The sequence below is a fragment of the Psittacula echo genome (assembly GCF_963264785.1).
Source record: "Psittacula echo genome assembly, chromosome: 1".
Lineage (NCBI taxonomy): Eukaryota > Metazoa > Chordata > Aves > Psittaciformes > Psittacidae > Psittacula > Psittacula echo.
This window is the reverse complement of record NC_137735.1, coordinates 63,159,503-63,230,564: the sequence shown is the minus strand read 5'-3', so window position 1 is coordinate 63,230,564 and position 71,062 is coordinate 63,159,503. Positions and strand designations below refer to the sequence as shown.

The window sequence follows — 71,062 nt, the reverse complement described above, 5'->3', positions numbered from 1 at the left end:
TTGGCCTTCACATTCCAGCTGTGTGAATCCAGGGCTATCTTCAGCTTTCTCAACCAAAATTGTCATTTTCAGCCTTGAAGTACCATAGTTGGTTGCTGTGCAGTCAGTTACACTAACATCTTTTGTTATACTGACATTTAAGTTTTGTAACTTTAGACCTGTTGTATGGGTATGCTGGAATAGTTTTGTACAAATGTTTCCCTGTGCTAATGAAGTAAAAATTATGTTGGGGGAAAATGCATGGCTGTATGTATTTCACCTTGTATGTCCAGAGTATTTAATGTCAAATTACTTGTATTTATTACCTTCCTGAAAATAAGTGGTAGAAAAATAGAGATGTCGGTAATGTACAAAAAGCTACTGATATGATATACGCTGGAACGAATAGTAGTGGATTATATACGTGCAATATAGATAGCTCCTGGCAATCTTGTAACTTTTTTTTCTTTTACTATTTTTATGGTTTTAGGACTTACATTTAATTGGGGAGCCCTTCTTGGCTGGTCTGCCATCAGAGGGTCATGTGAATGGTCTGTGTGTTTGCCATTGTACTTAGCTGGAGTAATGTGGACTCTGGTGTATGATACCATTTATGCACACCAGGTAGAGTAGCAGTAGAAAATTTTACGTATCACTGTGTGTTTGTGTTTAATTTACAGCTTTGTTGTCAAACAGCAGTGTTAACCTATTGCAGTTCTTTACCCTCAGCTGAGCTAAAACTATACCAAAGAAACCCCAGCACTCAGACCTCTTATGTCTGCTTGCACATGTTTTATATATCAGGTGGAAAGCTGGAAGTATAATGCACTTTGTGTGCTTATGCATTTGCATTGTATAAATAACTTCAGTGTTGGTATTAGCTCTTGGCCGCTAAAGCAGTTCTAATGACCAACCTTCTAATTTCAATTTTAATGTAAGGACCCACAAGTGAACTTAAATTGGGTTCCTAATAAAAAGCATTGGAAACTTAAGCAAGGCCCCCCTTTTTATTTACCTTGTGAAGTAGTGGTTGGGTTGTGATTTTGTTTCTGATTCATTGTTTCATTCTAGGATAAGAGGGACGACATCGTGATCGGTGTGAAGTCAACAGCATTACAGTTCAACAAGGATACGAAGCAGTGGCTCAGTGGCTTCAGCCTTGCAATGCTCTTGAGCTTGTGCATGGCAGGAATGAATTGTGACCAGACATTCCCGTATTACTCAGCTGTGGCTGCTGTAGGGGCTCACCTAGCACATCAGGTTTGATGGATTTCATGCTTCTTCTGTGTGGAAGTTCTTGATAAGAAATCAGAGTGCTTTTCAACTCCCATCAATTTGCCAACTACAAAGAGTCTCTTTATAGAAAACTCAATTCTTCTGACAATAAGCTTACTTCACTTAAATACCTCTTGCAGACCTTTTGTTTGAAGAGACCTCCACTGGTCCACAGACTGTAGAGCACTGTTTTTCAGTCTGTTCCTAACCAAAAACTCTGCCTCAGGTTAAGCTGTCGTCTCAGGGGAATGGTTTTCTTTTCGTTTCCAGTAGCAGCTGCAAGCTAGATCTACCTCAGTACCTGTTGCACAATCACGTACAGTTTGAATTGTCAGAGAGGCCTTACATTGTAGTTTTGGCACAAATGGAAATTACTTTTCTTCAGGTAGGGTTTCTTTAAGTGAGAATGCAGAATATAGGTGGTGAAATGTGCACAACAATTGTGTGGATTTCCAAGAGCACATGGTTCTGTGTACCACGGAGTAGCTTTCTTTTTGAATTATTATTTTCGGTTCTGCCAAACATCCTCATGCTTACTTTCATGTTGAAGATTTCTGAATGTGTTCTTAACTGACTGAGTTCAGAAAGCTGAGTATGCTGCATGAGGGGTAAGTTTTACTTAATTCATTGAATTTGTGCCTGAGACAAAGGAGTTTGGGTCATGAAGATGTCAAATTTCTATCCCACCCAAGAAGTTCACTGATAGAAAAATAACATCTTTTATTTACTTCGCATTTCTGAAGGTATACCTCGTGGTTTGGCTGCTCTTGGGTTTCGTTTGTCAGTTCAGTGTTTTCAGTTTCCTGTGCTTGAGGGGCTGACAGGTTCTCAAGGGTGTGGACAACATCCTTAGAAGCTTGTGGCACTGTTTCAGATTATTTGATCAAAACCCAGACCTGTTGCCTCTGTCCAACTACACATGGCAGAGGAGCAGGTTTTCCAAGGAAGATTTCACTTCTTTGTGTCCAATACATTCTGATTTTACTTCTTTGAGTCCAGTACATTCGGTTTTACTTCTTCAGAGGCTGAATTGCAAGTTTTGAGGTTTTGGGGGATACTTTCCCATTAACCCTTTCATTTATTTTGCTTAACACTTCCTCTTGTCATCGTTCTCAATACTTTTTCACCAAGTTTTGTTTCCAGGAATACTTTTCAGTAACTTTGCTCTGGCTGCATTGTGTGGGTTGGTTTTTCACCTTTAGCTATGTCTCACAGCACATAGCTACCAAGCTGGGCAAACCTTACTTCTAGCTGTTGTTGCAGGTGTCCTGGTTCTTTTTTTGCAAGAGAGTTGAATGGATATAGCTAAGAGGGACTGGACTGACACAGCCGTGCGTGACTAGGCAGGGCTGGGCACCTTCCTGTGCATTCCAGTTAGCTGAGTCAGTGCTGGCTCTCCAATACCTTGTCTTTACCGGAACATAGAGCAACACCTAGCAGCAGAGATTTAAAGCTGCAGGCAGGTTTTGGGGGGCTTCATTTTATTTAAAGTTCTCATTGAAGAATTAGTTGGCTACCTACAGAGGAAAATCTCAAAAAGACTTACATGCTCTCCTGGTTTCAGCTGCGATAGAGTTAATTTTCTGTGCTGTATTTTTGTTTCAGTCTGAGAATAATGTTGAGAACAGATCAATTATTTAGTTGTTGCTGAGGAGTGTTTATACTAAGTCAAGGACTTGAAGTTTCCCATGGTCTGCCAGTAAGGAGGGGCACAAGAAGCCGAGAGGGAGCAGACAGGACAGCTGAACATCATGCTCAGTGTATAAACTGGTGGGAGTTGGCAAGTAAGGACTAATAGCTGCTCAGGGATGGGCTGGGCATCAGTTGGTCAGCAGATGTTGCGCAATTGTATTGTGCATCACTTGGGCTTTTTTGTTTGTTCGTTATATTCTTCTATTTCATTTTATTATTGTTGTTGCTGTTGTCATTATTATAATAATGTTTCTCTCTATTTCCATTATTAAACTGTTCTCATATCAGCCCACAGGGAGAGTGAGTGAGTGGCTGTGTGGTACTTAGTTGCTGAGTGGGCTTAAACCACAACACATGCCCAGAAATTTTTACAATTTTTACTGTCAAACCCAACACACCAGGCCGTTCATACAGTCCTTCGTGGAGAGGGTCTGGGAATTGTGTCCTGATGTGATCCTTGACTTTCATGCTGTATGTTGAATAAATTTGTGAAGTAAACGTAGATGCCAGTTACACAAAAATTCGTTTGTAAGCATAGCGTATTCCTGTTTCTTGTGGAGCAAAAGGTAGACTTTAGAATTTGAGATTCAGTTTTTGAAGTTACAGACTTTACTGTGTCTTGTGATGTGTCAAGCATTTATAAGTCTGTAGACTAATGCTAGAATGTTACACTGTGCTTTTGCAGATTTACACGTTGGACATAGACAAACCTGAAGACTGCTGGAAGAAATTTGCTTCAAATCGTACTGTTGGAGTTCTGCTCTTCATAGGCATTGCGCTTGGAAATCTGTGGAAACAAAAAGACTTAAAAAATGGAAAAGAGCCTTTAGAAAACAGGTAGTTGAAATGACTATAAATAGTTCAGCTGAAGTGAAAGTACTGTAAGAAGTAACACACTTATAACTGTAGCTACTTTATACTGTTTATTTATAAAAGCTGGTGAAAACAGTGTTGTTTCTAAAAACATGCGAATGAGGTTATCCTACAGTGTAAGTTTTAATCATACTTAAATGACTTCAGCCTCCTTAGAAGCTTCAACAAGTGAAGCTGCTGTGCTGGTCCTGTGCAGTACAGGCAAACTTCTGTCAAGCTCTCAAGACTGCAAGCCCAGGGTTTTACATGAAACAAATGTCTCTTAGTGACAGCACGTGGGAAAACACAGATGTAAATAAAATCTGTACGTGTTTGGTGTTCTGATTTCTGTTACTTCAGTTGTGATAAATTTTGAGTTGGAGCTTTTTGCCTGCAAGAACTGCAATAAAAACTTTCATCCTGACATGTCTAGAAGCAGTCAGGACTCGGAGTGTGTGAGGTCCAGAATGCGAAGTCAAAGGAGAAGTATTTAAAATTACCTTTTGCTCTTGCTGTAATCGCTGGCAGTGATTCTTTTTCATGTGCAAAGAACAGGCTTCTGCAAAGTTTCCTGCACAGAATGAGCTGAGCTCATTTATCAAGAACGGTTTGAACACAGATTTCTGACTTGAAAACAGAGCAGCCCAGAGCTGTTGCAAAGTGTGCGTGACTGGTGGCTTACCCTGACCTACAAGTTCCTTGTGCAAAGTGATCCTCACTTTTATTTTCAGGTTTTTGTTGTATTTGTTTTGACTTACGGCTGTTGGTTTTATTTGTAGTCTTACAGGAAGAAGTTCTTTATAGGAGGATGCCTATAAACAATAAAAATAGCAACTGCAAGCTAACAAATACATTGCTCCAAACCATTCATGTTTTCAGCCAGTTTATCCTTACCCAGTTATGTGATTTGCACTATAGTTAACCTTTTCTTTGACTCAGGGTGTTAAAGAGCTTGTATGGCATATTCAGGAATTAATTTCTGTGGAAGGAGCAATGGACAAGCCTCTTCTGGGAGAATGATACGGTGGAGTTTATCTCAGTTCACAAACTGGTAGGCACTGGCAAGCAATGCAAGGTGGCTTTGTGCATGCCTGTATGTGGGGATGTGTTTTGGTGGTTCAGAGTGTTTGTTTGCCAAACTCGCTATGGTATTCCCACAAGCTTTCCTAATGTCTGCTCTGCTCCTTGAGTGGTGTAGCACAACTGTGTGTCCAGCGGCACCAAAAAAAAGCTGTGTACTGCTCTAGCTCTGAGGATGGGTATTACGTTTTCAGGTTATTTAAACCAATATATCTGCTGGACACTGCAGTTCAGAGTCAGGCATTCAAGGCTTGTTAACTTAGTTTTGCATTACTGACAGTGGTGAACAAGTGAAGAAGTTCCTGTTGCACGGCAATGAGAAAGCATAGAATGAGTCAATGGCTTTGGTCACAGAACATTTTTGGGGCCTTGGAACAGACTCCTGTGTGTTCTGAACACTTCTTGAACACACGCCTTGTAAAGTTGGTTTTTTCCCCTTCTACTATTTAAACCAGTGATGATAAATGCATTTTGAGCAAATTAGAAAGAGTAGATTTTTCAGCCTGACTGCATATAAGACAACTACGTGAAAATGTTAGGAAGCATAACTGCTTTTAGGGCCTTCTTGGTCCTTACACAGAAATTCTTCAATAGGGTTTATGATTTTGGGGTGGAGGAAGTATTACTTTGAAGAAAAGCAGTTCAAAAATTAGGAATAATAAGTTTCTGAGTAATTATGAGTTGCATTTTGTAGAGGGAGAATTGGATGCATCCAGCTTTGTGCTGAACTTTGGTTATAAGGCATTTACTTGTAATAAAAAAGTTTTGAGATGTAATTGGTATAAATCGGTTTCTTAATACTTGTAACATTACCTTAGAGAGGTTGTGGCAAAAGTTATTAATCTGTTCTTAACATGTTAGAAGTAAGTAGCTTAGATTTGGTATTTTTTGAGTGCTTTGGACCTAGTGGTGTCCTTTGTCCAATGACAATGTGCCACAAGCATTTGTCTTGTAATGAGAAGGAGTAGGAGGAGTAGCTAAATAGAGTAGAAATTCAAGTTATAAAAGCAGTCTTCATGTCCTAAACGTTAAAATCATTGCATGTTTTCTGTGGGGTTTTCCAAATTCATCTCAAAATGCATATTACAAAGATAAGCCATAGCTGTATGTTAGGTTCATAGCCTGAGAAACGGAGAATGGTTTAGATTCTAGGCTATAATAGTGTCATTTGCGTGAGCATTTTATGATTTGTACATAGAAAAATGAAGTCGCTTTTTAAGTGCAAAATAGACAAAGGCTGAACTACTTCCTGGATAAAACCCTGTTTGTATCTGCTGGCAAGTATATGTGCATATCTTCTTCCATTCCCAAGCTATTTTATTCCAAAACTTCACAAAGCCACTCTCTGCTGTATTTAGATACCATCTGTTAAATAAATCTCAAATACACATATTTCTAAGTAGCAGCTTGCTTATTAGCTAGTGTGCTTTTGCACAGATAAGCATTGTCCTCTGGAAGTTTCTACTCCCCTTCCTTTTCCAAGTGTTCTTCTGCAGGATCTTGAGATAATAAATGCTTTTGGAGGTAGCAGGAAGGTCAAATGTGCCTTGCAAAGACAAAAGTGCTGGCAGTTGCTCAATGAGACAGAAGGCTGTAACCAACACAAATGCTTGCCTTTGTGCGCTCCTATTGTACTTTGTAGAAAAGTGTATCAAAGCAACACCAGCTCTTTGTGCAGGAGTAGTAGTACACAGTAGGGGTGCTAGGTCCTGCGGGATATGGGCAAAGGTTGCCAAGGCATCAGCAGCCCTTTGTGGTGGGGCTGCATCTTTGACTCAGCACATGGGAGCTTTCACACTCACTCAGGGGGAGGGACTCGCTATAGGGTCATCCAAGGTGAAAAATGCTTGAATTTTGCTGTTTGCTCGACGTGCTTGTGAGATGGGCCAATGCCAACCTTGTGAAGTTAAACCAAGCCAAGTGCAAGGTCCTACACCTGGGTCTCAGCAATCCCAGGCACAGCTACAGGTTGGGCAGAGAAGAGATTCAGAGCAGCCCTGCAGAGAAGGACTTGGGGCTGTTGGTGGATGAGAAACTAAACATGAGCCGGCTTCAGTGTGCGCTCGCAGCCCAGAAAGCCAACCGTATCCTGGGCTGCATCAAAAGGAGTGTGACCAGCAGGTCGAAGGAGGTGATCCTGCCCCTCTACTCTGCTCTCATGAGACCTCACTTGGAGTATTGTGTGCAGTTCTGGTGTCCTCAACATCAAAAGGACATGGAACTGTTGGAACAAGTCCAGAGGAGGGCCACAAGGATGATCAGGGGACTGGAGCACCTCCCATATGGAGACAGGCTGAGAAAGTTGGGGCTGTTCAGCCTGGAGAAGAGAAGGCTGCGTGGAGACCTCATAGCAGCCTTCCAGTATCTGGAGGGGGGCTGTAGGGATGCTGGGGAGGGATTCTTCATTAGGAACTGTAGTGATAGGACAAGGGGTAACGGGTTCAAACTTAAACAGGGGAAGTTTAGATTGGATATAAGGAAGAAATTCTTTACTGTGAGGGTGGTGAGGCACTGAAATGGGTTGCCCAAAGAAGTGGTAAATGCTCCATCCTTGGTGGTGTTCAAGGCCAGGTTGGACAGGGCCTTGGGTGACATGGTCTAGGGTGAGGTACCCCTGCCCATGGCAGGAGGTTGAAACCTGAGGGTCTTAAGGTCCTTTCCAACCCTAACTATTCTATGATTCTGTGTTCTTGTATTTCTTAGCAAAATCCAGGAAAAATTTCTTCCCTATGAAGGTGTTGAGACACTGCCACAAGTTGCCGAGGGAAGCTGTGTTTGCTCCATCCCTGGCAGTGTTCAAGGCCAGGTTGGATGGGGCTTTGAGCAATCTGGTCTAGTGTGAGATGTCCCTGTTTGTGGCAGGGGGTTGGAACTGAATGAGCTTTAAGGTCTTTTCCAGCCCAAACTGTTCTGTGATTCTATGGTTGATTCTTGGTAAATACGTTATCATTAATGCAAGGGGGTCAGGTTTTTCCATCCCTTTGATTTCAGGAAAGTATGCACTGCAGGCACCTAGCTCAGGAGCTGTGGTGTGCAAACAGCACAGACCCAGGACATGGCACACCCAGTGTGACTGGAAGGCAGTCCAGCCACTGGGAGTCACCAGGTCTGTAGTTCACTTGTATCATGACATGGAAACAAGAAGGCGGCTTTACTCAAGGTCAGAAAGGTGTGCCAGCGTGTGGAAAGATCAGAGCACCCTGTGGGCTGAAGTCACTAAAAACATGGCTGAAAACTAAGGTAACCCTTCACCTGTAGCAGCATGGCATTGTGGTTAGCCAGTATTCAAGGAAGATGCTGAAAGCACAGCCTGATGTGAAGAAGGGCTGGTGTGGCAAACCAGTTCTTCAGAAATGGGAGAATGTATTTTGTGGGTGCTTCTTTGTTTTCCCCTTTTGGTGAAAACAGGGCAAGGGCCGTTCTTATTTCTAAACACACCACAGTGCCAGTACCACGGAGAGAAGAACCGTTCCAAACCGCTTGAAAGCAAAGCTGACAAGAAAAATGTGAATGTTAACCAGCCATAGATAATGTGACGCTCTGATACTAGCTGAAGGCTATGGGTATGAAGGTGCTAGCTCCTGGCATACTGGAGAGGTGAGTTTCCTGCAGTGGTTCCCTGTAGTTTGTGATGGAGGCAAAAGGCCAGAGCAGATTTTGGCACAGTGTGTGCTAGGTACAGTACCAGAATTACAAAGGAAATGACAAAAAATCTTGCTTGCACTTCTCCTGAATTGTGGTGGTTAAAAAACACCACTGTCCTACCCCCAGCCAGGCAGCTGGACCTGTTGTGGTAGCTGTGTCCATTGTGGTTTTGCTTGAGCTAAGCAGGAAGAGGTCTAATACAACTGAAAACAAAACAAAACTGCCAACCAGAAACAGTCTTCAAATGCCGGTTCAAAACTTCCATAAACACAGCTTTAGTTTCTGGAAGACCAAGCAGAAAAATCCATGCCCTAATGAAAAAACCAACCAAACCAAACCCCCCAAACCCACCCCTGGATGTTTACACCAGCAGAACACAAGTCACTGAAATTGCAAAGCTGCTTGGCTATGACAGGCAGAGTAACAAGGAGAAATACCTAATACAAATATGTTGCTTTAGCTGCATAACAGAAGCAAGCCTTTAGCAAGCCTAGAGGGCAGGGGGAGAAGGGAACTGCCTGTCCATTACAGTGCCTTGATTTTTTTCCTGGACTGGCATCAAAGTATTGTTCAGCTCTGAATGAAAAGTATATTGAAGTGAAAACATGTTGCCTCCAAGTTAACCCTGCAGGCAACAGCTCATGTACAGCATGAGTGAACTGTTCTGAGGAAAGACTTCAACAGTGTTAAGTGGCTGGTTAATGGAAAGACCTGTGTTGGATGTCATGCTGTAGCATGACCAAATATGTCAAATGTATTTTCCAGCTTCATCAGTGCTTATTTCCCCACAAATGCTGTCATGCTATTAACCACTTTTACAGGAAATATGTAAATGGAAATAAAAGTACTGCAGAGAAAAATGAAGCGCAGACTTTGTGTACACCATAACGTGATTCTTGGCAGTACCTGCATTACTGTTGTGCTTTATTTAAGCATTGGTTGGAAGGGACTTTAAAGACTTTATTTGCATAGTGTTGGCATGATGCTTTTCTCCCACCCCCCAAACTTCCCCATGCATGACACCAGACATAGATAGTAATGCAACAAATGAAAGATTTGGCAGGTCACTGTAAAGGGTGTCATGCTGACAGTGTCTGACAGAGAGAGGGGCTGGGAGATCTCCTGTCTCCTTCCTGCTTGGGATGAAGACCCAGGGCAGAAATCCAAGTCTGTCTAAGCACATTATCCATGATGCTAATAGGGCTGAGGTTGCTCTTGTGATACTCAACTTGCTCAGACCATAAAGGGCTAATCTTTACGGAGTGGGCTAAGCCTGGCAGGCAATGAACTGAGCTGTCTTCTATATATTCTGTGATGAGCAATTTAGGTAACAGGAAATGTTTAACTAAGAGGAGAATAGATGTCTCTGTAAGCAAGATAGAACAAAGGGTGTTGGCCTAAGCCCTGTTGAAGCAAATTCTGGTAAAACACTGGTAAAAGAGGAATGTTATTCATGAGTTCCAGGAAATGATTTAAATATATATAGGACTTTCTTGGGAAATTTAATGAATATGTATGTATCACTGTCATACAATTCCTGCTTTTGAGAACGCTAGGTGGAAGGATCTCCGTGTCTCCAGCTCTGCAATAAGGAATGACTGCTTTCTAAGATTCCAATGCAAGTCTTAGAGAGTTTTATTTGCTGACTTTTATGGTATCACTTGGTGGGGTAAAGGACAGGCTGAAGGTCTGGTGTTGCTGGAGTGCATACATCCTCTCCCAGGTGACAGATGATAAAGACCCACTTGTTGAACCCCAAGCAGGGCTCTGGCACCGGCAGGTTCATCCTTTGTTGGGTCTTTACCTGGCAAGGGTTGTCTCTGCAGCCAGCACAGCCCAGGGACCAGTCACCCATTTTAATATGCTGGGCAGGCTGGGGAGAGTCCTCTCAGTCCTTTGTGTGTCTCCGAGTCCAGTCATGAGATGCTGTGCTGTCAGGGGTCCTCTGAGATGTTGGGACATCCATGCAGGGAAGCCATCTGCTACAGATGAGGTGCAAAGGTGGTGACTGTTGTATCTTCTGTCTTCAGGCCTTGCTCAAGAAATCATAGCAATGCATGGGCGGGGGGATGACAAAAAAGTTGACTTCAAGAGTTTGAGCTACTCAGTACTGATTTATTTACACCAAGGTAAGTCAGAAGGTACTTCCTAAAACTGGAGGTTAGACACATAGGGAACTATCATGAGAGGCTATCAAGAGGAGTGCGTTGCGTGCTGCATAAGTCACATGGAAGAAATCCCATCATACACAAGAGGCATCATGTGCACACATGATAAGGGGAGAAACAAGACTGCCGTAGAACTGAAGGTGAGCAAAGTTCTCCTTCAAGGAGGACTCATGGTCATGTGCACACAGCAGGTGTGGAGCTACACAGCTTCCCCTGCTTGCACATCATCCAGCCCAGCTCTCAGATCGCTTTCTCTCACCTGTCTTAAAAAGCATCTTTGCTATTGAGTAGTAAGGCCTTTTTTAACCCGCAGCACAACTTATTCTACTAAGTAACATTAATACATTTTAAAAGTACTTGTTGCATGTCAAATTCTGTTACAAAGTGTGCTGGGTGTCATTCTGCCAATACCATGGTTAATGTTGGATTAACTTTGTGGTGCACGATGTGTGGCTGCTCACTCAGGTCAGGTTTTGGGCTAACGTGTTCCTCGTGTATGCTGAGAGCAGCACCGTCAGGTTAAAACAAGGGCATCATGTATGCTGGACACAAGGGACAGGAGAAGGGAAGATCCATTGTTCCCTGCAGCATGGTGGCAGCAGCAGGCAGCTTGGGATAAAACTCTTGGGAGGCCATAGAAATGGCATAGAGCACATGCCCAAGGTGGAAAGTAGACACAGGTCAGCTTACCCAAAAAAGCCTCTGGAACTGGTAGCCACACTTCTGGGGTTCTCCTGCTTCCAGCCACCAGCTGGGCATGAGGATAGGGACAGGAGGACCACACTCACACTCTCTGGTAGTTATTCTGCTTGTGCATGGGTGCGAGTGAAGTGAATGTGTGAGTTAGAGAATTAATTTAGAAAACTAATGAACTGAACTAGTCTGATTTGATTGTTGGTTTTTACCTTAGTTGTTTTATAACTCGTGAGCTCCTCAGATGAAGTCTGATTCTCAGGGGGCATTTTCCAGTAAATCTGAGTGGAGGAAGAGTAGCTTACAGGATGTTGAGAAGTAACAGAAGATGAGCGCAGGAAGCAGCCCAACCAGGCTGCGTGAAACCTCTTGTGACAAATCTTTGCGCAAAGCCAGCATGTGATCACAGATGGATGTGAAACCACTTTCTTGTTACTTTCCTTTGGGTCTGATGTGCTTGGCATGAGCCACATATATGAGGATATGGGGCCCTTGGCCCCAGTTGTGAGCTCCCTGCTGTGCACTGGACTTCGTGTTTGGGTGTCTTCCAGCCATAACCCCAGCACTATGTTGTGCCTGATGAGCCAGCCGAGCAGACCCACTCCCCTGCGTGCACTGCCCCTGCCATGGGAAGGACAAGAGACACACAGGCATGGGCAGGGTACAGTTCTCTCCTTGTACCAACTGTAGCCACTCAGGTTTCGATGAGATGTGAACCTGACCCTTAGCTACTTTTCTAAGGGCTGTGAATATTTCCCCCAACGCTTGCTCAGCTCCTTTCTCCTCTGGCTTTTATAGTTACAAGGACTTCCCTTTCATCTGAGTCATTCCTTTTCACCTGAGTCATTCCAAGCTGCGGGAAAGAGGCACGGTCTGGGTGAGAGGGGCTTTTCCATCAAACGAGTGGAGACACTGGGATAAACCAGTGTCATACGTAGAAGCCCTTCTCCGCATCTGAAATGAAACCCTGAGCTTGTTACTCTGCCCTTCGAAAGGGCTGGTGGGACCACAGCTTTGGAGAGAGGCCCCCAGGCACCCTCCTACCAAGCAGCCACCCCTGACCTGCACACCAGTGAGCTTACAGTGGACCCTCTGTTAATGAACAACCTGCTTTTTGCCACTCAAGACACTAGGCTTTGTATAACTAATAGTACAAAGGCAGTGTACTGGGGAAGGTGGCTCTGCTTGTTTGCAGCACTGTTTGAAGTTGTGTGGTGGAGCGGCTTCAAGTAGTACGAAGAACAGGTGGGAATGCCTGTATGTGGTTTGTGCCAGCATAGAATAGAATAAACTAGTTTCTGCTTGCCATGTCCCTGTAAAATACAATGGTAAACCACATAATTTATTCTTTGTTCGCTGCAGAGAAAGCAAAAAGATATTCAGGAAGAGGTGGGGTTTTTTTAAAGACTCCTGAGTCTTTATCAAAATTACATTTACTGTAATGCATGTTAAATTGGTGAATATTAATTTCAGCTGAATTTTTCCATTGCCTCCTCAGAAATAATCTTTTATTCTTACTGTGTGGAAAAACGCATTACAGGTTTGGACTGGTTGCCATGCTTCTTTCTGGCTACTGAGGAGTTTTGCTCTTGGCCTTGCTGTGGCAAAGAGAGGAGTGCTTTGCAGCTGACTGCCTGTCTTCCTGCAGTGCCACTTCATGGACCAGGAGAAGCCGCACATGAAGGGGACCACAGCCACCAGCCACAAGCAGATGGTCAGGCCCTGTGGTGGCTGCGATGGGAGGCGATGGGCACACTTGAGCCAGTGATGGGCACACTTGAGCCAGCGCTGGGTGATGGTGATGCTCTTGCTGAGTTCCAGGAGCTCGTGTTTTGATTTCACTGGTGAGATATTTACAGGGTGTTTTGACAGACTTAAACAGCCGGTGAAGGGAATGAGTTGATGTAGGTGTTTTTGGTGGTGGTTTCTCAGAGTGACAAAGGGCAGTTTACAGCTTGATGCACTGGAATTCCAGGTTTCTGTGGAAGAAAAGCACTTGCAGGGTCTGGTTGCTCAGACAGTCAGTGTCACCCCAGCTCTGAATAGAGCTTTAACAGACTGTTCAAATCCCTAAGGTGTTGCTGATGAGCCTTTTAACGCGTTATCTCCCATAATGACTGCATTTCAGCTTCTCATCTCCCTCCTTTCCCAGCAGACTCCCAACCTAGTCTAGCCAGCCGGTGGGATGTCAGGTATCTCCTCTTCTAGAAAGCATTGGCTGAACTACAACTTTTTGCAAACCTCAATTCCGACAGCCCCTTGCAATGTTTGGTTTGGTTTTTTTGTTTTTTTGTTTGTTTGTTTGTTTGTTTTAATTGAAAGAAAAATGTGAAAAAAGAGATCAAAAGGAAAGCACGTACAATGCAGCCAGGGGCCAGCCGAGCAGCCCCGTCATAAAGCAGTGATAGCTGCAGTTAAACTTTGGAGCTGTTGGAAGCCAAGGGGAGCATTCAGGGCGGGGCTTACTGTTATCTCAGCAGTACTATTGGTAAAAAGGCTCCACTTTAATAGCCATAAATGCCAGCCTGTTGACAAAGCTGGTAAATCGCAGTTTAACCCCAACTTCTTCTTGCTGGTGGCAAGCAGGAAGGGATGTGCCATCAGCACTTTATGTGGGAAGCTTTGAACTTGCTTTGCGCCTGCCAAGCAGCAGCTCAGACCCCTCTGTCTGCACGCTCTGTGCATTGTGCTGGGAAACAACAATCACTGTCCTGGTGTGTCAGCTTCTCTACGAAATATTGGAAGTGTATCCAAACCTGCCAGTGACTCGCACAGGGCATGAGCGGTTAAATATTTGGGGCATGTTGTTGAAGAAACAGTAAACGTTAGTTTCTCATGGAGGAAAATGGATGTGCATATAGTAAGGACTCAGTTAATTTTACAATAGCTGGGCTATGAGGCTTGTGACAAGCATTTAGGGAACCAGCCTGATTTTTATAGAAAGCCTCCACATGAGGTATATTGATTAATCCAGAAATGAAAACCCAAATGCATCCCTAAGAAGGAGCAGGGAGCACGCCTGCTGGAGATGGAGGAGAGGGTTAAAAGCAAAATTACCATCGCATCCTGCTGCCTCCTTATCTGGGCTCAATAGAAGTGGAGGAGGACAGTCGGGGCTGGGGTTGCCCCCCACATCACAGTGCCATGGCACAGGGTGCTGACCTGCAGGGAGCCACCCTGTGATGCTGGTGGGTCTAGTAGTTGCTAAACAGAACCAGTTGTTGCTGGCTTTGGCCGAGAGCCTCCTGGTTTGCCCCCTGCATCAGCAGGCTGGGGCAGGGGCTGTTCTGGGCACCCCTGTCCCTTTCACCTCAGTGCAACCCACCCACCATCGCCCAAGCCTGGTTGTGAAAGCAAGCAGATCTGCACAACCCCTTCATCTGAAACCTTTTCCTCAAGAAAAGGGAAAAGCTCAGAGTGAAGGACCCTGCAGTCCTGTTCATCTAGTCTGGCCTGGAATCTGAGAAGTATGCTTTTCCTTTAGGGAAAAATAGTGGGGAAATGTCTATCCCAATGAGCACACATCACTCAGAGCTGTTCTCCCCAGACAATAACCTCACCTACACAGAGTTAAGGGAATAAGACAATATACATGCAATCAATTTTTTAAAAGACAAATAGCAGTCTGCGATTTAATCTGGGGGGAAGGGGGAAATAAAATTGTGCAATATCGATAACCGTACTGAAAGGGCACAGCTCCTGACCTCCCCTTCTAGTTACCTCCCACCATTACACTTGCTCACTGCTAGCTGCCAATAGCAGCCTCCAAGAAAGAGAAACTTTAGTTTCATCTTCCCCAGATCCTCTTTGTGCAGGGCTCCAGACAACAAGGAAGAAGGCACTGACAGAGGTTGCTCGCCAGAAGGTTGGTTCTCTTAAGGCATGGGAATGGTAAAAACCTGATAGCCTGGGAAGAGTGGGATAATAGTGCAAAAGGATTTTGTGGTTGTTGTGGTTTGGGTTTTTTAATTTTTTTATTAATTTTTTTCTGCCCGGGACATTTTTTGAAGCCAAAAATATGGCAAATCCTACTTGAGGAAACGGGGTGGATTAAAAAAAGCTAGGCAAAAAAGCTGGATTATGGAGAGGTTATTTCTTCTGTGCTTCCTCCTGCTTCCAGGATTGTGTAACTGCATTAAATGACACTGCTGGTACTTTGCTCTCTGTTTAAATTGAATTCTTTCTTGTCTATATGGACGCTTAAGATGAAATTCTTCTTAGCAAGGCTGTTTTGTTGTACGTGTTTCCTGGTGGGCTCTGAGGATGTGCTGAATGTAGCTGCTGTCCTGCCAGAGGCTTGGATGTCAGTCACTTTTATATGTTGCTGCCTCCTCTCCCTATGTGTTTGCTGTGCTTTCCAATGGGATGTGCTATTGGTGACAAGAGCAGCTTAATGTTGTGATCCTTCATTAATGTTCGCAACTATGAGAGAAGAAAGGATGTGAATAATGCTCAGGATACAGTATACTGTGCGTTTCTCAAGGTGTAGAGAGCAGATTTACCGTGTGTTGGTGGCATTGCTGTGGATAGGCAGAGGAGCAGCACTCGGAGGCAATGCCCGCTTGCACTTTCCCTCTGGACACATACCTGATACAGTGCCTTTGCCTGCATTCACACCGGGCTCACAGGCTGGTGTGTGTTGCCTGGTGAGCCAGGAGTGGGATTTCTGGAGGAGCATGCATTTCCCCAAACATGGAGAGGGAAGCAGATCCCCCCTCCCAGCACTATTCACTCAATTTCGGTTTCTATTCTGTCTTCTGAGCTCAGGAGCTGGTGGGGAGGAGCCAGACCACCCAGCAGTGGTTCTGCCTTTGCCAAGGAAGTCTCAACAAATGTGAGCAGGCAGGGGCTTGGGGTTTTCCTCCCTCTTTCTTCTACTAGTATTTAACTAAAAGAACCTGGCCTCAGGGCAAAACTTACTTGTAATTGTTATCTGCAAATGTTTTGTGCTGTTTTTTCCTTGGCTGGGAGAACAGGAACACAGAGCTTTTTGCTTTGATTTTTTCTTTAGACCTCAGGCTTATTGGTTTTCAGGGTTTACTTGCTTGCTTAACCACAGGAAGGCAAGGACGGGGGTTCAGACTTGGGACATTGCATTGAGTTTCTGCCTTTCTGGCTCTCTACGACAAGAAACCGGAGATACTCGTTTTCTACAGTATCTTTTTTGCATGGAGCCTGGCTTCGTTATGAGGAAGTGAGAGAACATGGATGCTTCCTGCATGCTTTCTATTCATGCCACACCAGTCTTGTGCAAAATATGCCAAGTTCAACAATCAAAATGCCCGAGTCACTGGCTTTAGCCTAGGTTCACTGCCCAGCCCTGCTTGGCACAAGGGAAATTGGTGAACTGTGTCTATGCGCTAGTGAAGCCTTTCTGGGGTGGAGTGGGGAACATCAGTGGCTTGATGCTATTTTGAAGGCTGGATAAAAGGGCAGAAAATGCAAAAACCTCGAGAAGATGTAAATGTGGGTAAGATATGGTCATGCTTTGCCACACATCCAGTGGCAGCAAGGAAGCTGGCAAAAGGCTGCCTGCTGAAGAGTGATGGTGACCAGCTCTGTTGGGGGACCAAACCGAGTGCCGTTGTTCTACTAACTGTCCCATTCCCCTCTGGTCTCTTTCAGAACAGCAACTAGGAATGGCTGTCCCAACCGTTGTGACAATCCAGCCACAGTACGGCATGGCCGTGCCCACTGTTTCGAGAAACATATGGCAGACAGGGCTGATGGACTGCTGCTCGGACTGCGGCGTGTGTGAGTGGTCCCATCTCTCAGCCATCAGCAGTGACATGCTGCAGTCGGTCCCGTAGAATCATAGAATCATAGAATAGTTAGGGTTGGAAAGGACCTTGAGATCATCTACTTCCAACCCCCCTGCCATGGGCAGGGACACCCCACACTAAACCGTGCCACCCAAGGCCTCATCCAACCTGGCCTTGAACACCGCCAAGGATGGAGCATTCACAACCTCCCTGGGCAACCCATTCCAGTGCCTCACCACCCTCTCACTAAAGAATTTCTTCTTTATACCTAATCTAAACTTCCCCTGTTTAAGTTTAAACCTGTTACCCCTTGTCCTGTCACTACAGTTCCTAATGAAGAATCCCTCCCCAGCATCCTTGTAGGCCCCCTTCAGATACTGGAAGGCTGCTATGAGGTCTCCACGCAGCCTTCTCTTCTCCAGGCTGAACAGCCCCAACTTTCTCAGCCTATCTTCATACAGGAGGTGCTCCAGTCCTCTGATCATCCTCGTGGCCCTCCTCTGGACTTGTTCCAACAGTTCCATGTCCTTTTGATGTTGAGGACACCAGAACTGCACACAATACTCCAAGTGAGGTCTCACGAGAGCAGAGTAGAGGGGCAGGATCACCTCCTTCGACCTGCTGGTCACGCTCCTTTTGATGCAGCCCAGGATACGGTTGACTTTCTGGGCTGCGAGCGCACACTGAAGACGGCTCATGTTCATTTTCTCATTGACCAACACCCCCAAGTCCTTCTCTGCAGGGCTGCTCTGAATCTCTTCTCTGCCCAACCTGTAGCTGTGCCTGGGATTGCTGAGACCCAGGTGTAGGACCTTGCACTTGGCATGGTTAAACTTCATAAAGTTGGCATCAGCCCACCTCACAAGCGTGTCTCGGAATGCTTGTTTCACCCCGGCCGCTTGGGTTGGTGGTGTGACAGCTACAGTTGTGTAGCCTGGTCCTCTCAGTTCCCCTCCCGATGGCAGGAGTGCTGGGCAGGCAGGCAGAGCCTCACCTGCTGCTGTGTTTCTCTTCCTGCCAGTCTTCTGCGGCTTATTCTGCTTCCCCTGCCTGGCGTGCCAAGTCGCTGAGAACATGAATGAGTGCTGCCTGTGTGGGGCCAGCGTGGCCATGAGGACCCTCTATCGCACCAGATACAACATCCCGGTCAGTGGTTAACCGGCCCCTCACCATGCTGTGGGGCTGGAATATGACGTGCCCCCAAGACCCCTCTCTCTGCACATGAGGGATGAGCATAGGGTTGCAGCAATCTCCACTCACCCTGATTTTTTCTACTTCTTTTTCCTGCATGATGCCAGGAGCACAGGACAGGGGTTGGGCCACCCTCAGGTGCACTGATCGCTGGGATGGTGTTCAACAACACTCTTTAATCATTAATCAGACACAGCTCCTTCCCAGCACTGGGGGCACAAGTCCTGCCTTCAGCTGCTGCTGACCACAGTTGATGCGTCCCCATGCTATCCCCAATCTTTGAAAGATGGGAAAGATTTGAGAGAATTGTGGGCAGACCAAAGAACAGATTAAGCCAGTTGCACATATAAACATCTGTAATTTGATGCAGGAGAAAGGTGGACAGCCACCTAAAGTACAAAAGTGAAATGGTTTCTTCCCAACTGGGGGGTCGTGCCATCCCCAGACAAACCATGCTGGCCCAAAACCAGTGTGCCCCAAAAAAATCTCCTTCTCTGTGTGTGTTCCCTCCCAGTTTTAAAACTCAGAAGCCAAAAGATAATTAGCTATCTGCAGCCTGCAGAAAGGGCTCTTTCCTTCCTTTCCACTACATCTGGGTTCTCCAGCACTGGTTTTTAGTATCTGCTACTCAGGATACTGCAGCCAGACAAAAACAAAGGACACACAACCTAGAGTGTGCTAAACCTCTTCTTGGCTGAAATGTGGCTTTTAGGAAGCCTCCACCCCTAACCAATTTCTTCCTAACAGGGGTCCATTTGCTCTGACTACTGTATCAGTATGTGGTGCCTCGTGTGCTCCGTGTGCCAAATGAAGAGAGACATCAACCGGAGGAAGGAGCAGGGCATATTCTGGTAAGCTGGGTATGCTGGTACTGGTTTGTAGAGACACTGCCTCAAGCAGCCATGCGGCTTCCCAGAGTCTCTCCTGCCAATGCCTGACATGTAACACAGGGTCACTGCAGTGGGGAAATGGCCATGGACGGGTAACAAGAGAGACCTATCCCTCAGCACAATATTGCTGGGAAACTTGTGCAGGAAGGGGTGGGGAGGACTGAGGACATACACACAGTGTGGTGGGGCATGGCCCCACTCCTTGATCCTCCTCTCCCATCCCATTGCAGATGCTGCCGTCCTTGCTGCGCCCTGCAGAGCTGCTGCGGGCAGGAGTCATTGCATTCTTGGCTGTTGGGAAATGCACCATGGAGAGGTTGCCTTGATTGTGGTTGATTTCCCTTTCCCCAGGTAACAGCAGCAATAAACAGCAGTTTGTCTTCTGGCCTGTGTGTGTGTGTCACTCTTGCATCACCTGAGAGCACCCATCCTTCTCCTGCTCTGCCTGTCTTGGCAGCCCCTGGTGCAGCTGAGATTTCCCTGTGCCTGCTGCAGAGACAGATTTTCACTGTATTCATTAATTACTCCACTTTTAGAAAGGATGTTCAATGCATAGGAGGAGCCAGTTTTGGATGAGCAACACACTCATCCAAGCTGTAAAATCTGGTAAAGTGACTTCTGTCCCAGGGCAAAGCCGGGACTTCTGGCAGGCGAGTGATGGCTGCAGGCCACTGAGTGCTGAGTTGCCCCTGCTGCGATGGCTCCAGTGGCCATCCAGGGCTGCTAGCCAGTCTGAACATAAAGCTGCCTGGCCCCATTCCATCTCCTGGGTTGCAGAGACAAGTTCTTCTATGGACCCTGAGCAGGAAATCCCACCTGCCTTGTGAAGATGACCAAAAGTTTAGAATGGCTTCCAGACAAGGAATAAGTAAATGCATTTCCCTGGCAGTGTTAAGGCCAGGCTGGACGGGGCTTGGAGCAACCTGGTCAGTGGAAGGTGTCCCTGTCTGTGGCAGGGCAGCTGGAACTGGATGAGGTTTGAGGTGACTTCCAACCCAAACCATTCTTTTATTCTGTGGATCTGTGACTGAAAACCTGTCTGCGCCGTGGGTTGGCCAATTCCTCCCCATGGGCAAACCCTGCCGCCTCCTGGCCACAGCCAGGCACAGCACGTCCGCCTGCTGTTAGCGATAGATACACTGTCCAAAAAGCGGAGGTTGCATCCACCCCTCTCTCCATCGCTCTCTGAGAGATGCTAAAGGATTTTTGATCCCTACAAATCTTCCCCCATCTTCACTGACTAAGGAAAATATGATATTTTTCCCCCTTTACCTCCGTCTTCACCACAAACTTTATGAAGGGCAGGTGGAGCTCTCTCAGTGCTGTGGGGTGGGTCTGCATCATGGTATGCCTAAACCCCAGATAGCCCAGACAGTCCTATGAATGATCCCTGGAAATGCAGCAAACTGCATTTTTAGCCTGAAAGGTGAAGGCTAGTGGAGAGGGGGAAAGAAGAAACACCAAGCTGTTGCTTCATCCCACCATAGCATGACTTGATTTTGTGGCTGTACCTCGAGGCAGCACCTGTATCCCCAGTTATGGTCAGTTCTTGCTAATGCTCAGGCTTAACGAAGAAAAGGCACTGCACCTTTAGCAGCAGAACGATTAAGGCAGCGCAGGAGCCTGAATGCAAACTGTCCTCTACCAAAAGCAGCATGTTCCATCAGGGCTCTGCGGCTGCAGGAGCCTGTCAGAAGTGGCATCAAGCTTGCAGCAAGCTGCCATCATCAGGGAAGCTGCAATTGCGCAAAGCAGCAGCTAAGCCGGTGTCTGGTCTGTTAGTCAGAGGCAGCAGAGGTCATTCACCAGGGAGCACCCAGAGCATATAAAGGATGAGAACCAGGAAAAGGACACATGTCTCCTGGGACAAAGACGGCTCATTGGGTATGTATGGCTTGGCTTTGCTTTGCAAGAGCTGCAATGCAAAACTACGGGAACTGCTCGTGGCTGAAGTGATGTTGCTGGGGAAGGGGAAAGGGTGGAAATGGAGGTGAGATTTTCAACCTGGAAAGCTACTTCAAAGCTAAACTAGAGCATGCTGGGTGCTGCTGACAGGCATCTCAACAGAAGCGGCAGCAGAGGTAAAGGATAGCAGCTTTTGCACTGTATTATTAATTTGTGCATGTATACATGTGCCACAGCAAAATGCCAGTTTATGACCTTGCTTATGGGTGAAATGTGCCTGCATGCACCTCAGGATCATGCTGTGGAGCTGTAGAGTTGGGGGCACCCAAGGTGACGTGCCTAGGCACCCTCTCAGGAGAGGAGCATGCAGTGGAGGCTTCTCCAGGCTGCTGCCTGCTCATACCACAGCCTCCATCCATGCAGAGGCATGGTGAACTCAGACTTGGCGAGAGGAAGGGTAAGTCAGCCCTTCCTGCAAAGGGCACAGTGTGTGTGTAGCAGTGAACATCACTTGGCTGCACTGAACATCACTGTGCTGCTGTTAATCTTGTTGTCTGGTGGGGAGCGAGTGCCTCCTTTGGCACAGAAGGCTGGTGGGATCCTGTTCACAAACCTTCCCAGGCTGCTGCTCCCATGCATGCTTCTCCCTGTGGTCCCTGAAGTCCTGCCTGCTGCTGGGCATCCCTTTCCCTGCATGGAAGCCCTGTGCTGTCCCTGACTGGCATCCCTATGGCCAGCCTGTGGCCTGTCCCCTTCCCTGCCCTTCCTGGCTCCTGCCTCTTCTTAAATCACCCTGTGCCAAGGCTCCCCATGGGGCTGCCATTTTGGTGTGCTGTGAGGTGTCACATTGGCTACAGAGGTGATGGGAATTACCTGGGGCCTTCTGCATGAACAAGCAGGGACAGTGAACGGGGGCAGAGGTGGGAGATGTCTAGTGACGTCTGATGGGTGCCATGGCCCCCCATGCAGCCCTGAGTGGTGGGGTTGCCTGTGCTCACCCTAGAGGTGTCTGCCAACAGCCAGGAGATATGCTCCAGAGAAAGCACAGCAGCATTTTTACTGCTCAGCAGCCCTATTCTGTAACAGCAGAAAAACACCCTTGTCTTTTAAGCCTTCAGTGGAGGCCAGTGGTGGAAAGAATCCCTCAGGGTAATGGTCCCCCCTTAATGGCCACTCGTCACCTAATGGGAGCAGATACTGGTGTCTCAGATAATGTCAGCCCAGCCATGTTTCTGCTGCCAGCAGAAAGCAGAAAAAAGTAATGAGCAAATCACGTTGAGAATTTTTACAAGCTTTCTTCTGTCTTACAGCATAATCCAACATCTCCTTTCCTCTGTGTGTACTACCAGGGAACAAGGGTGGGCCATATGGCAACAGGCTGTGTCTGATAGCAAAGATGTGTCCAGGCTAGTCTGTAAATGATGGGGAGCTGCTGGCAGATCCACCAACCCCTTTGCCACCTGTTGACAATAGTCAATACAAACGCAATCTGTATCTCTACAGTGTCAGATGCGGGTAATGCACTCGATGGAGTCATCTGAGTTCTGGGCATAGTTCCACCGTATTCCTGGAGAATCGCCTTTAATACTCAATAATGTGTAGATGTGTAGTGCTAACAAGGCAGATTTAGATTAGATACTAGGAAGAAATTCTTTACTGTGAGGGTGTTGAGGCACTGGAACAGGTTGCCCAAGGAAGTTGTGGATGCTCCATTGCTGGCAGTGTTCAAAGCTGGGCTGGATGGGGCTTGGAGCAACCTGGTCTAGTGGAAGGTGTCCCTGCCCATGGCAGGGGGTTGGAACTGGATGGTCTTTAAGGTCCCTTCCAACACAAACCAGTCTGTCATTCTACAATGTACTGTGAAAATAATCCCGTTCCCTTTAGAGTGTTTTTAAAGACTCTACAGGGATTAATGCCATCATACTTTGCTTCAAAATGCAGAAGCTTCCCCTGTTTTTCTTTTTGCTCCTCCCAGCAGCTCGAAACTCAGGCGCTCCCTTGTCACACAAGGGCAGGGAGCTGCAGGGCAGGGAGGGGAGGGCTGCTTGACAGGCACCCCCTGGACACTGTCACCCAGAGAGGCAGCGGTGCTGTCTGCACAGGCAGGATAAACATGTCAAAGCTGGGCAGAGGCAGGCAGGACACAAAATGTGCAAGGGTTCTCTGTTGAACACACATAATGTCCACCATAGAAATGCCCATGGGTTGTGCAGGGATGTGGTGGTGGACAAGAACCTCCCCAGGGAGCTGCCCTAGGACCCCTCCTGGGCAGAGAAGCAGCAGCCTGCAGTTATGGGGTCTAAAGCTCTGGCTGCTTTCCTGCTGATAATTTCTTTGCTGAGGATGCGTGGCTGTGTGCTAGAAGGAAGAGGAAGCCCTTGCAGCTGTAAAAGCATGGGAGCTTTTGCATCTCATTCACATGCAGCTTACCAGAGTGGTGCTCAGCATGGGCACATGGCTGGGAGTATATCTGTATGGGACTTCCTATGGGAGCATCCTCTATTACTATTGTTGTTATTATTATTATTATAATATTTATTATAATAATATTTATTATAATATATAAAGCTCCAAAGCTGGAGTGAGAATGGGAAAGGGTGGTGTTGTCCTTTGCAGGGGGTGGTGGTAGGCAAGAGGCCACAGGTGGAGATAGAGGTGGAGACGTAGTTGTTATATGGATCAGGTGGGTTTATGGATTGTGCTTTGCACTCACTGGGAAAGGACAGGCAGTACAGGGGTTCCAGGGACCCAAGAAAGAGGAGGACAAAGATGAGGCACTGGCAAGTGGAAAAGTTATAGGAACTGGTTATTGGGCTTAGAATGATGGAAAGGGACAAGAAGAATCTACTGTCTTGAAGCCCGCTGAGAAAGCAGGTGAAGAAGGAAGGGAGAGGAAGGCAAACAGGCTGAGGTGCTTGGTGAACAAAGCAAAGATGAGGGTGAATACTGAGAGCTTGGGAAAGCTGGGACTGAGCTGTAGTAGTTTTGGAACACTGCAAGCATAAAAATACTAACATTATTTTAAGCAGATAATGATGAAAGATGAACTGGGGACGAGAAGACAGGATCAAAGTGTTGAAGCACTGAGGTTCTGAAGCAGAAGGATCTCCGTCTTTGCACAGCCATTTTACTTGCATAGGCAGGAGAATGTGGTGCTGCTGCCTTTAGTGGGGAGCTGGTTTTGTGGAGGGCTTTGCTGCAAAGGACAGTGGCAGCTCCTGACAGTGGAGTTCCCTTGAGAACCTGTGCTGCTCTCTTAATCTTTGAGTGCAGCAGCCTGAACCCACTTCAGAAACACCAGTGGCATCTTTCTCTGACGGCTTTTCTTTCCAGACCACAAACTGCCTAGAGGGACCCAACCCTGTGCTAGCAATGGCCTCTCAGCAAGTGATCACAGTCCAGCCACAGTGTTCAATGGCCCCACGGGCAGGCGAGTGGCAGTCAGGGCTGACGGACTGCTGCTCCGACTGTAACGTGTGTGAGTACATATGTACCCCTTGCTCCTGGTGTTGGCTCACAGTGTGTTTCTGGTGTTTTCTCCACTCTTTCTGCAGCATCACCTCTGTTGCAAACCCCACTTTTTTGGGTACCCGTAGTAAAGCAGCTCTCATCTGAGGTCAAGAGCATTGGCTCCCCGACCAGCTTTATCCCCTTTCCTCTTTCTTTGCACCCCTCAGCCAAGCCCATGTCTTGCTGTCCACAGGTCTTTGTGGAACCTTCTGCTTCCCCTGCCTGGGGTGCCAAGTGGCTGAGGACATGAATGAGTGCTGCATGTGTGGCCCCAGCGTGGCCATGAGAACACTCTACCGCACCAGATACAACATCCCGGTCAGTGACCCAGGCATGCGCTGCTGGCAGTGACAGTCACAAGCTGGGTGCTGGGGTGTGAGCTCAGGGGAGGATAAAGTGAAGCCCAAGGGGAAGAGCAGTGGTGGGGAGTTGCATAGGCAGCCCCATAGGCAGCAAGCCAGGGACACGTCTGCATCACTACCGTGAGCTTCTGGTAATCCCACTGCACATCACCTCATCCCAACCCTTGCTGGGCATGAGCGGTGTGCTGCAGGGCTGGAGTGAGCCGCCCAAGGGTATTGGTGACGAAAACCAGGAACACTTAAAAGCTGATGTGGGAAGGGGTTATTCAATGTCCCTTGCTCCACAGGGCTCCATTCTGCGTGACTTCGCCTCCACCGTGTTCTGCCCCATGTGTGCTCTCTGCCAGCTGAAGAGAGATATCAACCAGAGGAAGGAGCTGGGCATATTCTGGTAAGGTGGGTGTGCTGGTGCTGGTTTATAAAGTCACTGCTGCACAGAACCAAATGTGTTCCCAGAGTCTCCCTTTCTAGTAACACCTGACTTAAGACACAGGGTTGCTGTGGTGTCAAAACAGCAACGGCCAAGTGAAAGGGTGACCTGTCCCTCAGCAAAATGTTGCTGAGAACCTCTTGAGGATGGGGGATCTGCTAAGGGCTCATCACCTGGGGCCAACCATCAGGGCTGGGACACACACACGGTGTAGCAAGGAATGGCTCTACTGCCTGACTCTCCTTTCCCCTCTCATCCCACTGCAGATGTCGCTGTCTTCACTACGCCCTGCAGAGCTGCTGCGGGCAGGAGTCTCCAGTGCCTTGGGCTGCTGGGAAATGCACCATGGAGGGGTTGTCTTGATTGTGGTTAATTCCTCCTTTGCTGGGCAACACCATCAATAAACAGCAGAGTTTGTCTTCCTGCCTTTGTGTAACAACAGTTTATTTCTCTGCATCCTCCTGCAGCACCAGAAGAGAGCATTTTACTTTTGTATGCTGTGCGGTCAGAGCAATGCTGAGGTTATCAGAGAAAGGAGACTTTCTCTTGCAGCCCTACACTGGGATAAAACCAGACCACAAATTTCAATGAGAAGTTAATATAAACCAAAAGCCTGCTGTGGACAGCTCAGCTGCTCTGTAGACACCGGAGCATGCAGAGCTGGTGACAGCATCACTCTGTGCTCAGAGGCCTGAGAGCATTGAACCCATCTCTGTTTCTGCCTGGACCATCTGAGCAGCAGTGAGGGAGTGATGGTGATGGTGTGGTGATAGCAGTCCCGTTCACTTTCCTCTCCACAAACCTTGCTAGGAGTCCATCATGTTGGAGCAGGGTTCTTGGTGTGGTGAGACACCCACAGCTGTAGGTGTTGGGTGTAATACACCATGGTGGAAGAGCTGGGACAATCTGAACCTTGCTGGGGCTTGGGTGTGCAGGGGTTTATCCATTACCTGCCACGGTGAAGAATGATGAAGAGGTAACTCAGGCTGGGGGTGATCTGCAGTTTTCACTGCTGCAAATCCCATTGTACAACTCCCCTGGTGTGAAGAGGCTGTGCCCCTGTTGACAGTGTGTACATGTGCATTTGCACATTTGAAACATGATGTGCACAGAGAAGCAGGAGAAAGCGGCTGTGGCAAGGTGACAGCCTGAGCAGGGAGCAGAAAAGTGTGCATGTTGCTGTGGGTCCAAGTGTTGCCATGCTGGCCTGTGCATGGCCCACAGGCCTGCTGGGTCACCTCTCCTCAATCCTGGCTGCTGGTCCCAAATCTCTGTCACTCACAGTCTGTTAGGCATGGGATCTGTGCCTCCCCATGTGGCACAGGCAGCTGTGTGATTTGGGGTGGCAGGGTCAGTGACAGCCCTGCTGCTCTGGAGCTCATGGGTGAGCTGAGAGCTCCTAGGATCAAGATCTTCAAAACTACCCAACCATGAGTGCCAGGTTTGCCTCTTTCCGGTGGCAGGTGAGCCCTGTGCCCCCATCTCTCCTGCCACCATAATGGTTGTTATGGGGTCCCCCTACAGTCATTCCTGCTTGGGGTCCTTCTACCCCTTGGCCCATCATGGCAGGGGCTGCTGGTCCCCTATGGCTTTGCCCATCCCTATTCATGGTATCTCTTCTCCAGGCCTATTTTTCTCCCAACACATACTGCAGGGACCTGAATCCTCACAGGGCTCTTGTTGTAGAATCATAGACTGGTTTGGGTTGGAAAGGACCTCAAGATCAGCTGGTTCCAATCCTCTTGTCATGCGTGGGGATGCCTCACACTAGACCATGCTGCCTAAGGCCTCATTCAACCTGGCCTTGGACACTGACAGGGATGGAGCATTTATCACTTCTCTGGGCTACCTGTTCCAGTGCCTCACCAACCTCATACTGAAGAATTTCTTCAAGATATCTAATCTAAGTTTAGCCTCTTTCAGTTTAAACCCGTTACCCCTTGTCCTACCACTACAGTCCCTAATGAAGAGTTCCTCCCCAGCACCCTTGTAGGCCCCCCTCAGATACTGAAAGGCTGCTATGAGGTCTCCACGCAGCCTTCTCCTCCTCTTCATTCTTGCAAGCAATGCTGTGGCAGAGCAGTGAGGAGCCAGGAGCAGCCAGCCCTGAGCCTTGGTGCGGGGCACCAGTGCTCACCTCATCCGACGAGTCTTAGAGGTGCAGAAACTGCAGGTGATGCCCAGTGAATGCCCGAAGCAGCTGCTGGCAAGAATGGGTCTTGGGGTCATGCTGCAGGAGAGGTGCTGTGCCACAGCGGCAGGAAGGTGGTGGTACTGCACCCACAGCAGAGCTCAGTGGGTTGAGCATGCCAGGGCTGTGTCTGGCTGCTCCACAGAAAAAGGTGGTGGTATTGGTTGTTGCTGCACACATGGCTGGGGCGCACTCTGAGGGTTGCTGGGGCTGTGTGGGTTGGCAGCAGGTCTGTGTCACCACATGGGTTGTCTCCCCCTGGGCGTCACAAGGAGCGATACCCGGGGCATGTTTCTCCTCTGAGGGTAGTTTCTCAGCACAGGGGCTGTGGGGTGAGCATGACTGCTCCAGGCAGCAGGGTGATGGCAGCCCTGGGCTTGTGACCCTTATGGGAGCCCCATGCAAGGCTGAGTAGGCTGTGCTGTGTCACTGCCACAACCTGCAAGGGTGACACAACCTCCAGCTGTGTGAAGGTTGCAATACCAGGTTTGTACGATGCTGTAGTACACCAGGACACAGAAACTTTGCTTGTGATTTTCTTTATTACAGTATGACTAACAAAGCAAGTACATACATATGATCACGTACCTACAGGCACACCTATATGTGGTTTTGAGGTGTTACCAGCACAGTACTTGCCAAACCACTGCCAAGAGCCAGAATGACCGACAAGTCTCCTCACACACCATCCATGTCAGAAGTGAGTCAGGCATCCCTAGCAAGGGTCTGCCTGGGCACGAACGCGCCTGACCCAGCACCCTCCCGCCCGGGACACGGTCCCCCTTTACTCGGCTCCTGCGCGGACAGCGGCTCCCGCGAGAACCGACCTGTGGACAGCGGAGACCCCGCGGCCCCACTCCCGCTGCTCCCGGCCCACAGGACCACGCCACTCCCAGGTCGGCGAAGCGGCGGCAACAACCGCTACCTTCCTCTGCTCCGCCACCGGCTGAGGCGGCGCTGGCCGGCCGCGCCTAGCTCCGCACCGCGCTCCAGCCCCACCGACGCCCGGCCCGCGCAATTGGTCAATGCGTCCCGGGGGAGGCCTGGGCTGACGATGTCAAAAGATGGCGGCTCCGTGTGCAGAGGTGCTGCCCTCTAGGGACGTCCGCTGCCTGCTGCAAAACGGCGGGGTATTGAAAGAGTAAAAGCTGCGGGTTGAGGGAAGAGTTTAATAACTAAAATAAAGGATAATAGGAAGAATACCAACAATGACACTAATGGTAATAATAGGAAACAACAAGAGAAGAAATGAACATTCAGAAAACCCAAGTGATGCACAATACAACCGCTCACCACCCGCCAACCGATACCCAGCCAGACCCGAGCAGCAATCTGGACCTTCTGAGTGACTCCCCCCAGTTTATACACTGAACATGACATGCTGTGGTATGGCATACCCCTTGGCTAGTTCAGGTTGGATGTCCTGTCTGCTTCCTCCCGGCTTCCCTTGCCCCTCCTCATTGGCAGAGCAGGAGACTGAAAAGTCATTGATAAGGGTAAGTGCAACTGAGCAACAACTAAAACATTGGTGTGTTATCAGCATTGTTGTCAGACTAAAGCAGAAACACAGCACTGCACCAGCTACTGTGAAGAAAATTAACTGTTACAGCTGAAATCAGGACACACTGAAACACCACCAGCCTTGGATGGCAAGACCTTCTCAGTGACACTACAGTACCAACAAGCCCTGCCTGTGCTACGTCCCCAAAGACACTGCAGTATCACCCAACTCATGTTGTTAAGCCTCCCCGCTGACTGTGCAGTACCACCAAACTCGGACTCTAAAACCTCTGGTTGGACACGACAATACCACCAAATTCAGACTGTAAAACCACCACAGTGACACTGCAATACCCCCTGCAGTACCACCAAAACACTGCCCTAATATTGGTCAACAAGAATATTACCAGCTCCTGTAAGACCTCCACAGTGCTACTGCAGTAGTATCAAACTTCTACCAGAAGACCTCCTCTGCAGTACTGCAATGTCACCCAACTCCTGTCTGGAACCACCCTCTAAAAGGCCAGGGCCAGAGGTACCCACCTTAGTACAGGGGCTACTCCAAGCACCTCCTGCTGAGCAAACAACCCCCACCATTCATGCATTCCCAAGAAGCCCCATGGAGCAGGAGACTCCAGCCCATACTTTAGCTACAGGATAAATTGAAGAGGAACACATCAGTGAAACATTGTGTGATGTTAACACTGCAGTGATTTAACTGATGCTTTTCGGGGGTATGGATGTAATCATGTGATGTGCGAATGTTGACCCTTGCAGGGAAAAGGCCCATCATATTAGTTTCATAATAGGGCAGACCAAAGGGACTCCTGACAAATTTGCGTATAATGCCAAGCTGTAAGTACTGTACAGTACCTTGCCAGCCTGATCCATAGCTCAGAAATAATTCCTGGTGAGCATCCTACCAACCAAGATTAGAATCAGACTCCACAGTCTTTCCTAGTGTTCATCACTTGAAGTCTCTTAATAGCAATTTCTCAAAAAAGATGTGTTCCCTTCTCCTCTTCCTGTAATCATAATTGATTATCACAGATTTAAAACATTGCCTCCAAGTGCTGGGGTGAAGGTGCAGAGCCCTTTTCACCTCTGAACAAAAAAGAGGCAGATCCAGGGACCTCGCTGTGGTTGGTGTGGTGGCTGCATCCATTCCAGCTTCTGAACTTCTTAATGGACAGCCAAGGTGGTGAGCTTCTGCCAGATTTAATATTAAACAGCACATGCAAATACATGAAAGCTATTTGGAAGCACTGTCTGATAAGGCTATATCCCACTCTTGGTGTGTCTTATTTATTGTGAACTGACCAAAGGTGAGTTGTGTGCTATGGGTGTGTGTCCTGGGTTCAGCAGTAGCAGCCATTTTTTCTCTTCTTAGTAGCTGGTGCAGTGCTGTGTTTTTGACTTTCAGCCTGGGAACAGCGCTGATAACACCAATGGTTTTAGTTGCTGCTCAGTGATGTTTACTCTGACCAAGGACTTTGTGAGTCTCATGCTCTGCCAGGGAGGAGGGGAAGCCGGGAGGAAGCAGAGACAGGACACCTGACCCAAACTAACCAAAGAGGTATTCCATACCACAGCACGTCATGCCCAGGATGTAACTGAGAGTTACCCAGAAGGGCACTCTCTGCTCGGTCGGGCTCGTTTCGGGGGGTGGTATTGTATTCTCTTCCTTTGTTATTTCCCTTATCATTATTATTATTGGTGGTAGCAGCAGTGGTTTGTGTTATACCTTAGTTACTGGACTGCTCTTATCTCAACCCATGGGAGTTACTCTTTCGATTCTCCTCCCCATCCCTCCGGGAGGGGGGGGGGAAGTAGAAACTGTGTGGCTGACTTGCCGACTGGCTTAAACCACAACAGTGTGCCCCCACATCAGATGAAACACAAAACACAAGTCAGAAAGGTTGAACTGCAGGTTTAATCAGTTACTAATATTAAATATTTTTATGATGGGGCCACAGGTTTGTCTAGAGATAGATGAGAAACGATCTATGAATGCTTGTTACGAATGCTGTGGTTAATCAGATGAAACACAAAACACAAGTCAGAAAGGTTGAACTGCAGGTTTAATCAGTTACTAATATTAAATATTTTTATGATGGGGCCACAGGTTTGTCTAGAGATAGATGAGAAACGATCTATGAATGCTTGTTACGAATGCATGCTCATCTGACAAACAAGCAGATGGGGCAGGCATGGCCTTGAAAACATTAAGATAAAAAAGAATTTATTTGGGTAGAATTTGTTAGTAGTGAGCTTTGTGGTCACTTCTGTGGGTGGAGGTTTCGAGCCTTGCAGCAGTACAAGAGCCCTGGGTTCACCTGATCCCCTTGAGACCTCTGCCATAATAAAGCCAATGAGATGGCAGAGTCTGCACTCTCTCTGATGAAATCTGTAGTCTTATCACTAAGGAATCGTGTTCTAACATTATTATTGTTATTATTGCTATTTTTAATGTAAATAGCTATATACTATCTTTATACAAGACTGCCAAGCATTTCAGCAGCTAACAGAGTTGGTAACAGCCTCATTAGTACACGTACTTTAAGAAAGAAAACTTCACAGTGAAATAAAATACCTCTTGGCCACCTCCCAAAGCTGCAGAAAGACAGGCTGAATAACTTTCACTCAGTGTTTCAGACTGTATTGCAAGCATGAGCTGTGGCTTTTCTTTAGATAGTCTTCTCTATGTCTGAAGACAGGAACAACTGTGTATTCACAAAATCAGGCATGGAATTCCAGGTAGGAAGGGACCTCAAGGATCATCTGGTCCAACCTGTCTTAGCAAAAGGAGAGTCTAGACAAGATGTCCCAACACCCTGTCCATCTGAAAGCTAAAGGTGTCCAATGCTGGGGAACCCACCAAGGAGATTATTCCAAAGGCTGATTTTCCTCATTGTGAAAAAATCTCCCTTGTGTCCAATTGGAATCTCCTCAGGAGTAACTTGTATCCATTACCCTCATATTTTCCATGTGCCTCCTTGTGAAAACGGAGTCTCCATCTTCTTTGTAGCCACCTTGTAAATACTGGAACATGCTGATAAGGTCTCCCTTGAGCCTTCTTTTCTCAAGGCTGAACAAACCCAGTTCTCCCAGCCTTTCCTCAAACAACAGGCTTCGCACTCCTTGGCTCATCTTTGTGGCCCTTCTCTGGATCCTCTCCAGCCTGTCCACAACTTTTCTGCATAGCAGGGAGCAAAACCGAACACAGATTCCAGGTGTGGCCTGAGAAGAGCTGAGTATGGTGGGAAAATGACATCTGTATTTCTGCTGGTGATGCCCATGTTGGTGCATCCCAGCATCCTGTTGGCTTTCTTTGCCACAGCAGCACACTTCACTCACATTGAGCTTCTTGTCCAGCAGGACCTCCAGGTCGCTTTCCACAGAGCTTCTCCCCAGCCAGGGAGACCCCAGCCTGTGCTGCAGTCCTGGATTATGTTTTCCAGGTACAAGACCTTCCACTTGTCCTTGTTGAACTTCATAAGGTTCCCGTTAGCCCTCTCTTCCAGCCTATCCTCGCCCTTCCAAAGTATCCACTTCCCTCTCAGTTTGGTATCATCATCAAACTTCATCAGGGTACACTTGATCCCATCTTCTGTATTGCTTATGAAGACATTGAACAGTGCTGGACCCAATATTGATCCCTGGGGGACCCCACTAGTAACAGGTCATCAGTCTGAAAAGGAGCTGTTCCCCACCACCCTCTGGTGTATGCTGTCAGCCAGTTACCACCACTGCACACACCACTTCTCTAGACCATAACACATCAGCTTCTCTAGGAGGAGGCTGTGGGAAACTGCGCTGAAAGCCTTTGAGAAATCCAGGTAGACAATGTCCAGCTCTTGCTCTACACCAACCAAGCAGGTTTCTTTGTTGTGGAAGGCCATCAGGTTTGTCAAGCACAATTTGTCCCTGGTGGATCTGGTGGTCTTTTCCCAGTCACGAGCTTGATTTGACTTGTGATAGCCCGCAGGAGGATTTGTTCCATAACTTTCCTGGAGTCAGTCTAACTGAAGTTAGACTGATGGGCCTGTAATTTCCTAGATCCTCCAGGTTGATCCACTCAGAAATTATCTAAAAAAACCCCAAAACAACATATTAGGTTTTATCAGTAGTGCAAATGTCTGTGAGATTAAAACATCTGTAGTTTTTAATTTCAATTCTTTGTTGTTTTGTTTCAGCATGAGTGCCAGTCATGAGATCAGTAGCTACTTCTGACTGCATCCTGTGCAAATGCTCTGCTTTTTTGTGACTCACCTGGGAATAGCCCAGATCTGACACTACGAACAGTTTGCTGAGATTTCCAGGCCAGACTGAAGATATGCTCCTTGAATGAGACAACAGTATTTTTGCATCTATTTGGTCATATGTGCACCTTCTCAAATGCTACTGGGACTGTGCAATGGTTTCAGCTACCTGCTAGGATACTTAAAAGGCTGGTATAAATACAGTGCAGAGTTAATTATCAAATTACTGATAAAGAACAAGATCTCAGGAGTGTGATTCCTGAATGATTCAGTACTCACCCATCCCAGGTTACAGCCAGCTGAAAAAGCTGGCCTTGTGATGTTCTGGCCTGGACAGCTCTTAGAGGCAGCCTTGGTGTTTACTAATTAGTGATGAGTCTTGATAGGAAAATGAGAGCATAAATCTTATGTTTTTAACTAGAAACTCTGTAATGTGTGCTTTTCTGCATCCCTCTGCCAAGGGGAATGACTGTGACTGCACCGATTCCTGCTTTTGCCAAAGCAGTGGCAGAGCCCTCCTGCATGATGGTACCTGGGATGCTGGCCAAGGGCAGGCAGCCCGTCTGAACTGAAGGATTTTCTTCATCATCCTCCAGAGCCTGGCCAACCTCATCTTGATTTACTGGACTCAGAAGCTACAGCTGTCCTGGCAAGCCAAACTGTGTCAGGGAGAAAAATGGAAGAAGTAGTGTGCCTGTCATTAGTGCTGCTCCAGATGTTAGTGCAGCTCCTGGAAAGCTGTGGGCTGCACTGCCCAGGGGGCCCAGTTGGGCAGTGTCGTGGTTTAAGCCCCGGCTGTAAATTAGAACCACGCAGTCTACTTCCCCCCCCCCACTCCCCAGAGGGATGGGGAGGAGAATCGAAAGAATGTAACTCCCACGGGTTGAGATAAGAACAGTCCAGTAACTCAGGTATAACACAAATCACTACTGCTGCCACCAATAATAATAATGATAAGAGAAATAACAAGGGAAGAAAATATGATACCGCTCGCCGGAAAAGAGCCCGACCGAAAAGAGAACGTGCCCTTCCGGGTAGCTCCCAGTTACATCCCCGGGCATGACGTGCTGTGGTATGGAATACCTCTTTGGCTAGTTTGGGTCAGGCGTCCTGTCCCTGCTTCCTCCCGGCCCCTCCTCCTCCCTGGCAGAGCATGAGACTCACAAAGTCTTTGGTCAGTCTAAACATCGGTGTTATCAGCTTTGTTCCGAGGCTGAAAGTCAAAAACACAGTGCTGCAACAGCTACTAAGAAGGAGAAAAACTGACTGCTACTGCTGAACCCAGGACAGGCAGACAGCATGTGCCAGAGACCAATGCCCCTACCTCGTATAATGAAGCTGCCTCACCTTTGGTTCCCTCCATAACATCACTTACATGCCCACATGTTATCATGTGAAAACCCCACTCTGATGGACTCAGTACAGCGCTCACATTATTGCAGGTATTTTCAGCTGAAGAAAAACATACTAAGGTAGTAACCATCTGGAGGCCATTGGGAGAGAAGACTTCACAACCAGCTGTGCCTTGTCTGAAATGCCCTGCTGGCATTCAGCAAGCCAGTCTAGAAGAGGGTCATAAAGATGTTAAAGAGGGCTGGAGCACCTCTCCTATAAAGACAGGTTGAGAGAGTTGGACTTGTTCAGCCTGGAGAAGAGAAGGCTCAGAGGAGACCTCATAGCAGCCTTCCAGTGCCTAAAGGGGGCCTACAAAAATGCTGGAGAGGGACATTTTATGAGAGCAAGTAGCAATAGGACAAGGGTTAATGGATTTAAGCTGAAAGAGGATAGATTCAGAAGTTCTTTACTGTGAGGGTGGTGAGGCACTGGCACAGGCTGCCCAGAGAAGTTGTGGATGCTCCATCCCTGGCAGTGTTCAAGGCCAGGATGGGCAGGGTCTTGGGCAACATGGGCTAGTGCGAGGTGTCTCTATCCATGGCAGAGGGGTTGGAATTGGATGAACTTTAAGGTTCCTTCCAGCCCAGACCATTCTGTGATTCTGTGACTCATCATGCCCTGCCAGCTCTGCCAGACATGGCCATCACTGCGACCCTGTGGCAGTGGAGGTGCTGTGCTTCATTCAGACATCACCACTACTGACGTGGTTTGCTCAGGGCACCTAAAAGACTTGTTCAGATAAAAGTAAAAAAAGTGAAAGTTGTGTCTGGCCCTGCCCTCCCCACGAAGCTCTGCGGTGCAGGGAGAGGGTGGAGACTCCCTCGGGTAAGCGAGCGCAGGGAACCCAGCTCACGCCTCGCAGCCGTCTCGCAGCAGATGGGATGACACGGGTGGAACTGCCCTGCCCTGCAAGCTGAGCGAGCCACCGGGGCTGCCTTCCTACACACCACGCTCTTCTCATCTCTGCCTCCCGCTCCCTTTTCACCGCCTCTGCGATCCCCTCAGCAGCCCTGCAGCACTGACCCAGACCTGCTGCTGGTAAGTGAGTTGGTAGCAGCAGTTCAGCACTTTTATTGAGATAGATAGATGGATAGATAGATAGATTTAATTCGGGATAGTGACTTGCTTTCTCATCTATGAAGAGATGAAATTTGCATATATAAGCATATATATAAGCATATATATAAGCATGCTGCCACTGCTAAGGAATTAGATTCAGCAGCTGTTTCCCTCCAGCAGCCAAGGAAAACACAGAAAAACGCTTGCTACATTTTCCTAGCTTTTCAAGGGAAATTAATAAAAATATGTTTTATAAATGGGGGACAAAGCCTCAAGGCTTAAAGTAAAACCAGTAAAAAGCTGAAAAGTTAGAATATTTTGCAGGAGCTCTCATCCTCGAAGTTTGCCCATGCATGTTAATGCACTGCAGATAGTGCAAATGCCTGCACACACAGTGCTGTTTACTCAGTCCCTAATTAACACACAGGGCTCTTTTCACAAAAGGTGGGTTACAAATCCCCAGTAAATCAGTTGGCAATTAACTTACAGATTGCCTGAATCGCATTATCCTTTTTTACTCAAATGGTTTTAACAGCCTACACATGTTCCTGAGGAAGAGGACTGTATGGTCCTGGGCTGGCAGTACTAGACTGTACTGTCCTCTTTGTGTGCCCACATCTGTTCTCTGGCCAGTCTACACCCCTGTTAAGTGCATGTGACTAGCAGGAAATAAAAGTATGATTACAACCTCTGTGAATTTATATGTATCCAAAGCCTAAAATGCACATCTCGTAACTCATTTATCTCACTTCTGCAGTGTTATTTGCAGGGATGTGTACAGTCTAGTCATAGCTCAATTGGTAAATTAAATTTAACTTCAAAGTGCTGTCTGTTCTTAAGAATGACTGTGAAAGTTGTGTGATCCTGTATTTATGAAAATAGCTTCTGATTCTGTGCTTATTGTCTGCCAGTCAAGTTCAGTCTGGAAGATTAACTCTGTTTCATTCCTACATGAAAAGTTTGTTTTCTAAAGAGCATTTCTGCAATTTCTGTGCAAAACTTTTCTGAGTTAGATTTTATTGCTGGTCTGTGAAAGAAGAAACCAAAACAACAAAACAACTAACAAATGAAACAATGAAGAATTTAATTATTCTGTTGATAATGCCAGAGGTCAGACTCCACTGTCCCCCATTGCCTCATGATTTTATATCAGCAATACTGAAAAGTTAAGCTGAGAAAAAAATCTGATAAGTGAAATACTGTTCTCATATGTTGAGTGTTTGGTACTTTGCTTGGCATACTAGCAAACATCTGCTCAGCGTGGTGAGACTTCCAGCAGACAGTTCCCACTGTGGTTCTGAATGCACGTCTCTGCTTTACCAAAGCATCCTTTCAAATGCCAGTGATTGATGTCAGCCAGATTAGCCCAGAAATGGCTAGATAAATAGCCTAAAAATATTAACTGCCCTCCTAACAGGTAGGTAAGTCTCCTCCAGCACAAGTAGAAAATAGTGTAGGCAGTTTATCAATAACAGGCCGCCAGTCTTTAAATGTTGCATGCACATTTAATTGATGTTCAATTTACTTAAAATCCATTTTAGCTAAAATTAGAGCTAGACCCATTATAATTATATTTCAACCATAGTTTCTTTTTATTCTAGGAAAATTGGGCCAGGATTACTGCTTACTAAACCAGTAAGACCTTGTGTATTCGCCAGCAGAGAAGACTGCAGTTTTGACAGAAAAGGCAACCTTGGGCTAGATTTGGGATAGCATCACTGGGAGACAGATGAACCCACCTTTACATGCATATAGGCCTGTTGCTGAAAATAGGGCTTCCAGGGGTTTAACTGCGCTGATAGCCACAAAGGAGAGTTCAGCTGTCTGTCAGGCAACCTTAGCAAACTGATAAAATAAGGGCTTGGTTTTTTATGCAATCATATGATTGTGTTAGATTAAACAGCCTTTTTTTATGTCTCAGTTTATTAACTGCTCTCATATTAATTCAACGTTTTTGGAACAGTCTCATAATTTGCCTTCTACCTTGCTGCAAGCTAGGGTACAGGACTGATCATCCCAGAGCTCCTAGCTGCTCATCTTCCCTCTCTGTTCCAATGAACTACTGCATTAATAACGTGCTGTAGTGACAGCTAGATTAATAAGACTCAGGTGAGTCAACATGATATATAAAGAGAGGCCAGATCCTGCCTCCCATCTACATGGCCCTGCGACACTTAGGAAGCACAAAGGAGACAAAGGTCTGCCTGCACAAGGTGATGCCCCTGCAGTGCAGGTGGATGGCTCATGGGCAAGAGCCTGGCTGACAGGGAAGGTGAGCTAACTTTAATTATTCCACAACTACCTTCTAGTTATTAGATGGAAAGCAAATCCAAGGAAGAGAGTTACTTGGTAACGGTGTCAATTTCCATGTTCTTATACTGTCAGCAAAATTATGTGGATTAAAAAAATAACCAAACAATTTTAGATTTTGTTACATTTGCTCAGGAGTGCTAAAGGTTGGAGGAGCATCTTTATTTTCAAACCACCTCTTTAAAAGAGTATCTAATAGGCAAACATTAAGCACATTCAAAACTAGAAGTAAGGCTGATGAAGTGGACAGGCAAAAGGTCATTTTGGACCTCAATAATTTTGAGCAAGTCTTTCAGTGAGTCGCCTGTTGTACCTGTGGTTTCCAACAAGAATGCAGTCCTCTCTGTCAGGGGCAGCCCTCCAGAAGGAGCATAATGTCATGCTAGTGTCTGCTGTGAGACATATCTATTTCCATGTGCCAGGAGAATAGACATAGTTGGTACCCGTGGCCAGATGCTGCCGCAGTGAGGTCCTGGAGCGGAGGAAGGAGAGGTTGGTGTCAGTGTGAAAAGACCTGGGGTTGCTTCACGCTGGACACAGCTGCCTCCAGCTGGGACGGGCAGACCCACCACTGGCCAAAACCAAGTGTGTCAGCGATGCTGGTAGTGCCTCTCTGAAAACCTATTTAAGAAAGGGTAAAAGATGATGTGCAGCAGCTGTGAGAGAGGAGTGAGAAGATGTGGGAGAAACAGCCCTGCAGATACCAAGGCCAGTGAAAGAGAGGGAGGAGATGCTCCAGGCACTGGAGCAGTGATTCACCTCAAGAGGGCAGGTGGGTGGACATCAAGGTCAAGCTGCCACAACTGATCATCAGGGTAGAGGAAGAGTCTTCTACCTCCCTAATACTGCAGGGGTGTGTAGCAATATGGCAGACCCAGCTTCTCATCAGCTCTGTGAAATCTCCAGGTCTGAGCCCACAGTATGCAAACTTCATGTCTGAAGGAAAGAGACATAGATGGACATCTACAAGTCTCACAGTAGGTCCAGTGCTGAACACTGGATCCAGCAGACACATCTTTCCTCTCTGTACCTAACTGAATTTTCCCCTTCCTTGTTTTTTCATTTCTAGAGGAAGGATGGCAGAAGGACAGCCACACTTAAGTATTCAGATGTCAGACTTGAATACAAATGACACCCCCAGCAGAAAGCAGTCCTCTGCAAACTTAGCTGTTAGGGGAGGAAGCATACTCACTTTCCACAATATCTCCTACCACGTGAAGATGAAGACTGGGTTCCTGTGTTGTCAAAAACCAGCTGATAAAGAAGTTTTGAGAGATGTCAAGTATGTATTTAAATATCTCTTTAGAGCATGTTTGTGTTGTTTTTCTGTCTGGACTGTTGAGTCTACTGGAGTCACTGAGCCACTAAGCACAATATACAGAATTTGATCAAGATTAGAAAAAATGCATGCATGTATGGTTGCTTTGTGTTTGCTATCAACTGTGCTTAAGCTTCCCAGTGGTCCTCAGTCATTAAACTTTTACAATAGTACTAGTCTGTACAATAGAGAGCTCACACTGCTGGCACCCGGGAGAGACTGCCTTCTTTGGCTGCTAATCGGCATGGGGGCACACAAGCCAGCTGTGGTTGTTTTACACTACTTGGCAAGTCTCCCACTGTGCTGTGGTGTGTAACTGAGATACCAGCAGCCTGTCCCCAATGCTTGCATCTCCTTTGCTAAGGTAGCCTTTGGGAAGGTTAATTTTGGGGGTTTTAACTTAAAGTGTTTAATACAGTAATATAAGTGAGGGTTAGGTTAACTTTGAAGAGATGGAAAGTTTTCTCCCGTCCCCAACATTGAGCTCTACTGCAGTAAAGCAATCACATTGTTATGGCCTTTGTTCAATAATTTATGCATAAAGTTTGCCCATTCACAGTTCAGTAGTTAAGCTAAGTGGCAAGTACTCATACAGTATGCCATTCCAAGGCACACATGACTTTCAGCTCCCTAACCCCAATCTCTATCATAAATATTCAACCTTTTGTGTAGCTCTATCTGTCCCACTCTTTGCACATGCAATTTCCACACCTTCTAAACATGAGCTCTTAAAATCTCGCTTACTTTCCCCAAGAACCATAAGTTATGGTAACTCAATTGGTTGACATTGGTCATTTGCAGTAATGTGAACAGAAGGCCCATTTTGTGGCTTATTGTAAAAGACCAATGTTAAACACATATTATGCTTTTCTCTTTTAGAAAATGCAACATCTGCATTTATTTTATTACATATTGTTATTTTGTGTTAAACTCACATATAATGTAACATAACTTGTGTATGATCTATATGCTTCTTAACCTGTAGAACCATAAATTTCCACAATGACAAATTGAAGGCAACAATTACAGGAAGGAACAAATATGCTCAGGAAGAGCAAAAGGAGCAGCTGTACTGGGCCAGGTCCACAGCCAAGTACTGAGATCACTGATAACAACCAGTACCAGAGTGCAGTTCAAGATAAACCTAGTATCCTAACAAGCAGGCAGGTATTTGTATGTGCAACATGATTCTTGTGTACACCAAAGTTTGCTGAGCATGCATTTTTAGGGGCTAGTTAGGAAAAATAGCAGTGAGGCCTTCACATTCTCCATTGTCCTGATTTTGGCTGGGATAGTTAATTTTCTGCCTAATAGCTGGTGCAGTGCTGTATTTTGGATTTAATATGAGAGAATAATGCTGATTAACACACAATGTTTAGTTGCTGCTAAGGAGTGCTTACCCTCATCAAGGACTTTTCAGTCTCTCATGCTCTGCCATTGAGGAGAGGCAAAAGAAGCTGGAAGGAAACAGAGACAGGACACCTGACCTGAACTAGCCAAAAGGGTGTTCCATACACCCTTATATATACTGCATAGAATCATAGAATAGTTAGGGTTGGAAAGGACCTTAAGATCATTTAGTTCCAACCCCCCTGCTGGGACACCCCACACTAAACCATGCCACCCAAGGCTCTGTCCAACCTGGCCTTGAACACCGCCAGGAATGGAGCATTCACAACTTGGGCAACCCATTCCAGTGCCTCATCACCCTTACAGTAAAGACTTTCTTCCTTATGTCCAATCTAAACTTCCCCTGTTTAAGTTTTAACCCATTACCCTTTGTCCTATCACTATAGTCCCTAGTGAAGAGTTCCTCCCCAGCATCCTTGTAGGCCCCCTTCAGATACTGGAAGGCTGCTATGAGGTCTCCACGCAGCCTTCTCTTCTCCAAGACATTAAAGACGAAGATGGATTTACATTAAGCACTCAATTTCATTAATAGGACTTTTGACCTGGTGAGACAGCTGCCCAGACAGAACCAGGGGCCTGGGATTTCAAAGAACCATTCAGTTCTCCAGATGGTTAGGACTGCCTGAAACAAAGGGAAAAAATACAGGGAAATAGAGAAAAAGAGTAGAGAAGTTAACTTACACAGCAACTGTGACATAATAAAGGGACAGAGTTACCAGCTGCTACTTGAAATGGCAGAAAATAGACCTGTGCATTTGCACAAATGCACATGAGAAATACACTGTTAAAAAAAGAACTGCTTGGGCAATGAAGCAGTCAGATCAGCCCAGTCCCCTCTGTTCATTTACACCCTATACTCCTGTTTTACATGATTAGGTAATCTAAGAATAAGGTATGAGACAGAAGTAACACACACAAATAAAACATAGGATTCTTAATGTTATGTTATAAACAAAGTGTTTGGCACTAAGATTGCTTTATAGATGATATAAAATGTTTATTAGGAAGTAAAGTGCTCAGTTTTACAGATCAATACAATCTTGATCATTGTAGAAGGCTTGCATAATTAACAGCTTCCTAATAAGACCAAATACTGTACATTACTATGCAAAAACCTTACCTTCGTAATACATGACAAATGGCATTATAATATAAAGTGGAAAAATGAAATAATAAAAATGTTTATAACATTTGTCAAGTGGCCATGCACTCACTGCAAGGCCACTGTCAACACACACGGGTACCCCATGAAAACTTACTGCACTTCAAGATGAAGTTTGTTATTAAGTAACGACACGTTACAGAAATATATCTCAACAAATACAGCTATGAATGCAAACACTTTCCGAATAAACGTATACTACAAAAAGATTAACTGTTTGACTGAATGTACATTTTGAAAGGTACACCTTTACAATAAACCTACTTAAAACCATACTGACAGGTTTAGTTTCGCTTTCTTTCCCCCATTAAGGCCCGTCCTCACCAACAGATGACCACCAGATCCCTGCTGCCATAAACCTCAGCACGCCACAAGCTTTACTGGCTGCAGGCACAAACCTGAACACAAAGTATTCCAAGTAGGGTTCCTCCTGATTGCTGGACAACTCCAGCTGGGTCATTTGGCCAAAGTCTTTGATTAAGTACATGATTATTAAATATTATTTTAGCATGTAGGTAACTCTGGACCCTAGAAACACAATATTAATTACATGTTACACACACGTAATTAGTTAGCATGCCTCGAAGTTTACACTGTAAGTCATGCCACACACCAACACACTACCCATTCTGGATATGAAGACTACACATATTTAAATTGCTTTGTATTGTATTTTCTGTTTTCCTCGCACACCAGCTGGCCATGTGTTCAGCTAGTGTTTTTTGGTTGGTTTGTTTAAAGTTACAAATGCCAGTTCAACACAGAAATGCTTTCCTCGGGAAGGGTTCTAAGGTCCAAAAAGTTTCAATCGAGCCAAGACAGAGCTTAGTCGGAGTGTCTCGTTTCACACAAATGCCCTAAGCATTGTGCTGTGCACTGTTTTGGGAAGCTGACAGGGTTTCTTGTGAAACAGTACGAATTTCTTCCTAGTACAGGACAAAATAACCCACAGAAAGAATAAACACTTCACCTGTTCTGTGAATCACAACCTGTTTTCCCACGCTGGTCTGTTCTCGAGCCAAAGCTACTAAGAAATTCCAGTCCCTGCACTGAACTTCCTCCAGCACCACTTTATATTCAGTTTCTGTACATATGGTTTCTTATAAACTTAAAAATAGGGAAAAGAATTAAGTCTATTTAGTTCTAGCAAGTTCTCTGGTTAGACAGAAAGAATTCTGAGTCACTGTACATCCAGGCAATGCAATTGTAAGATCATATGCAAGGTGTAAGCTTCACCTAAGCAGCGCTACCACAAGAATGAGGTGTTAACTTCTGGCAACAAATGCTTTTTGAAACAAAAACCACCAACATAACATATATGCCACTTATACTTTGTTAAATAGGCATTTTTCCCTCTATATACCTTGTTAACAGCCAAGACATGTTTGATTGTGTAGCTTTTCCATCTGCATTTACAGCAACTCTAAGTCTTTAAATACAACTGCCATCTTCAGGAAAAAAAGCACAACTGAATCTCCCTCCTAAACCAGTATTCCACAGATGGGAACACGTTGCTAGGCAAAACTGCAAACACTATGCCTCAGTGCTTTCTGTAGGAAACCAACCTAATTTCAGTGTCCTTTCATAAACAAAGCTTCTATGGCAGAGAAAGCAGAAGAAATTAAACACTAAAAATCAGTGATTATACTACAAACACCTTTCCAAAGGCATCATGTGTTGCACCTCAGCAGAGAAGCATATGTAGAAACATACCTAACAATATTACAAGCAGTTCTGTTAAATGTACATACAGACTACACAGTCGAGACATGATTACAACTTGACACAGCACAAGATCAGACTTTCCAAACCGTCAGCAACTTCTCTGCCCCCTTTCCTGTCGCACCCACGGAAGAGTTGATTCTCAATTTTGTGAGCTTTGAAAGAATGTATTTTCTGCAAAGTAACCATATTTACCTAAGAATCGGTGGAATGTTTATCCCAGGAACACTTGGATCATGAAATCACAGCATAAAAAAATGGGCACTTTGCAACAAAGCCCAAAATTATTACTTTCATTGAGTGTGAAGAGGCAGCTCTCAAATAGTGCTTTTGAAATGCTAATGGAGCACAAACCCATGCAATGTGTACATTTCTATTATGGAATACATGATTTACAGTTGTACAAAGTGAGTGTACTTTCTTCTGTTTAAAGAAACACAGTATTTCTCAAAAACAGGAAGAAATGAACATTTGAAGTTGATTAAAATGTTAGTAACACCAAGAATAACTCAGAAACATAGGCAGAATCAAAGTAAAAAAGTGCTATTTTACCTCTGAAAAGTGTCAGCTGTTAACAATGAATGAGGCAATAAATTGATGCCATCTTCGTTTAAAAATTGCTTTTAAAAGCATTGGGAAAAAAATCCTATTTTCCAACAGAAAGCAAAATACTCGCAGCCTTTCAATGGAGTGTTTTAGCCACAGCACATTATTTTGTCTGAAGCTTGATGCCCTTTTGGAAGTGTCCCCATAATACACGTATGGAATCAAACTTCCGGCCAGGTAGATTTTGTCACAACTGGTTTCCATTCTGCCTCCTGCACTTCATTTCCAAGGCTGACAGTTTACTGTTGGCAACTTGAACGTGACACATGGCTTACATAGGTCTGAAAATGCCTTTTGAAGAGAATATTTACTTTCGCCCATCAGCGAGAAACGTCCTTAGTGGTCTGATAAGGATGATCACCTCATGCTGGGAAAACAGCGGAGCAGTGTATTTGCTGGCTTAATACTGACCTGAAACATTTAGAATCGCCTACAAAGTTAATCCTTACACATGGATGTTATTCCCCCCATTTCCTCCTCCCCCATCAATACCATCTGACTGGGAGGATGATGGCCGAGAGTTCCTTGCACGAGGTTGGCCATTCAGTCCAAGTGGTGTTCCCAACCGATGGCTCATTTGGGATGCCGTGTCATCCGACTCCCACCGCTCCAACTCCTCTCGCACAAGTCGCTCCATTTGTTCCCTATGGATTTCATTGTCACGACCCAGTCTTTCATCCTGAACAGATTAAAAGACACAAGCTTGAAGCTCAGCTTCCAAACTACAGCCTAAGCAAATCCCTACACAAACATGGGAAAGTCTTATACCACTCAAGTGTTTCCACAGGCTAGTGGAGAAACACTGCTGCTACAGTAAATGGTTTTCTTTCCAGTGATGCAATGCCCAGGTTGTCACCTTCACTGATGACAGCACAATTCGTATTACAGTTTTCTTACCTCTGTCACTCCATCTAACAGCCTTCCCAACACATCTCTCCTTTTTAGTTTGGCTCTCTCCATCGCTTCAAGCTTCACAATAACCGCATCGATCTTGGAGACAATACTGCCGATAGAATGCTCCATGCGATCTACCCGTCTCATGAGTCTGAGGGCAACAAGTGTGAGCTTCAGTGACTCTGTCCGAGTCAGTATCATTGTAGCATGCCAACACACAAAGCAAATAAGGATGAGACGGCCTTTTAATTCAAGCATGCATCTGACTCTCCACAAGTCAGTCCCTGACTCTCCACAAATCAGTCCTAATGTCCAGGCAGGGACAAAGTACACAAGAGCAAAAGGATAACACAGAGGTAAAGCAGACGGGGAAAAAAAAAACCCAAACATATTCCACTCTGTTTTCCCTGCTTTTAGGGCATCCTCATGAAAATTTGCTGGTTCTAGTTACTGAAATTCTTCATTCAGCTAGTGTTGCTAAAATTAATTAACATGGAGATCTATTAATTTAGACAAAATACACACTCACAACTAACTTAATCTTACTAAAAACAACACCTGAAGTTCTCAGTGAACCTAAAACAACCTCAAGGTTTTACTTCTAAAAAACCTAGAAAAGTCTTCTGGCATTATTGCATCATTTTCCCTGTTCCCTATTGTATCATTTGACCATTTTCTCTGTCTTTTCAATGACCAGGTTTTAAAGACAGGGGCTTTTTTGTCTGCATTTTTTGTTTGGTTGGTTTGTTTCTGGTTTTCTGTCTAATTCACATCAGCCTCTCTAAAGTAATTCCAGTTCAGACACTAAAGAGTGACTTAAGAACCTTCAAAACACAGCATTTACTTTTATGTATAATTTTATTAATAGAGTTACAGGAGACTCTAGAACTGAAAGAAGAAAACCTACAAGGGAAAAAACCCCAAACACCATGCAGATTTGTCCCTCTCAGAAGAATAAACTTACACTTGGAACTCTTCATAGGAAACCCCACTGGAGCTGCTGCCCCTCCTCCTGGAGCTGTGTCCACTGTCTTCATCCTCATCCTCCTCAGAGTCATCCAAGCTCCGGGGGAAGCTGCGGCTGCTCAGAGGACGTGGCAGAGAGCTCCTATCCAGGTCCAGATCCTCCTTTGTGAAAACACAAGACACAGACAAAGATCATGTAAAGAGTTTCACCTGTACATGAGTGATTGGGGTGTCAAGGTCAAAGACCTCTTGCCCTCCATCAGCTCCCCCTTGCTCAGACAGGCAGGGATGAGAGCAAATGTGAAGGGAAACGAGGACTCTTCTGGGGCAGAATTGTCCAGAAACAAGCATGGGGAGAAGACTGGCTGATGGCAGTGGTGACATATCACTCCTAATGCTGAGCTCACCCTCTCTTTCTCCAGGTCATCTCTCATCTGCTGATGTTCATGCTCTGTCAACTCCTGGTCCCCATCCTGGTCATATTTGGTAAATATTGCTTCAATCTCTGCATCCGTGTGCCCCTTCCTGAAAAGGGAGTAAAAACAGTTCCCTTACTTCCCATTTTTTGGATGCTAAGTAAACTTCAAGTATTAGAAAAACACTTCACTCCAACAGACCTTCATCCCCCAGCCAAAGACATGACTGATCCTAGTGCTGCCTATGAATTCACAACACTGGTAACAAAGAAACACCTCAGCCCTCAGCTTTTATTAGTCAATAGCACAAAATCTCCCCTAGGCTGCACCCTGCTCCTTCACAACCATCCCTTTTATACCTCTTTGATTTGTTCCCTTTCCTCGGATTCCTGTCTGTTCACAAACTCCTGCAGTGGCTCAGATAGAAATATTACCATTTCCTCAGATGCTTTAGATATCTGCTTCCTCAGGCCCTTTCTACCCACAACAAGACAATGCAGCGTTCTCTTGCTTCTCACAGAAGCATCAAAGACATGACATGTCTCTGGGATACTCTTCCAGGTAAGAAGTAACAGCTTCCTTACCCTTTTAGATCTTGCCGGAGTTCATCAAAATTTAACTTTCCCCCACCTTGCCTCAGGCTTTCTGAAATGTCATCAACAGTAGTCTTCTTCAATTTAAGTTTGATCATGGCTTTGTTGTAGCCCTAAAAGAAACAGTAATATTTTGTGTTTTACTTGTCATGAAATGTTAACACTTGATTTCTAATAACTTTCTCATTATAAAGATCAGCTAGTGTATACTAACGTTCAGTGTGTTCCAAAAGTCCTACAAGAATCTCTCTTTTCCTCCAGTTTATCCATCTTTTATTTCAGCATTTAAATGGGCAACATATAAATACCTCTGCAGTTAGAGTAAGGCCTTCACCCTTCAGTTTGCACTGCAGGTCAGCAGGAATGGAGTATTTTGTCCAGTAAGACCTTTAGCAGTCAGTTACTGACAGGTAAGTGACAGTTTTAAACAACGCTGACAACACAGGTACAACTTCCTGCAGTTATTCTGCTTCTCTCATGCTTCCATTGTAGGAATGACATAAAATCTTCATCCCAAAAAGCAGCACGTTTCATTTTTCTCTGCTCTGTTTTAATAACCAGTTCCCAAGTTTTAAACTCAGAGTTACTGCTCATGCTGAGTATGTGGTTAGACATTTCTGATCACAGTACAGCACCGCATCCATGCCAGAGCACACGCATATGCACGTTTTTCCTAAACTGGGATTCAGGTCAAGCTCCTAACTCTGTATTCAATAGCCTTACTGGCAGCTGCCCCTGGAAGTTCCCAATGCATTATCCAAGACTTGCCTAAACTTATTGCTCAAAATGAGGTAGCTCTGTGGCCAAACCAAACAGCAGCTTAGCTTCATCAGTTCAGCGTTTCTGTATGTACCTTGACAGTCAAATCTTATGTTGTATTCAGCAGGCTGATCATTCAACACAAAGTCTCAGATGACTAAAATAGGTTGTGATGGAAAGTTTTCATTCATTTAATTTACATGCAGCTCAGATTAATTTAACTAAGAGATGTGTATATTCATCAGCTGCTGCCAGCTTCACTTTGTAGTGATTTATGGAGTTTAGATGTGAGGAATGTTAAAACAAACAAAATGTTACTTTTACCTTTCTGATAAGGTCAGACAGTTCCATTTCTGCCTTCTGTTGTGCCATATCCGATTTGACTTCAGAGTATGTATCATTGATGATGGCCAAAAACATGTTCTGTTCATGAGAGAAATGAAAAAGCCCAACTGAAATTTCAACAAGCCTAAGCCCTGCTCCTACAACCTTCATGTGCAGACCTATATACATGACCTTTTAAGAAAGGCCAGGAGAAAATGGTGAGCTTTTTCCAAAGCACTAACATCAAGAGCTTGAAATATTGAAATGGGAGGTACTGCAGCGTAACAAATTCTAGTCAAGACTACTGGTTATTAATGTAACTGGAGTATTACTTTCCAGAGACGGTCCACACCTACACACAGCAGTGGCAATAAACCACGCTTGTTTAACATTATATGGTTAAGTTTGACCTTCTATCTGCCAGGCCAAACTTACACAGATAGCAACTATTAATTAAGCTAGACAACACAACAAAAATGCCTGAGGAGTCAAGTCAACTATTCATCTCACAATAACCAGCACAAACACAAATTTCTTACCTAGTTACAGCTCTGCTTGCATTTCAGGCTAAGATAAAAACAGAACAGCTTACAATCAGACATTTGGCATGTACACCACCAACTCTGAAAAGAGTCTGGTTGCTTGCCCAAATGAAAAGAGAAAAAAAAAGTAGGTCTCACTAACCCTGTGCCAAGCATATAGTTTACTTGAGACATGCTGTCATTACCGAAAGGGTCCTGCTGAACATGGAGCAAATATGACTGAATTGCAAGCTGGACATTCAAGTTGAAGAATTACTCAATTCACTGGCACATTCAATGTGCCACTCTCACACAGAAAGGCAATGTTAACCTCTAATTCCTTATGGACTTAAAAAATTGCTTTAGGATAACAATCTTTGAATGCTGTACCTTTATGCATTATTGTCCAACACCAGAGAAGAGGTAACTGGACTACTGTATATTGTGATTTCAGCTACCGAAACTTAAGAGCTGGTGCTTTCTGGCCACCTTCTCTAACTTAGTTTCCAGGTCTCAGACGAGTCTCAAAGAGCTTACAGCAACATTTCACTCCAAATGACAGGATGTGTAGGTGTGGATAGGCACAGAAATTATTGTGAGTATTTTGGATAACCTGGTCATGCCTTCACACTCTAGTACTTTTCTGCTACCCCTTAGGAAAAAAACCAAACTTCTCTCCCTTGCTGAACACTAGCCTCTGCTCCTCTGGATCTTGTGAGGTGCTTCAAAGCAAATATAAAACTTGCTTCATATACTTCTCTGGCCAAAGTGACCCATATGTTATTTTCTGTTTGATAACTGGTATATCCCTCTGAACACTTAAGATTCAATGCTTCCTTACTAGCCAAGATGAAGTCTTCTCCCACAAATAATATCTGAATGTCATTTCTCCTCATTTCAAAGATTAATAAAAAGCCTCATTAAGTACAAGGTTCATTAAATAACTCTAAGATTTATGATGATACAGGACTGCTGTACTGTTCCAGGTTAGTAAAATCCTGCTTTACTGGCTTGTCATCTTATCAAATCGCCAAAAGATACACAGTTTGGGGAATCACTTGAGGGCTTCTTGCTCACATAACAGCTTCCATCTGGTGATACCATTAGAAACAAAATTACTACATATTAATGTTAGTACCAAACTAACTGAAAACTACATTTAAGTAGAAGATACTGGGGCTCTTTCTTCTCTTATATCAACATAAAAATGAATTTACCTGGTCTCCTAAGTTTCTAAGAGAGGGGCCTCCTCCCTTCACTTACTATTATCAAAAAGACTAACATGGATTCAATATTAGTATTAACAGAGAATTTACAAAAGATGTGTACTCACTCACAATGTACTCACTGTTTGAATTTATTTGTCAAACAATCTTATCTACATACTGCCTCTCAGATAAGTTGAGCTTCTTGCAATACTGTTTGTCAGAAAGTGCATAGGTAATCTGCACAGGGAAGGTGAGAAAGACAGGGCGCAACTCTGCCCTGGAGAAGGAAAAGAGGATAGAAAAGAGGCCTTTGCAGGCAAACCTGCATATCTGACAACCGCTGCACTGCTGATGAATTAGACTCTGCTAGCAGACAAGCTGTACGTTGCACGCATAAACTAGGCTGTTGTAAATACAACCAGCCACGTGTTAGGGCACCTTTATAAACTAAGGACATGTATGGAACATTACAGCTACTTTTCACCAGAAGATACAGGCTTGCTGTGTATGTCAACCAGGCACTATTCAGCTTTTAGAAATAAATAATTCTTTATAATAATAAAATTACATAAATTAGGGAAAAAAAAAAAAAGGGAGAAAGAAAAAAAATAAATACACCTCACCAGAATGTGAAGCACTATATGGGAATGACAACAAACATACAATGCAAATTCATTTTAAATGAAGAAAAACTGAGGAGGGTAGTGACCAGTCATGGAACAGTCAGGCCCCTATATGGACTGCACACTCACCAATATAAAAAAAAAACCCGAAGTAGCAGCAGGAATCAAAGAACAAGAGATGCAGAAATGGCCACCTACCCACCCCACATAAACAAAAGCGTACATACCAAAAGAATGAAGAACATAAAGAACACAAATGTAGTGAAATAAATTGGTCCCAAAATTCGATTAGCTTCTTCAACCTCTGTGAAGTTGAAGTCTCCCAAAATGATGCGGAACTGAGTAAATCTTAAAAAACAAAACACATCCAGGTGTTGAACAAAAACACTTCTGGAGCCATGCAAGAATTCTAAAACTATTTTACCATAACAGTCTGACTGATGGGCAGCAGAGTGGTCTGCACTACTGTAATACTTTGTCAGGCACTGTAACAGTCAATTCCTCAATCCTACCTCTACGCATAACCAAACTTGCAGTTAGATGTCACAAACAGAACAAAATTGGGGTGGATACTTCTGATTTCTGGTCAAAACTGATAATGGGGACCACAGATTGCAGAGCAAACCAATGGCTACCATTGTGAAGCTTGAAGACCCACTCCGTCCCTGTCCTATCCCTTCTGCCTCCTGCATACAACCTCAACGCTCTCCACGTTGTCTGTACAGTGCCAAGGCAGGAAGAGGCTTGGCACTGCACAGCACTGCCATCATATTCCACGTTCCTTCACCTCTCTACAAAAAAGTTTTTGCAACACTGCCCCAGTGTAAGGGAGGAGGGGGAAATCAACAACTGAACATTACCCCCTTTAGAATCAAGTTGTGTTGTACCAGATCAACTGATTACTGACCCTATATTAAAGTCCAATCACTCTCTGGATTCCAGCAGATACTTACAAATTTACTAGTTGCCTAAGATGGAATCTGTGAGTCAAACAACTACACATGCTACCGGGAACATAGTGTTACTACACATACAGCATTTCCATAAGCATTAGAAATATAAGTAAGCATATAATGATTCAGCTTCTGAAGACAGAGCTATTGCTTTATCTAGGAATGTGACCAACTGTTATAAAACCCATGTCACTTCCATCAACCAAAGCTTGCCATTTTTGGCTTACTGATCAAACTATAGCACATTTTTAGTCTCAAGCAAAGACAGTTTTTGAACTAAAAATGTTATTAAAAACATGCATCTGATACTGAGTTACATCAGCAGCGGTATGTCTGTAGCTTATCTGTTTAGATGGATGTTATCGGATTTGTCTCTCATGAGGCAATCGAATCTATTTACCAATGAACCGAGAAATTCTTAGCACTTTTTACTCTTGTACTTACATGCAGTCCTGGAAAGTGCTGAAGTCATCAATTTGAGTGCCAAAGACAAGATAGGCCAACTGAGCGTATGCTAAGAAAATAATAAAAAACATAATAGCAAAGCCAACAACATCTTTGACGCAGCGAGACATGGTAGTGGATAACTGGCTCATTGTTCTGTTGAAGTTAACGAATTTGAAAAGCTGTCAAAAGAAAACAAAAAACACAACTGTAAAGACAAGGAAAACAGCAATTTCTTAACATGACTGTTTCTCAGCCTTTTACATATTAGATGTCTTACTCAATTTGACAGGAGATGAAGTCAGATAATTTAAATTAAGAAATACACCCCTTCCTAAAAAACACTGAGGCTTGAAATGAGAAGAAAATTCTGTGAGAAAGCCATCTTCTTGTCTAGCTGTAGGGTGTTGCTTGTTTTTCACTCCTGTATTTGGCAGCCAGGCTTCACAGAAGTGTAACCAAAATGCTTCCTGTTTATTTTCAAAGAAGGTGTTAGCTACAAAGTAGTAAAATGTGAGAAAAGCAGATCTTACACCTGACCTAGCTCTGAGCAGGTGCACAGAGACTTCCTGAGGCCCCTCCACCCTGCATTATTCTATTACTCTGCAGTTTACCATTACTTCCTATAATGAGACACTTTATTCCTTAAACCACGATGCAAAATAGACACAGCTTTGTATTATAAAACGGCAAGAGACAGCTAACTTACTTGATAAACTTAAGTATCAGTTTGGAGTATCATAGTGGAAATTCATTTATCATTTGTCTTGTATTTTCCCCAATTTACTAGTTTAGTAATTAAATGTTCTTCTGCAATGTTATACATACAGAGGACAGGAAATGAATATGGACTTGAAAAGAAGTATCACTATAAAGGAGGCAGAAAACCAGAGATACTAAGTTTAAAGTAATATATCTAGTTTTCAAATGAATTGGACTAGCTTTACCAACCCTCTAATGATTTAGAAGCTTTGAATAGATAGAATTGGCACAGTTAAACCAGACTAGGAAAAAGCAGTATCCAGTAAGTTACTGACTTATTAACTCAGGAATAATAAAAACATTTCTTTACATTTCTGCTGTGATAAAGCACTAGCACTGACTACATCTTTGAGACTTAAGGCTGACTAAAACTTATGGCAAATTACAACCTTGCTTTCAGTCTGCAAGAAGTTACCCCTGTGCTCTTTCCTGTGTGCCCAATTTTATGAGAAACGTAGGATCATATAACAGTTTGGAAGGGACCTTTGGAAGCTCATCCAGTCCTAATCCACTACACCAGGTTGCTCAAAGTCCCACCCAGCCTGGCCTTACATGACTAAATCTCAAGTCATATAATCACATGACACTCAGAATACTGCTTACATTCTAATGTCAGAATAAGGACATACATCTTGGAGTTACCTTAATCCAGACAAAAAACACAGTGACTGCAGCTATGTTGTTGAATTGCATTTGCCAATATGCCAAAGGTTCAAAATTGGGGAAGGAGTTCTGATCTTCCAGCAGCTTCTTCAGGAGCATATCAACAGTTGATGTTCTGTAGATGCTAATTCCTATAGCTGCCACAGAGAGCTGAGTACAATAGAAACATACAAATTTACAAAAGGTGATTAGGGTTTTAAAACACTTTGCCACGTATACAGAGTCATAAAGTACATAATCCTAAACAATGTCCAGCAGACCAGGTATAAACAAAGAGTTTTGACCCTTTGTGTGAACTGGATTTTATACTCACACTTGAATACACTTCACTGACTGTAACACTAAAGCATCTTACTCCTGCCCCTGTCATTAAACATAAGGAACAGCACACAGTTCACATAAACATCCTCCCAAACAGCCCTTCATTCAAAAAGCACTGTGATGCAAGTATGATTTCTCTAGATTACAAATACTGGCTTCAAGACTTAAACCTCTGATACATTCAAGCCTAAAGATACAAAACAAGCGTGGGACTGGATCTGTTTCAGTATTGCTTACTTTGTATTCTTTCAGTAGGCATAGCTGGATATAAATCCAGAGAGAATTATATATGTATCTTTAAACCAAAGCTCATGATTTTCTGCTACACCAAGATTGCTGATGTGCAACGTTGTCCACTTCACCAAGAAAGCAGCCCTGACAGCTGCTAGCACTCTACAATTTTGAGACACTTCTTTAAACTTGGTATTAGCTGCTGAGTATTTTAATACTATATTAAATCTCTTTGTGGTTCTCTGCAAACATATTCAAATCTCAGTCCCATTCCTCCAAACATAAATCACTGCTCTAAAGAAGCTGGTTTTCTTACTTGAAAGCCACTGCAATAGTCAGTATCAGATCTGTAGAAAAGAAATGTGGGCAAGTTTGTTATCTCCCATAAAGACTATACCCTTATAGTCAAAAAGCGTGAGGAAGCACACTGGAGACATACTCTAATTTTTCACCAGGATGTGAAGGTTGAAACCAACAAAGAGAGAACCAGCAAGTTTGCAAAACACATCAACATTACAACGCAGACTAAAATGGTCTTATTCAGATTGAATAGCCCATTAGACCGTAAGTATCCTTTCTAATAATGGCCCTATCCCTTAAAGCAATACTGAGTCATTAATGTCACTCACAAAGTGCATTTCATTAAGTAATTTTAGCCTTATTATAAAGATTACTTACTACAATGATAAGAATATCAAGGCAATTCCAGAGACTTCTGAAGTAGTGCAGTCTATGAATGTGAATTTCTAAAATCTCTTCCACCATGTAATAAAGAACAAAGAGACAAAATGCCATTTCACAGGCTGCCAGGAAAAAATCAAAAGTGGAGATGTAGTGAATCAGCCTCACTGGCTGAAATTGCCAAGATGTAACAAGGCCTCCAGTCGCTGGAAACTCCACTAACAACCTGCATCAAAAACCAGAAAAAAATGGCAAAGAATAAAAGATTTCATTCACACAGCATTGATGAAAAGCACAGCAAAAATACATGGGTTTGTTTCCATTAATTATTTAAATAATGGAAACAGGCAAATGCCTACATTTGATTCAGCAAAGACACTACAGAGAACAGAAAGTGTAAACCTGACCACACTCAATTCTGACTAAAACCCAAAGCATTTCAGGAACAATGAGATAAACAGAGACAGAAAGACCTGTCTTCATCTGCATCTGTTTCATGCTGTCAAAAGACTGATGTTGTGTATCCACATATTAATAAGTCAACTCTCTAGAGAAGTTGCCTGCAAACTGCACCCAAGTCACTGTAGCATCAGCAAAGCCAGAACTGTCTCCACACAATGAGTACAGCTTCCATTTGGAGTCTCACTTCTTTGATAGGGAGGCATCCCTCTTCAGCTGTCTGTCTCCTTTATGCAAAACATACACTTACCCATGTCCTCAAAACAAAGCAATCACAAGAAAACCCCAAGTCAACAACTTACACTGTGCAATTTGAACACTCTTACAGCTGTGTTCGTACCTGACAATGCAGAACAGGTTGATGTTTGCATTGTATACGGAGAAATCAATGAAAGCTGCTCTGGTCCCTCTGTCCAGCCACAGGTTCTTCTTAAGGCTAGCAATCTGCACAGCTGTCACTTCTCTGTTCCTTGAGAGGTCTTGGTAATAACCAGCCCCACTGTATGTGGCAATCAAGCCCCAGTGGCTGCTCCCATTCAAATCCTTCTCATTGGTGTACGTCCAGCTAGTTCAGAAGTAAAACAGAGCATACTAGTCTTTCCATTAGCAACTTACCATTAAGAAAACAGACACCACCAAAACCTGACAAAAAAAAACCAAACCCATATCAGTTACTTAAAGCTGTTTAAATTTAAGAGGTACTTGTAGACAAGTTTTGATGTACACTGGAGAAAGATCTTACAAAGTTCCTTTGACTAACACAACAAAATGAAGATAGAAAGATGGGTCACAAGTATATTAATTGCCAAAAAGAAAATACATTGATCCAGTCACGCAGAATTTGTCCTAAGGGAAAGAAAGAAAATTCTTTCCCACCCCCAAAACCTTTCACGGTTAACTCACAAATTGTCCTCCAAGAGAGGCAGTGCTATTCCCATTTTTAGCCAGGAAAGACAACTCAGTGAAACCCACTGCAGCAACACAATCTGGAATTACAGAACAGGCGCTCACGAGTTGTAGTGCTGCACTCAGACCACAGCGTGTCTCCCATGCATAAGTTAAAAATGGTACAATGGCAGCACCTCAACCGAAGCGGGTAAGAGCAGAGTGCTTTTCAAGTTTAGTAAGGTTTCTCCACAAGCAGAACTGGCAACCGCTCTTGTTTTACTGGGCTTTACAGACAGAACAGACAAGTGCAGAGTTGCCTCTGCCAAGTGACCTATTGTGTAATCCAGCATAACCAAGATCAGAAAAAAAAAAGCTATGTGAATACAGGAATACTACATACGCTGTTCCATTTCGAAGTCCAAAAGGAGCAGTATCTTCATTAGCTACAGAATAGACATCATAGCAGTCCTTGATTTCATCCCTTAAATCTTCAGGTACTGAGCATGAACCATTTCTCACTTTCAGCTGCCGAATGCGAGGCACCCCTAGGAGCAGGTTCTCGTAATAAACGAAGCTTTTGTTTTCTGCCATGGTTTTGTTGTTGTACCACATTTCCCAGTAGAGACCATCCAGCAAAGGACCTTCCGTGAACTGGGGAATAAGACAGGATTTTAGTTTGCATGTTTCTAGCATTGTTTCTATAGATCTTCATTCCATGGATGTGTTAGAATTGCAGCTGTTAATTTTTCTGACATAAGGCCTTACCTGTCCTCCAAAGACATTCAATAACCTTACCCTACCCTGGCTCTCCAGCACTGCCTGGGTTCTAAACTTTCATGTATTAAAGGGAAACTCTGTTCCACAGCTTTGACACATAGATCTTCATGCACAACCACTACCATATTAGAAAAAAGATCCTGGTAGGTTATACAGCACAAGCATATCACAGCAAAAGAGAGATAAAAACTTGGGCTTAGATTACCTTCCAGAAGTCGTCCATTGTGGACAAAGTTTTGAAATCAGTTTTCTCCGTTTTTGATACAGGTGTTTCCAGGAAGAGCTGTGACATGACCCTTGTGTAATAATACATACTGGAACTCACTGTCCCGTAAGTCACTGCAAAAGATTTAGTTAGGAATGAGAGGAAAAGGGTAGGGGAAAGATAAGAAGAAAAAAAAGGAAACGAAAAAAAAAAGTACCTTACTTTTTTGTTGAAATTTTATAGATTTTGCACCAAAAAGTTTAAGCTTCAGAGCAAAACAAAATCCACACCAAGCGGCATTTGTCTTTCAACTGTGAGTAAGATACAGAAAGCAGTGAAGAACAGACTGACCAATGAGTTTAAAATATTCAGTTCTCCTTCCCACACCTCATTCTACAAAAGATAACTTCAGGGAAAAAAAACCGCATGATTCAGCCAGCAGCCTGAGGAGTGCCCTTCTAGGTGACTTGTACTATCCAAGGCATCATAGAGAGCTGGCACAGATGGCATGAGACCTCAGGAAAACTATGCTCTGCTTGAGCAGATAGTAAGTCAACCAGGATATTGCTGGGCACTGTGAATTACATTAGCTGCCTACAGTTGACAACGAAACTCCACCCAAGATATGCAGCACTTCTAAGATAATCTCCCCACAGAAAACACATGACTCTGTGTTACCCTTTTCCTGACACTGGGCAGAGCACTTGGCTGAGGATGGCCAGAGCATACATTATAAAATGACATACAAAGGCAAGATGGCTTCAGAGAGAGGTCTCTGGCTCCAATAGCATCACTGCTTATAAATACTTAAAACCATTTTGTGACAGAAACTCAGCAAGGCCTCAAAGATTAATTCTACAGCGAACAATCTCCATCTGTTTTGACAATTTCATAGAAATATTTTGTCTTAGGGAAGAAAATGTGAACAAGAACTATTTTTACTAGACTTCTGCTGTGCTCTCAGAGCCAGTCTACCAACGTAGTTTTGCTTTTTCCTTTCCACTCCACGATTCTCTCTCACCTAAATAAAAACATCACCCCATTCTATCACAACTGATCATAAACGACAATTTAAGTGTCACTGACATTTCAGGCATTTAGAACAGAACTGCCCACACTAAAGACTGAATGCTTGAAACATACCGGCTTTCCAAAGATATACTAACTTAATGCATACAGATTATTCTCCTAGTAACCAAATAAAACATCTATTTCACACTTCATCATAAGTTCTATTTTGCATTAACTTCTAATTTTTGTGTAAATATATGAACATGCCTCATTTCAAGTTCCCAAGGCCAAAGGCGGTTGCTCTCAGACCCTTTACATCATACCATATCTATTATACATTATACCAACTGTTCACAGTGCTGTGTGAGGCCTGTGATAAATCTCTATCTCTGCAACAGCATCACTAAGGTTCTTCACCCTAAGAAAAGAACAGCAGACTCTGTTCAGGATATTTTCTTAAACTCCATTTAGGCCCAGGAATATCATTCTGTACGAGACTGGTGATCCATCACGCTCCTCACTTCTGTACTAAGTCAGTACTTAGTAGAACCTGCTAATATTCAGTGTCGATTCTAGAGCACCTACTTTTAAGCAATCACCTACTTAAAAGCCAAAAAAAAAAAAAATACGTAGGTTGAATGTTACCCTGTTCTGTGTTCTATAGTGTTACAATACTTCATATGATACCATAGACATCAAAACAAATAATGCACTTATATCATGGAAGTCTCCAGCTGTGATCCATATACACTTGAGTACATATAGGTTACAGATGCGTTTAGAATGTCCAGCATCATGCGAACACAAATTATTAGGTATTTCTAAGTAGCTGGCATTATCTCTGCCTTTCCAGCAACTGTCAAGAACTTTTATTCTTAGAATGATCTGTACATAAGTTGGAGATAAATTCAAAACTCAGTAATTTAATTAACTTTTAGTCCTAGATGATAACTCCTACTCTTCACTTTTAACAGTTCTGTTCAGTGATTTCAAAATGTGTAGCAGAACCACTACACTGCAGTGTAGTACTACATTAAAAAAATACTCCTTAAAACCAAATATTATCACTCTGCTTAAAGGTTCAAAACTTGTTAAGTTACAGAAAGTTGCAGTATTTTAAATCTCAAGCAATAATCCACGTGCAGAAACAGGAACTAATTCCCAGTATTTGCCTATACACCTGCCCATTAATTCTTCTCCCACATCACTGAAACAATCTTCATTCTGGAATCACACACAGCAAGCAGGCAGTACAGAACTGGATACATATAGTGCTGAATGGTACTTACAGACACACAAGACCACAAGGAAAATCATGTACGTAATCAACTCCCGTAAAACGCTTTTCAGGTATCGCTCTCTGCTGGTGTTGCTTTCTTCCATGAGTCTTGTCCCCCACAGACCTTAAAAGGAAAACATATATAATGACGCATACAGGTATCTTACTACATTGCTTATGTAGACAAGTGGTTGTGAAAGCTTAACCTATGTCATGTCTGCTCCAGGTTCTTCTATGGATTTTAAACCGACCTAGGCTGAAGCAAGAACTTCTTCCATAAACTGAATGGGGCCTGATACAGTATTAGCTGTTCATGAGATACCATAATAATCTAGTAACAGCTCAGCAGAACTCTTAACAGATTCTGCTGGAGATTTGCCAGAAGTGCTGTCCCTTAAAGCCACATGGTAGGAAAACAAATACAAGTATACAAAGACATATAAACAGAGTCATCCTTCAAGAAATTATTTGTTTGGGGTTTTCTTTGTGGTTTGCTTGGGTTTTACAATGAAGAGCATTGTTAGATGAATGAAAAGGCGTGATCAGTATTTAAATTTTATTAGGAGGCTTAACTACTTTCTATCTGAAAGGGTATGTCCCTGCCCATGGCAGGGGGGTTGGAACTAGATGATCTTAAGGTCCTTTCCAACCCTAACTATTCTATGATTCTATGTCAGCTAAATGTATTTTTTAGAGAACAAGTTGTAACCTTCCTCTCCTAGATAGCCAAGGCATGTCCAATAGAGACAGAGGAGGGACTTTGATGAGTATTTCTATGATTTCTTTCCTTGCATATCAAAGGATTATCACTGAAACATTAAGTAGCAGCCTAAATGAGCAACTGCTGTCTAGCTGTAAAACTGGGCAACCGCATTAGCTGAACTGTTTCCTCCAATTACTAGCTTCATATTCTCAAGACAGTGTAAGAGAAGTTACTGAACTTGTGTGATCCTGTCCAAAAGGGTTACAGAAAAGCAAAAGGATCTTTTAAACTGTGTCTCTAAAAGAAACAATCACCTGAAAACAGAAAGCAGTTAGTAACCGCCATACTTATTTCTTGTGCCTTATACAGGACAGAAAAAAAGCTGGGAACAGCTGCTGATGCATAGACCAGAACTGCTACCTTCAAGGAACTTCTCTTCATCTAAGCTTAAATAAAGCAAGGTGATTTGACCTTAGTTTATGGTGAGAGAGAAAGTATATACAAATAAAAATTTACTGTACAGAAGCACACCAAACTTCCACTCTTTTCCTTTGCAGCTATTTTAAACAGCCAACCTTTTAAAATGTCCCCTATGTTCTCAGTAGATGGAAATGAAGTAACCTCAAACTCCCTAGGAAAAAATCCTGGATCCATCAAACATACCACAGTAATCTTAAGTCAAATGGAACAGCAACAAGGGATAGCCAAAACACATTATAAAGCTCACGAAAAATCGAGAGTTCAGTTGCTTTGCAACCTCTGCTGTAAGACTAGACGGACAAAGGGCTCATCTGCCTGCTGTAGAATCTCATTGCTAACAAAGAGGCAGGAGTAAGGAAGCTCTTCCCCTCTAACTGCAAATATGACGTGTATTCAGGAAAAAAAATAACGTGTCAGATGATTTTAGGAGCCTTTCAGCTACCACATTTTTAAGTTGTGACCTAACCATGAAGTCAACCAGGAAACTTCTCTTGCATAGGCACAGCAAGCACTAATAGCCTTAGCATTAATTTCTCTTCACATTCCCTAGCAACTTAGAACCTTCGCTAGTGTCAGGCCCCCCAGACAAGAGAGCCTTTTCAGAGCTGTTCTCTAAGCCTGGAAATTTACAGATAAAGACTGCAACTTTACTACACAGAATGCCAAATCCTCACCATTAGGTCATTCTTGAAGACAGAAACACAAACCCAAGAACATTTAGAGAGTCACATAATAAAGAACTCAACAAATAGATCCTTTAGCACAGCACTACGTTGCACTAGCAACCCTCATAATAAAGGCAGGAAAACATTATGGAAAAGAGGAAGAAAAGGCTGGAACAGGCAGTGAGCTAAGCTGGAAAGGGAGCCAAGTCCCGGCTGTCAGCACATTACTCACCAATAAGAAATGTGGTGAGCAAAAAGCTTGCAAGCTCAAATTCTGTCATATTAGAATATTGCTAGGACTCAGTCAGCAAGGAGCAGAAAGTTACATGTGAACAAAAGAACAAAACAAAACCCAGCACCAGAGATCACACAATGAACTTCATGTTAAATGAGCTCTGGATTTGTCTGTCAGTTACAAGCCACATTTTTAGAAGACACACACATTGTTCTCCTTTTGCATTATAAGAATATTGGTTTAGATGTATCAAGATCAGTGGTGGTAAGCAGTGCTGAATTTAAGTTGACATCCACTGCAAGCACCAAAACCATTTCATTTCTAGCCTCAATTAATTATTTTCAGTCCATTCCTTACGTAACTTTGTTATTCATCAACTTTTTGATAAAATCTATGTACACTTCATCAAACAAACCTGAAACTAACAATTCTCTCACACTCATTCTGCAGTCCAACTGGCTTACTCAAGGAGTATATGAACTCAGAAGAGTTGTCAAAAAATAACGATCAAATGCAAACAAAAAATAGCTGAAATTTCAACTTACAATAAAGTCTAGCTCAGTAGGCACCCAGGAGATTAAAGTATTTCTGTTTATACATATAAAGTGCTATATAAATATATAAATACACACATATAATGTGTATGTACTTAAATATATACATAATCATAAAGGCAAGTTTATAAGGTACAGAGTGCATATAAAATAATTCAGATTTATATGAAAGTTAAGTTCTGAAAGTGCTCAAGCCAAGATATATATCGCTAACTAACCTGTCTACACATAAATTCAGATGCTGGTGAACCAACAGGGCTAGGGGAAGGAGAGGAAAGTGACGGTCAGGCAAAGATGCTCTGCCCCCAGACAACAACAAAATACAGTCTCAAATTCCTTAGTAAGTTGGAGCCTACACTAGTTCAAGTCAGTAAAAATGTCATAATGCATTCTTTGTGAAAGTAACAATTAATGACTGACTGGAAATATCTGATGCTTCCACTTAGCAATAATTAAGAAAACCTTTCAAGAAATATCCCACATACACTCCTTAGTATTGACACACATGAGGACACAGTAGCACTGGGTGACCAAGTACAACTCTGAGGGACAAACCTTTCCAGCTTGGCTCTGGAAATGGACTTTGCTCTTACCCATCGAAACTTTGGATGACCTTCTCCTTAACAGAACTGAATAGTCATCCCCTCCCCTCCTCTCAGCATCTCGGATATTTGCTGAAGAGATCTGTAAAACTAGGGGGGCTAAAGCTAAAGAGTTAGAATCTGAAAAGAACCCTCAAAGAGAAAAACCTAAGATACGGGTAGTCTGAAGTAGCTTTCTCTACACTTAGGAACTCATGTTAGCTATCTCCCCTATAGCTGCAATTACCAAAATCCCATCACCTTAATCCTCTCTGCATTTTTATTTCACAACTGACAGCAAGAAAAGTGTAAGCTGTCATTCAATATCCTTCAGCTCACGAGTGGCAACTTGTTTAGCCATGGTAACTCTATCACTTTTGATATCCAAAGGATTAATCCCTCTGGTTGAATTTTGTCTAGTGAAATGGAATCTCATTAAATAAATCTATGCTAACTTCCCTTTAGTCATCTTGAAATAAAACTGAATACCAAATATGCCACTTTCTAGTCTTCAAAGATGAAGTCTTTAAAGATGAAACATCAAAATAACTACTGAGTACTCTTTCCAGTATTAAAACCTCTCTTATCCTTTAAGTGCCCTATATTAATTTCAGGCTTGAAATAAGCCCTTTCACTGTGTAGCCTGCAGCAATAGCATTCTTCAGGGAAGGTTAGTTATCTATGCAGCAGGCAAGTACAGCACCCTGCAGTACCTCCACAGCAATAAAGTCACACCTAGCCATTTACTGTGCCTATGAATTAATAGCAACATACTCATGAAAGAGCCAGAAAAGAATCTGTCTACTACAGTAACTTTGGCTACACTTCCCTATAAACACAAAATGTAGGCAGGTCAGGAATCAACAGAAACTGTGGATAGTAACCGCAGGGATAAATCCATTCCTAGCATTCCCAGAACATGAAACCAAGTCTTTTCATTTTACAGCTAAAAACAGAATACTACCAGTGTACGCTGTCTCCAACAGCAAGAGGCAGCTTGGTCCATGGCCATTATTGATAATATTTGTTTTCCTACACTGCAATAACGTGTAACTTTGCACCATTCTCCACACATCGCACACTTGATTAATCAGCTCACACTCAGTAGTGTAAAAAGAACAACACTAGTTGAAAGGATGCATAACATTACCACGTCAAAGGTGGTTCTCATCTTTCAGAGTTCAAGCTGCGGACATTCATCAGCTCCAACATCATTAATCTAGCCCAAGATACATTGCTTTTAGGCAGCACGACAGGCCCCTGTCAGCACAGGGCCAAATATCTTCTCTGGCAACATCTTCCTGATGCTGATGAAAGCTCATTCTGCCCAGCACAGCATACAGCTAGACCAAAAGCTGATTTCTCTTTGTTCTGCTTCTTGGTTCTGCTGCTCAACTGAACAAGGTTGAAACAAGGTGAAAATGCATACATAGCCTTAAAACAAACAAACAAACAAAAGGCTAGAAAAAAGCATACTAAAAATAAGCATCTTTCCTTCACCCTAAACCACCCCTAAGTGCAGATGAACTATAGGTGATTCAGCAAACCATCTTACGAAGCCTTTGTCAAAATTACATCTCATGGGGGGGGGGATAGATTTTCCTTCCATCTGTAATACTCTGACCTTACACAAATCCCATGTTATTAAGCTCTGCCTTCAGGTTCAAAACGGCTCAGAAACCAACACCAAGATCAGTCTTAGTGTGGATGATCTGTTTTGAGCATTACTGCAGAAACCATGACACAGATGAAACAGGAGTAACTCATGTCAGGTCGTCATGAAGCCACTCTCACCTCATGCTCAAACACCACTATTTTTCACGGCAGTTAAAAGCATATACAGAATGCTCCTTCTTGGCAACAACCAGTACAAAGGGAGCATCTGAAAAGTCTACTTAGGTAAGAATTTTTATGAAAGGACTTCACTTTCTCCTTGCTAAGCAGCTTCTTTCCTAGGCATTTACATATCTCAGTGACAGACTAAATTAAACACACCTCCGAAAACTCCAGAGCAGTGCCATTCCATGCAGAACACATAAAAACATTCTACAATTGACATTTTTTTTTTTCCCCAGCCATTCGGGTCTCTTGTTATGAAGAGACTTAGTTCATTGAACACTCTCTCAATAAAATCTGCTGAAAAGAAAACATGCTTTATTCCATAATCTCCGTAAATCTGACTTGCAGCCAAGTAAAACACTGCAATGATCAAGACAGACTTACTTCGGTGCAAGACTGAGGCAGAGAAATCATTATAGCAAATGATTTCTGAATGCACATGAAAAACCAAAGTGAAGCATACAGGATACACAACAGCCTAATTTACAAAGCCCTGCTTAAAATCAAGTTCATATTGACACCTCTGCTGATGCTGTGCCAACCAGTAACAGTACAATCACTTCAGAAAACTCGCGTTTTAGAAGAAACCTTATTTCCTAAATATGGCTTACTTTTCTTGCAGCTTTATACAGATTTTGTCTGATACTTAAGCAAACCCTACATTTAAAACCTTTTACGATTTGACGCTGGCATTTTAAACTTCTCTAAAAAAGTAGCCAGGACTAAGACATGGGAGGCAGAGCTCTATGCTCCAGAGGAAAGCAAAGAGAAAGGGGTGTGTGCATTTGGGACGGGAGAGGGAGGCATAACCAGGACAGAGATGAGAATACACGCGTGCACGAAGCGGGGACACAAACACGGATGGACTGACGGGAGATGGGAAAAGAATACGGATAGAGGAAAAAGAGGACAGGCAGCAAAGGGGTGGGTGAAAGAAAAGGCACAAGGGACCACAAACAACCCATGAACGTTCCCTCGGCGACAGTCCGCAGTAAAGGGCAGCCCAGCAAGACTCGGAGCACTGCTCCGGCAGGAGGGCCAAAGGCTCTCACCTCGCAGCCGCCGCGCCAGCCGCTTGGCCCAGGCCGCCCGGTGGGGCGCGGCGCCGTCGGGTGGCACCTGGTGGCGGCTCGGCACCTCCGTTCCGCCGCGCCCCGCGGGGACCCGTCGCTGCCGCCGCCCTCCACCGCCCGCCGCACCGCTGCCTAACGACGACGAAGCGCCGGCCGCGGGGCTGCCCCACTCCACGTCCATCTCCAGCACCGGCCCTGCCGCCGCCGCCGCTCCTTCCTCCTCCGGCTCGAAGCCCGGGTTATCGCGGCTCCAGGCCTGCCGCGAGCAGGCGGAGAGCGGCGGAGACGGCGGGCAAGAGCCGGCCCGCGCCGCCTCGCCCAGCCGCTCCAGCTCCAGCTGCTCCCTCCCGCGCCTGCAGCCCCCACTGCCCGCCATCGGCCCGCCGCCACCACCGCCCGGGGCGGGGCACCGCTGCCTCCGCCCTTTCCCCGCCCGCCAGCGCCGGCCCGGAAAGCCCGGGGTACGGAGGGAGATGTAGTTGCTCGGCCTCCTTCCCTCATGGGGGGTGCGGCCATTGGGCAGGGCCAGGCGGAGCCGTGAGGCGGGAAGCCCGAAGCCTTGGGGCGCTTCAGTGGAAGCGGGAGAAGGGCCGACACCGGCACGCCGCTCACCCTGGGTAAAAGCCCCACGGAGAGGTTTTATCTACTTAATAAATAAAATGTCAGCCATTTAATTTTAAGGAGTAAACAGTAACGCAGCCTACAGCTACAGGGTTTTGTGTGTTTATTTAAATCAAGTTACAGCAAAATACAGGCTGGCAGTACATACAGCAGCATGCCAGAGAGGTAACGCTCGCTCTGGGCGCCTGACAGCATCAGTCTTACTTCCTCGCGCAACTGCAGCCAAGGGGAGGTTACCAGGTAAAAGAAGCCGCCCCGAACCTCAAAAGTCACCACACGCTCTACATTTACAAATGGTTACCCGACACGAAGCTACACCCCCCTCCCCATAGGTAGGAATTGAAAAAAAGAGGGAAACATTACATCTGCCTCCCTTTAAAGAGTGACTTCGTTGTTTTCAATGCTGTGACGGTCTCGAGCATCCTCCGCACTCTCCAACGTTTGGTTGCTGTTATCGTCAGGGATCTCGGCTGAGACGCGGACCTGGCTCTCCCTGCTTTCCATGCTGTGGTGGCTATCCTCTCTGACACCCGCCTTGCTATCATCGTCTGCCTCATGGCTATCGAACTTCTGCCGGCTGTCATTTTCCAGGCTCCTGTCACGCTGCTTGCTGTCCACCTCACTGCTGTCCTGCCCGTGGCTCTTGTCAGCCCATTCCCTGCTGATGTGTTTCACCAGGGAGCGGGGGGCAGCAGGATGCTCCTGGGAGAGCCCCACTTGCTGGCTGTCTGCGTCCAGGGCGCTCTCATCCTCCTCAGTGGCATCATAGGCAATGAGCTGTGTTAAAGACCAAAACAAGGAAAAGCCATTACCACTCCTGAGAAACTGACCTGTCAACAGGTGCTGCCGTACCGTACCAAAGCAAACTGCATAGGGTGCTGGAGCACTCAAAGCCTGCGTGATACACCTCTGCCTGGAAAGACTGTGTTCTTTTATGGAGTTACATGAACCTTTCACATAACAAGAAATTCCAATTTGAACTTGCCCTCAGATTTCATGTGTGCAAGTAGAACATGATGGTGCAAGTGGTAGTATTGCATAGCTTGCAGCAACGGGCTACACTCCTATCTCAGCACACCGACAGCCATCAGTAGGCCCTGATTTGGAGTATCCAGAGAAAGGAAATACATTCCTTCACTTGTGCCTACTTTCCCCGCACCAATCCTTTTCAAAACTGTCACGTCCTTTCAAAAGGTTCAAGTTCACTATCCCTTTTCCAAACTCTGGGTACCAATGCTCACCACTATTTACCTTCTTTGCAGCTTTGTGGAGTTTGCTAGATTTCACCACTGAGGCTTTTGCCCTCATTCTGTAGGCCACACTGTCGCCTCTGCCAGCATTGTCTCCCCGGGTGAAGGGGAAAGGTGGGAATGGTACAGTTACTGGAATGTCTGTGGGAAAACTTGTGACAACCTCATCAGATTCATCTGTGTCATTGGAATCATTATCATCATCATCATCATCATCATCATCCACATCTTCATGGCTCTTGCTTGACACATCAGGAAACTGCTGGAAAACATTTATTATGCATCAGGCAAATGAACACTTACGTGGGATGTGCAGGCTGGTATCTGTTCTGCTCACCCAGAGCTTATGCAGTGTTGAGGAGCTATTCCCCTCACCCTCCCTGAAGCTCTGGGGGCTTTTTTTTAGAGAGAGATGTTATCACAAGAACCATGATTGATTGAGGAAAATGAGTGTTGCTACACACTGGCTGTCCTGCAGCACTCCACTGACGTTTTACTGTTCAAAATACTTACCTGTTCTGGGACATCCACGCTTTCCTCTGAAGAGTAGAGAGTCTGAAAACAACATAAAACTCACCATTAGCACACAAACACATGTACAGTAGAGCTGATCAGGATTTTGAATATTCTTTTAGCACTTAATCCTAAACTGAAAGATGCTCTGCTTTCTCTTCCAGTCAGTTGCCTGTACCTGCTGAGGTGATGCCAGGTCATTCTGTGGCTGTTGCACACTCTCCCAAGACTGAGAATTCACGTGGTGGTATCTGCGTAAGTGATGGCCCTTGGGGTCCTTCAAGAGAAAAAGAAAAGGGGGGTTAAATCCACAAAAGCATACAGGAGCAGGCAGAGCCGCCTGCATCACTATCTCTGTTTTCTGGCAGATGTGGCATCTGCAATACATACTCCTGCACAGGATGTGTCCTCAGCAATTTGCTGCAGTAGGAAGAGGACTCAAACAACATAATACAGAAGATGTGCCTCTCCCACTGGCAGAATCTGGGGAACTTCAAATCAGTTTCCCTCACTCACTTTTACTGAGTGAAATTTGGAGCTATTTCTAAAGACCATAATTTCTTCCAATTCTCATGTCTTTTTCCCAAGAGTGATTTATCTCTCACATCAAGAAGACTTGAAACTAAATGCAGTAGCCAGTTCTCCAAACAAAAAATTGATTTTACATGGATAGTAGCTAGCAGTGGAGTATAAATCAAACAGCTACAGATAAGATTAATACAACTCACTCACATCACTCAAAAAAAAAAAAAAAAAAATGAGAATTGGGTTAAAGTCTTGGATTGGTGTCTTCCAACACCAAATATTGTCATCTGATCCACACTAATGAATGTGGGTTATAACAGTTGTGCCATGTTGTAGACCTTCTTGCTTTTTAACTGACAGCTTTGACATTTTTCATTAAGAGAAAAGATTTCCAGTGCTGGTCCAGAGACTAACAGAAGTCCACAGCCAGGACGCCTAACATGGCAAAACTCTACTGAGGTTGGTGGCTCTCCTCTTTGGCTACCTGAGGAACTGGCTCATAACAGCTAGGTGAGGACAAGTTCTGCAAGCAGCTACAATCATAAAACAAGCATCAGGCTATGTGTATTAGAGGGGATAAAAATATAAAAAAGGATTTATTAAAGAAAATGAATAGAAAGACAAAAGGAGCTTACATATTTTTCTTCGGAGCTGGCAGAAATGGCATGCTGCTTGCTTTTACTCACCTTCAAGGAAGAAAGGAAAAAAGCATTTGTCAGTATTAATTTCTTGCTAACATACAAAGAAAATATGCAAGTGTTTGCTGATATGCATTTGTGATTTACTTACTGGCCATGCAGCAGTGATGCTGATAAGGCATAAACACAGAACTGCCACCTTCATTGTGGTGTTTGACCTATAAAATATTTTGGAATAGTGAGTCAACAAGGTAAAATACCACAGAAATACCATAGTTTTTTTTCTTTCTTCTGGTGTACTTCACTGTGCTGAGACCAGCTCTCTGCTAAGGATTCAACCTCTCCATTGCCAATCTTATTCCTCTGTCCTCCATCACCACCTCACATCCACTTGGTTTTGTAATGACTTAGCAACTCAAAAGCTACAAGGATTTTAAAACCAGGTACTGAGAAGTGCTGAGCAGTGGTGAGAGTAGCCACAGAAGGGGAGAAGTCTCCTTCTGTCATCTACTGACTTGAACTGGCAAAGGAAAAGCTTTGTGAAAAAAAAAAGTGCTATGAAGATAGCTTTGGCTTATCTTTGTTCATTTAACATCATTTTGCCAGAAGAGACAGGACAAGACAAACTCAGCTTGGATTCTCTTTTCAGTTATTTTAAACCTAGTTTTCAGGGTTATTAACTGGAGTTGCTGTGAGTAAACGCAGTCTATATGAACATAAACTGCTTTTATTGATGGACCTTTATTTCCCCCTCCAGAAGTTTGAGCAGAATCACCTGTGTTTCCAAGCAAGAGCTGAAGTGAAATATCTGCTCACATTGCAGTTTTAACAATTTAATAAATGAGTGATTCATGATGAAATTAGGAGACTGCTGAGCTACAGTAAATTCTGGTGCTGACAGACCAATTCCCAGGATAAGGAACATCCCTGAGAAATTAAACTGATTTACTGATGAACAAGAGGCATTCAAAACTTCAGTAAATCATAGTGGGAAAGAAAGGCTACTAAGGGCGCATTTAAAATACATTAGTAAGGCTGCTCCTGAGACAGGACACTTGATCACAGGTATTACAATTTCAAGAGTTAGACAGAGAAGGGTGTGTGTCCCATCCATTCAGTAGTGTGCAGCACAAGCTGCAAGCCTGCCAAGAGAAACAGGGGCACTGCCAGGCAGTGGTTACACAAGGAAGGAAGCTTTCTGTGTTCAAGTATCAGCATTGAGCTTCCAGCACTTGATTCAGTGGCAAGGTTTTCAGCTATCTCCTCCCAGCATCTATCAGCACTCAGATTTAAATTGCTATTATGTATAGTACCTTCATCACTAAAGCAACCTTGCTCTTATAAAAGCACACCTTTTTTCCGTAGAGAAACATCTAACATCCCTGACCAGTAAAGCAGTTTTCAAAGATCTCCTGCCCAATGCTTCCTTGGCTAAAGTTGCAGACAAAATGGCACACATCAGGTAAAAAGAGAAAAAAAAAATTACCTTTTGTGGTGCTGGAGGAGTCAACTGCAACAAGAGCACTCTTAGTGATCCCAGCAGCAGCTACAGCCACTTGGTTCCCAGCAGCTTAGGCTTTCTCCCCTTGTCCCCCGTCTGCCTAACATCTCTGACCTCGGGGAATTTAAACCCTGTTCTAGGCACAGCCACCAATCCCTGTGAGGCGGAAACAGATGAGGTCATGAGGTTCCTGGCCACCGTCCTGCCCACGTTCTCCTACACTTCCTCTTTGGCTTTGTGGCTTTTGAAGCAAACAAAAACTGCTCTATGGTTAAAACATTACTTATGAGCAAGATCATTAACCAGCAGGTCTGTTGAATGCACAGCATTTGGTTGGTATCATGTAGAAGGTCTTCAGGGCACATCTGTCCTCTCGTTAAAAGGCAGAGCCCAGTTTCCCAGAAACCTTTCATGCCCTGTTCTGTAGGGGGTAGGAATATGTAATGTAATAAAAAAAAGAGATCTGAACATAAAATTCCCCAAAAAGGTGTTAATGCTTCCACAAAGTTGTAGATTTGCTCTCTAGGGATAACATAC

General features: G+C 44.4%; 5 protein-coding genes and 1 long non-coding RNA gene across 8 annotated transcripts in view; 4 read left to right on the top strand and 2 right to left on the bottom strand.

Annotated features, from left to right (window-relative positions):
* The window catches only part of COQ2 (coenzyme Q2, polyprenyltransferase), a gene marked incomplete at its 5' end in the record, with an annotated part of 7,499 nt that extends 3,356 nt beyond the window's left edge, over window positions 1–4,143 (top strand). Inside the window, 3 exons of the mRNA XM_080631471.1 lie at window positions 470–603; window positions 1,051–1,239; window positions 3,632–4,143. Of these exons, the coding sequence (XP_080487597.1) occupies window positions 470–603; window positions 1,051–1,239; window positions 3,632–3,787 (479 nt within the window). The 3' untranslated portion in view covers window positions 3,788–4,143. The remainder of the gene's footprint in view (window positions 1–469; window positions 604–1,050; window positions 1,240–3,631) is intronic.
* An 11,052-nt stretch (window positions 4,144–15,195) lies between these two features.
* Window positions 15,196–19,612, top strand: LOC308230736 (placenta-specific gene 8 protein-like; the record flags this gene model as incomplete). 2 transcript variants are annotated; one of them, XM_080635622.1, is made up of 5 exons in its annotated part: window positions 15,196–15,249; window positions 17,010–17,138; window positions 18,168–18,292; window positions 19,085–19,188; window positions 19,458–19,612. In XM_080635622.1, coding segments are annotated over exons 2-5 (345 nt in total). In that variant the 5' UTR covers window positions 15,196–15,249; window positions 17,010–17,023. The 2 variants fall into 2 exon arrangements, with proteins under 2 accessions (XP_080491748.1, XP_080491747.1); XM_080635621.1 differs by lacking the exon at window positions 19,458–19,612 and having other exon boundaries at window positions 19,085–19,192.
* Window positions 19,613–24,504: 4,892 nt separating this feature from the next.
* Window positions 24,505–25,399, top strand: PLAC8 (placenta associated 8; the record flags this gene model as incomplete). Its single annotated transcript, XM_080638895.1, has 3 exons — window positions 24,505–24,610; window positions 24,836–24,960; window positions 25,292–25,399. 3 exons carry the CDS (start codon window positions 24,505–24,507, stop codon window positions 25,397–25,399), a joined length of 339 nt encoding a protein of 112 aa, XP_080495021.1.
* A 10,233-nt stretch (window positions 25,400–35,632) lies between these two features.
* On the top strand, window positions 35,633–46,381 carry LOC308232768. Its single transcript, XR_013958871.1, has 3 exons — window positions 35,633–35,820; window positions 39,221–39,433; window positions 46,246–46,381. It is a non-coding gene; the product is annotated as an uncharacterized lncRNA (long non-coding RNA).
* Window positions 44,706–65,853, bottom strand: PKD2 (polycystin 2, transient receptor potential cation channel; the record flags this gene model as incomplete). Of its 2 annotated transcripts, XM_080638884.1 has the most annotated exons (16): window positions 44,706–44,780; window positions 44,862–45,048; window positions 45,267–45,414; window positions 46,228–46,391; window positions 46,637–46,754; window positions 47,230–47,351; window positions 48,322–48,420; window positions 50,901–51,021; window positions 52,071–52,252; window positions 53,475–53,645; window positions 54,726–54,954; window positions 55,528–55,752; window positions 56,476–56,726; window positions 57,058–57,191; window positions 59,358–59,471; window positions 65,457–65,795. In XM_080638884.1, 16 exons carry the CDS (start codon window positions 65,656–65,658, stop codon window positions 44,770–44,772), a joined length of 2,478 nt encoding a protein of 825 aa, XP_080495010.1. In that variant the 3' UTR covers window positions 44,706–44,769. The 2 variants fall into 2 exon arrangements, with proteins under 2 accessions (XP_080495010.1, XP_080495009.1); XM_080638883.1 differs by lacking the exon at window positions 44,706–44,780 and having other exon boundaries at window positions 44,802–45,048; window positions 65,457–65,853.
* A 620-nt stretch (window positions 65,854–66,473) lies between these two features.
* Window positions 66,474–69,229, bottom strand: SPP1 (secreted phosphoprotein 1; the record flags this gene model as incomplete). Its single annotated transcript, XM_080638882.1, has 6 exons — window positions 66,474–66,875; window positions 67,350–67,610; window positions 67,862–67,903; window positions 68,040–68,138; window positions 69,022–69,072; window positions 69,176–69,229. 6 exons carry the CDS (start codon window positions 69,227–69,229, stop codon window positions 66,474–66,476), a joined length of 909 nt encoding a protein of 302 aa, XP_080495008.1.
* Window positions 69,230–71,062: the final 1,833 nt, after the last annotated feature.